At 46.8% G+C, this 72,089-nt stretch overlaps 1 protein-coding gene across 2 annotated transcripts in view; it reads right to left on the bottom strand.

Annotated features, from left to right (window-relative positions):
- Positions 1-70,474: 70,474 nt before the first annotated feature.
- The window catches only part of TIPARP (TCDD inducible poly(ADP-ribose) polymerase), a 26,256-nt gene continuing 24,641 nt past the window's right edge, over positions 70,475-72,089 (bottom strand). For both annotated transcript variants that reach the window (XM_082486806.1, XM_082486807.1), the window contains exon 6: positions 70,475-71,334. In XM_082486806.1, the coding sequence (XP_082342932.1) occupies positions 70,887-71,334 (448 nt within the window). In that variant the 3' untranslated portion in view covers positions 70,475-70,886. The remainder of the gene's footprint in view (positions 71,335-72,089) is intronic.

Here is a 72,089-nt window from a genome sequence, read left to right as displayed (position 1 = left end):
GTGGATATTTGAACTGCAGCCTACCTAAAACTACAGGAAACTATTCTCTCTTTGGATTTGCAAAGCTCTTCAAAGCGGTCTTTAAAGCGTCATTAAAGACGCTTCATGCGGATGAAAATACTGCTCCTTCTTCCCGTGAGGAGTGCTAACATTCCCCACTCCAACTACCCAGCTACTCCTACAGCTGCCTGCGTTTTTCAATCAGCTCTCATTAGTCTTATTATGTCAGCGGACTGCTAAGTTTATATTTAGTAACTTAAGTAGCCTATGAAGCAGTAGCGTCAAAAGATTTAAAAGACAGATTTCACGCGCAATAGCCAGCAATTCAAACCCATAGAGGTAAATGGGCTAAAGAAAAACTGCAGTGACTTTGTGACGAAAAATTATTCTATATCTGTGATTAAGTGGAGGAAAGGATTTGGCTGGTAAAAAAAATGAAAGCACAGATACCAGCTCCTCTTTTTTAGGAGCCTGTGCTATTGTAGCTCTTCATAAGGCATTATTGATTTTTCTTTTTTTGCAAATCTATTTGATTAGGCAATTATTCACCAGACCTTACCCTGCGTTGAGCATTTTTCAAGACCTGTCATCTCCAGCTAACTGGATGATGCATCACGAATCTGAAAAGCAGTATGAAACCAGCAATCAAATTCACCTCTTTGGCAAAACGTAACTCACAAAGACAATTTTGGGGAAGTCATGAGAAGCACAAGAATGAAGAAACAACAGTAGAAACTAATGCTTAGTTTCAGCTCCTGTAAATGGCTATCATATGAAATATTCAATAATTTACATTTCCACGATCAATACACAAAACAAGACTCTTCCAAATATTGGATGCAGAAAGGAAAACCCTTTCAAAGCATGTAAATCACAAATCCTGGTAGGTTGGGGGTTTTTTGTGGTGTTTTTTTGTTTGTTTTGGTTTGGTTTTTTTTTTCCCAGAGCATTGAACTATTTCAGTAACTGGGGGGAAAAAAAAGAGCAACCTAAACCAAAAAAATCAATGCCCCCCCCATACCTCCAGACACTCTGGATCTGACCTATTTCCTACACACTGACTTCATACCGTATAAATCCACTAACTGGAATTGAATTTCACTGTGATCCAGTCAGGCAATTAAAAAACCCCAAAGTGTCTTGTTTGTTCCCACTAATTTATTTTAATACAATGGCAACTCATGTAATATTTGATGCTTGTTTCATAAAGAAAATCATGTTTTGTATTTCAAAGAGAACATTTTTATCACCAGCGCATTAGCTGGCTTTATTACCTCAATTCAGCAACGAGCTCTATATAGATGGACCTCTTCAAATGCGTATGGATTTCTGTTTTACTGATCTATTCAGGAAGGGGAGAATAAAAATGCTTGAGCTAGCAGCCTTTCTGCCTTGAAATCTCCTTCTGGATATCCACATCGAACATTTTATTACTTCTTAATAACTGATTTATTATTAAGTAACTGCTACATTTTTTATTTGTAAAAATAAACTTTAAAATGCTTCACAAAATGACCTTCGCTGATATTTTAGCTGTTCATTAAGATTTCACAGCATCCTAATTCTCCGTATGAATTCCATAGATGATGTTTTATTTGTGTTTTCTCCATAAAATGTCTGCTATTTCAAGTTTTTATTATACGCAGTTTAAAAAAGAAACCTGACATGTGCAAAATCAGTAAATAGTGAGTCAAAGAGCAGAGCAGGCTGAGCGGCGGTCACAGTGACCCTTCTGCTCAAGTATTACGCCGCCGAGATGCCTGAGAATCCACACAGTCACACTAACCACCGAGATAACTTTCAGTGAACCCATTACATATGCTTTTTTTTTTTTTAATCCCTCTTCTCTGGAACCATATTTTAAAAGGGCAAGTGAGCAAGAGAGAGAACATAGCAGTGCACTTCACAGACTCCTTGAAGGAAGGAGGGGCTCTGTACCGCACTGTAAATTTTCGAGCCTCTTTCTAAACATAAACAAGCAGCTTCCAAAATATTCCTTTGAAGCGGACAGAAATAAGACAAAAACACGGATGGCAGCTCATGGCGAGATCTCCTACCAAAGCTAGCAGGGGAAAGAAAATTAATAAAGGTGGATAAAACTTTTTCAGAATATACTAACATTTTAGGCTTCTTTCAAGAGTCATACCTTCATTGTCACATCAAAGTGAAAAATGATAATTTAGTTCAATAAATCCCCCTTTTTTTTTTTCCACTTGTCAAAACCAGAACTCATATTAACACCAACTTCCAAGAGCAGCATAACTGGTGAGAGCTGAATCGCAAACATCCTCCCCAGATTAACTCCGAGAAGGATTCTGGATAAAAGGAGTTGTTTTGGAGAGAGCTCAGGGACGGTTAATGGTAAGTTTACATTCCATCCTTAAGCCAGGATACTCACCACCTGGGCTGCTGATTAATAGGTGGTTACTTTGCAATTTCCTATAGAGGTCAACAAGTTTACTAGCTGCTACGCAAGCCTTGCGAATACCCTGTGGAAGAACAGTCAGCGAGCACTCTTCGCTCCCGGAGGCGCCCAGAGGCGGGATGGAAGAACCGAAGGCAGAAGGAGACGTACCCACAAAGGGGGCACAGGGTACCGCTTACAGACACGAACGCCCAGCCAGCAGAGTGGGCTTCAACCCCATCGCTATAGAAATGCCAACGTAGAGCTTCTTAAACCATAAAGACGGAACAGAAAACACAAAAATCTAGAAACAAAATCCACCAGCAGTGCTGATACAGCTATAAATCCACAGGATTCATGGGGACAGGGTGAAATTTTCATCGGAAGCAGGTGAAGGGGACATTTTCATCAACTTTTCGCTTGCTAAAAACATCATTAGCTCCTGGTGATGGTACAGAGGTGAAAGTGAGCTGTGGTGTGTGCACAGCTGAGACGCTGGGACAGCAGGGAGAGAGGACGGTTTGCAGTCCTACTCCTGTTGACACCTTTGATCTGTTCCCGTGGAACACCAGGCACCACAGCAAGCACCCTCGGTCTGCTCCCCTCCTGCGATTCACTGGCAACACCAGAATAAAACCTAGAACTGAAGCGCCCGAGAAGGACACGGGAGCTGTTGCTCAGCTGAGGACACGCAACACAACAAACCACTGCTAATCTTAAGATTTACCTGGAAGCAGGCCAGAGGGGAAAAGAAAAAGCTCTTCTGTTTTTCCTTCTTACCTGCTGTGCTTGACCATACAGCATTTTGTAGTCATCTTCTCCTTGCACAGCACGGAGCCTGGAGAAAGCTGCACCTCCCTGGCTGCAGGAGAGATGAGGACAGTGACTCCAGCCATGAGGACAGTGGCTCCAGCCAGCCGCTCCTTAGCTCCTTCTTGACATGCACTGCTGAGAGCACCCTCTCGCCGGCCACCCCCCAGCACAGCTATCTTACCCAAACCGAGTTATTTCTTTTAGCACATCGCTCCGGTTTCCTTCTGTGAACGCTATTCCAAAACACCCTGCAATGACCATGGATTTGGGGGATGATTCAAAATGAAAACGGGACAGTAGACTTCGGGTCTCAAACTGAAAAAGGAATGGTTCTAATCATGCTTCTCACTGAAGAGCGTCGGTGCGCAGGCTAGGATGCAGGATAAGCAATTGTGGTAAGCGCTGCAGACAAACATAAAAAATAGCTATTTGTTCATGCTTTATTAATTATGCATTACAAAATATTTATTCAGGATATAATCACATACTGTTTTTTTCCCCACAGGATTCCTGGGTCTGTCGCCACACGGGACGAAAGCACTCCAGCTATTCAGGATCGGCATTTCCCTGCTCAGCGCGTGCTCCCCAGCTCATTTACAGCGTGGCCGGCGAGCCGAGTTCCCCGATATCCCCGTCACAACCTCCGAACCTCTGCCCTCCCAGGCCGGTGCCTTCCCCAGCAGCCGGGGTGCTCAGCAGGCGCAGCACGGGGCGCGCGGCGGAGACAACCTCCCTCCCTGTTTGCTGTCCTGTCGCCCGGCGCCACGGCAGAAGGCAGGCTTGGGAACGTGCTGCCCAGCCCTCGCATCCTGGAGACTCACAAACCGAAACCACCGAGAGCTCAGCCACCACGCCAACAAACCTCTGTTGGGTTTTCAAAGGCTGAGAAGTCAGTCTAACTTGGTTCTCTAGGTCGAGAGCACTGTCAAACCTCCCGTCTCAAAGTTCTTTTTCAGAGAACACAAGGTTCACGGTGTTTTCAACAAACTTTTTGCAGAGTAAGATTTAAACATAAAATCCAACGGCTCTGCCAGCCATCCCACCCTTGTGGAAACTATGACCATTTTTACTGGAATTAATATGCAAAAATCATTGATTAGTTAAGTTTGGAAATATTTTAAGCCATTTCCCTTATAGGAAATGTTGAGCAATCTTAGTTTGCTTATACAGAAATACTTAAAACAAACAAACAAAAGGGCAAGATGATCCCCAGACTGGAATAGGGCCTCCGGAACAGGCAGTTTTTGTAAGCTCAGATTTTTTCAGCACAAGAAGTAGAGATGCTCTATGGGAGCTAGCCTGGACCTGCTCGTGATGTGGTGCTCACATATATACTACACTTATTGCCCTAAGTTACGCATATCAATTAAAGGAGGGAAATTAGAACCTAAATATAACTAACTGCTTGATTAGATAAACGGATGCAACACACCAACTTAGGGAAGTAAATTCAGCTTTTAAGAAGATGAGCCAGAAAGCCATGCAAGCATCACAAAAATATGTAACACACTGAATAACTTTTAAAAAAATAAATAATTACAGACTGCGTGCATCTTTCGCTGATCTTCTAACATAAGAACAAGATAATTCTCCGTGGAGTTAAAGGTGGGGAAAACTGAAGAAGGAATTTTATAATGCATGTGAACAAAGTATGAACTCATTGTTTACAGGAATCTCTGAAGTTAAACAGCTTTCCAAAACCAAAAAGGGAACTCTAACTAAGGGTAGTTTTCATACGAGCATAAATGTAACGATACAAATACCTTATGTAACGCTATGAAGCCACATATTTCAAAGCTTAAAAGATTGTCTTATTGGACTCAAGGACCTCTTCGATCAAGACAAGACATGTAAGGAAGATAGATTATCCTCTAATTGCTGTTCTAGAGTTCCTGCTCCCTCCTTTGAACCACCCCGTGTTTTTCAGCGGTGAGGACAGGGTGCTGAATTAAATGGACTTTAGCCTTTCCACAGCAGCAGCGAGTGCCAACATTCCAGCTCCCAAGAATGCATGTGAACTACCGCTGAATTCACAGACAGTTTCACATGCCCACATACAGCCACTTCCCCAGAAAAATTTAACTCAGTAATGTGCAAAAGCGTCTGAGTTATATTGAACATGGCACCTTTTAAAAGGAAAATATACAGTCGTGGAAATTGTACAGAGGACTGCTCCTGAGGAACTGCAACACTCCGCACACCAGCACTGACAATTTAAGTTGTGTCATCCACAAGTTTTGTATTTCATATTAAAAAAAAAAAAAAAAAAAAAATCAAAACACTCTTTAACACAAATGAAATGTCAAAGTGTACTTGAGAAAGAGCTATTTTTGCACTGAGATTATTTTATTTTGACTAATTTTTCCACTTAAAAAAATGCACGTCAAATTTAATCATATTTTTCTCAAGGCAGGCAGGGGGTAGACCTATTTTGAACATTGCAGAAACTCAGATTTCTAGAGAAAGGTAAATAATAAGTGATCTAACTGCTTATGACTTATCAGTACTTGTGTGTATTTATACAAAGACGAGGATAAGATATTCCTAAAAAGAAAGTGGAAATAAGTTTTTCTGGTTACATTGAACACAGAAGAAAGCCAAGTTTTAGGGCAAAACGAGTATTTTACGTTCACTGCTTCCTAAAGATTGCAACGGTGTGAACAAAACATGACCCTACACAAGCATGTAACAAGCACATACCAAAAAATTGGTGAAGAGAGTATCTGTGACAATCATCCTCAAAGTGACATACAAATCACTGCCATTAGCGGCACTTCGAGCAGAATATCCAGGCTGCTGTAGGAATGAACTTGCGGACCGGTTCTTTGTGTGGCACAAGAGCAGACTAAAGACCAAACACATTTTCTTTCCCTAAGTGCTACCCTATCGTACCCTATCGTACCCTATCGGCAGAGAAAACAAAGCTTCATCAACAGTAAACCATTGCTGTGGGTTTTATCACAGGATCGTTGAGACTCGTGCCAGTTTGGAGCCAGTCGCCTTGGCTATCGTCTTTTGCGTGACGCTATCCGCCTGAGCGATTTCTAGTGCAGCAAGAGCCTCTCAGCTCCCTCTCTAGGGCTACTTCAGCGTAAGTAAAGACAGAAAGTGAACGTTAAGAAACAAAACACACAGAATATTCTAAAGTATCTATATAAATTTCCAAATTTTGCACCGTGGCATTGTAATAGCCAAAGCTGGCAGTTAGACATCTACACATATTATTTTGATATAATATGAATTTCCTAGTGGAGGAGAAACACACTTGCCTTTTCAACAAAACTGAATGCATTTTTAGCATCTTTTCCAAACAAGTTTCAAGTAAAACATGAGGAGTCGCAGGTGACCTCCTGCTCTTGGGACAAGCAACGTGATTTACTCAACCAGTGCAACCAGGTAATTTCCTCAATTTTATCTTATCTAGTGATGTTATCGTGAGCTTATTTGGAATTTTGCCTTTTTATTTTTTTTTTACCCAGGCTCTTTTCTCAAATATATAATATATATTTTGTATACATATAATACTGAGCTTGTTTACTTTTTTTCTGAAAAAAATGAACACAGCAGATACCATTTATGTACTACCAGCATTTTATTTCATGTTTCCTAAAAAATCTCTCCTAGTGATTTTACATACAAGCCAAACAAAAAGGTACAATTTTTCACACTGTCCACCAGCGCGCTCAAGATTGTCTTGAAAAAGGAAATTTAAATAGAACTGATGCATCGCTTCCTATTTACTCAGGTCTTCAGCATGAGATACTGTGGCTAATTACTGAACTGAGTGGCTGAACACTTTTAAGGTACCCCTCTCCCCAAATCCTGCCCGCCAGAGTTTACGTTGACCAGAGGACCAAGTAACAAGGGGCAGCTACACTGGGACAATGAGCCTACCAAAAAATGTCACGGGCAAGTTTTTGAGATACTGGAACACTTAGCAACTCCCCAAGAAAAAAGAAAGACGAAAGTGGATGCTGTGAATAGTTCACAAAAGAGTTTTGTCAGAGCAAAACCTAACTGATTTTGCATTCATTCCAAGTTCTTTTTTTTGAATAAATACCACAAAAAGGAAGACAAATTAAGTCTATGTCTTATAAGGACACTGTCTGGAAAATGCTGTAGAGTTATCTGCTCATTTTCACCATTCAAACACATCACTGCTGGAGCTTTCCTAACAGTATTGTTATATGGGGACAAAAATAAAGACTGCCCTCAGCAACACGGGTTGATAACTCATCGGATAGTATCTGTGGTCGTCTACTTTGCAGTCTCATATTTGATACTATCACTAGTATTGAAAGATCAGGGAAATTCCTTCCGCATGAGTAGCACTGAGTGCTGCTGCCTTAAATTTGACATTACATACTGTGCATAAGGCAGCCTGGTAATCCCTGTGCCAATTTGATGACTCAAAACCGTGCCCGAAACAGCACCACCTCTTGATTCTGAAGGTCTTAAAATGTCTCTGAGCCAGCACCGTGAATGCAAAGAAAAGCTATTCAAGAGATACTAATATAAATAATCTTCTTGCAATGCATTATTGTCTCCACAAAGCTCACGAGGTATTATAATTTCAATATATTCAATTTCACTGCTCTTAGAGTTTTCAAGAGGACTCTGTAGAGTCTTGAGACAAACTATCAAGGGCGAATCATTAGACAGACTCAAGTTTAATGAATCTAGGAGAAAAGAGACCGGTTTAGCCTGACCTACTTTTCAGTTCTGTTGCCGATAGCCAAAAATCCTGCCTGGCCTTCCACTCACAATGAGAGCATTTCTTTCAATTTTAATCTCAGAGCCCTCTCCCTGATGTTTTACATAAGATTGACAAGTAACAGCATAATTATATCACCACCATCTTCATTGTTTCTCTCCCTTCCTTCATTTTTTCCCCCCACGCAGCTGACTCGTGTTCCCAGCAGGGTTACAGACTCTTCAGAATGACATACGGTCTTTCTGACTGCACAACATCCACATTTTATTCGGCCTGAGTTGAGCTATTGAGTGCTTTCACAGTAACAGCCACAACTCGGGTGCTTTAAAGAAATTGGTTGGGGTTTTTTTGCATTTCATTTTACTTGGTAGTTTGCTTGAAATGTCATAATTCTCTTACCTAATGTTTCCTTTTGTAGTTCACGGCACCTACTTTGTAGCTCATTCCCTTGCTGAAGTGAAGTTTGAAGCTGTTGAGTTTTCAGCTCAACCGTGTCGGCCACCAACGTCAGATGTTTTACCTTCTCTTGGAGGCATTCATTCTCTCTCTGGGATTTTGCTAATCTTTGGTTCAATTTGGGTATTTCTGAGGAGGAAAAAAAAAAAAAAAAAAAATCATACAGACTGTTGTCAAATTTACCTTCTCCACTAAAAAGTCTTACACCTGCTGTAGGCCTCAGGATTTCAGCGTTCTGTAACCCTCGTTTGGGTATGGATCAGCGAGCGCAAGCCATGGGCGTTAGCAATACTTCTGCTGAGAGTGGAGAGGGCCAAAAGAAGTGCCCTGGGCAGTTCCTCTTTACACAGGTAACTTGTACTTAGCCAAACACATATTACTGACAAATAATACAAATTTTATTCTAAGCAATAATATGTATCTTCTCGAAGATCTCAAAATCAAATCAAAATACACATATATATTCCAAATGAAATAACAATAGGTGACAGAAATCTTTGAATCCAAGCTTTTTATCTTAAGAAGATACACAAAGCATTGTTGACATATAAAAACAATTGCAGGCTCAGTTTAAAATTAGTTTGAGAAGATATCAAGGGGGTTAGCCTTTGCTAAAGCTCGTTTTGAAACCTTTCATTCAGGAGTTGTTTGGGCGCGTGCATTACATTTTATTTTCTCTCTCCTTAGATGACTACTGCTGTTAAACTAATCACAAAGTACGCCTTCATTATATAAAAGACAGGCTTTGTCACGCTGTCTCTCATCAGCTCTTCACTATGGAAGAGCAGCAGTCCCCAGGAAGTTTCCCAGGTAGATTTTACTGCAAGGTAAATAAGTTAATCATGGGTGGGGTATAGCAGGTCTCCTACATTTTCATATTTTTTTCTGAATTCAGTTATCCTTGATGAGTGCAGTTGAACATTTCCAAACGTAGTTGCAATTCTTTTTCATGCCATCTCCAACTACAGTCCTAGATGTTGTCTAAAGAACTTATATCACTTTTATTTACATTAATAATGACAATGTTCAACTTAGATGAAGTCTAATTCTACTGTCAAGTCAGCTATTACATATGTTTTGTCGATGTCCACGTGCAAATTTTAAATTCTTTGTGGTACAAATATTTCCATTACTACAATCTTTCCTAACTACTCCACACTTAAATCCATTTATTGTTAGACTAAATGATGTAAATAGTGAAAGATTTTAAGTTCTTTTATACTTCTTTCTACTTGCCATTAATTAACCAAGGCTAAATAATATACATATACGAGGGCTTTTATAAGCTGTTTTCAAACTAACCAAGCAAACCGCTCTAGGCATAGAGTCGCACCTCACGTAACATTTTTCGTCTCAAAATCTGAATGCAAAACAAGTTCTGAAAAGCTTGTTGCAAAAACAGGAAGGTAAAATAAACAAACAAACAAGACTAGATGTTAATATGTCTCCATATATTAATAACATAAGAGCTTCTGAATGGCACTTAAGAGGCCAAAAAAAAAAAAAAAAGCGTGGCTAAATTGTTTTGATGGAGAAAGCTAGATTTAAGGATGTTTACAATATTCACAGTATGGCACTATTCTCAGTGGGACATGCTGAATGCAGTCAGGGATAGGCAGAATGTATCATGGTACGTATTATCATTAAAAGAACCTGAAAGGCTGCGCTTCTGTTTCCATACAGATATTCTATCTATTTGCAGTATTGCAACACATAAAACAAGGAATACTCCAGAAAAGAAGCCTTAAAATGTTATGAATCTCTTTGAACCTGAAGATGTCTGCAGAAACGCATGTTCATATTCCCTTTATTAGCCAGAAGCAGGCAGGGAATGAGCACAGGAAGAGAGGAATCCTTAGGGACGTACAATACTTTCTGTGCTCAGCCTAATTAGGAGATGAAGTCATGAATCAAAATGCGTTATATTGACACTGACATTTAAATTAATTGTTCTTACAAAAACGGAATGCTAAAGAGTGATTTTCCGGTCACGCTCATCAGCAGCAGGCACGAGCCCTCCTCCCTTCTGGGCTCGCCGCTGCCCGGGCTCAGGACGCCCCGCAGCCTCTGCCGGGACCCAGGCGCTGTCTCCGTGGGATGCGTGCCTACTCGCTCCTGCGGCACAGCTGCCCCACTTATTTCTTCCCAGTCTGAACAAAGCAATCATTGAAAACATTAAAAATTACTTCTAATTCCACAGGAAGCATAAGCTACTGGGGAATTCTTATTTAAAATGAAGCCACATATTTTCTGAGATACTCCGGGCACGCAGGTTTCACTTGAGCTGTGATTTTGCACTGGAGTTCACACGGTTTCACCAGGAGAGTGATTCAGGAGATGCACATCGCTCAGAATGCCCTTATATTCCTTCTCACAAGGACAGAAGGCATGACATCAGCTCACCTACTTCTTTGCTACCTTATAACCCTGATAAAACTAACCTCCAGAGCAAACAGCACCTCATCAACTCATACATATAGCGCACACTGAAAAACTACAAGGAAAGGAATACATATATGAAAATTATGCCCAAAGACCATTAAAGTTGCAAGAATCAGCTTGGATGCTCTGGACGGTACAGCCTGTAATTACGCTACTGCACCCTTTTTTCAGCAAAACTAATCTCTCAGCTGAGGCAGAGCAAAAATGGTATTCAAGGATAAACCCGAGTTTTCAAGTCTGACCGCCAGCCTGAGGGCTGGGCACGACCTTCACGAACAAGCCGGCAGTTGTGACTCGCTCCCAGCTCCTCTTTCCCTGAAGGCTGCCCTTGTTCGAGCAGGAAGCCGGCGGGGGGCCAAGTGAATTATTCTCAGCCCATGGGCTGCTCCGTGCCCCTTTCAATCCCAAAGACCCCTCAGATAAAGACAGCTGTATTTGGGTATCACTTGCTCTTACTCAGGAACGGACAGAGGGAGTAGTTGGTACACGCTGGGTGCAGGTTTCTTGGCAGGCAGCGGCTCGTGGACTCAAGGCAACCCCACGTGTACACCAGTGGGTTGCGCACGGGATGAGGTGCAGCCTGCCCACGCGAGGAGGGGGTGGCACTGCCGGACGCTCCAGTGCCTCCACAAAAGGATACGGTACCATTGCCGTAAAGTATCGTCTGCGTACGTGAGTATGCGGGAAACAGTGGCGATAGGAGACACAAGGCAAATTAAAGTATCTGCAAGCTTTTGTGTTGCAACCATATCCATATACTCATAATAAGGATATTATTTGTTTCAAATCACGGTAAGCGTTTACATTACTTCCAATTCAGTCTGACTCGGCTAACTGACCGGCTAGTCCAGCACACTAATCCAATGGGAACTGCACTGTTCAACCCCCTTCACATGGTGCCACAGCAGTAGAGAGTGTCTTCTACCATTTTGGATACGGACAAATTAATGTCAGAATTACAAATTATATAATTAATTTTACCTTCTAATTTACCATGTTACACTCAACTCCCAAAACATTTTTTTATCTTGCCAAAATTATTGCAATATGATGATTTACCTGTCAAAGCTTCTTTGCTAACAGTTTTTATTTGTAGAAAAATTTCTTCCTTCAGGGCGGCCCAGTTCTCTAGATTACTGGAGATTGCTTCTTTAATACTGTCTAGTTCACTTCTAATAAAAGGAAACAGCGAGACGGCCTTGTTCAGAGTTGAGCAATGGTGTTCCAATGTATTTCTGCAAGACAAAAATAATACCCAACATATGACAAAATACTATTTGTAAACTTTTCTGTTATATAACAATTTAGAGTACATTGGGTTACGATAAGTCAGTGTACGAAATGGGGTACATTGAATATATTTATAACAAGTCTCTCCCTTCTAAATGTTGATTGAAAACTTATATGTACAAATTAAGAAAACTATACTGACAACTGTACACTCACTTTTTACTGAGAAATCAGTGCAATAATGTTTCAATGAGTATATGTCCAAGCTTATGCTGACTCTTTATAAACAATATATGTAAGGCATACTGTATCTCTGCTGCATTAAAAGTGATACACACTTACTTTGAAGTGTTAATTAATGTTTTTAAGTTCGTGAAGAATTGATTCTGTTGCTAATAACATCAGCAATGATATTTTCCGATTACATTTGCTAGCGCTACAGCATCTCACGATATTCTGGAGAAGTAAGAGATGCCGGGCTGGTTACAACCACTCTTCTCGCTCACAGTATTCTCCCTGCCTGTGCCTGCGTCTCCGTGGAATCCTCTCAACTGATTGTACATGTCCACAGGAGGCACAACTTCAGTATTTCTTTCTGAGTTCTTACCTGAGCACTTGCGATTGCTTATAGGCAGCTTCCTTTTCTTCTTGGAAATACCGCAAATCTTCTTTCGCATTTTTCAATTCATCTTGTTTGGTTTTAAGTTCCATTGTTAGGTTTTTTATTCTATAGGTGCAAATAAAATAATCAGAAAGTATTATTTGCACTACCAACCAACCTCTAACTTTTGTTTCAGCTTTAAATTAAAAACATGCCGAAAGTCTTCTCAAAGATGACAACCACATTTTTCAGACTGAGGCATCAGATCTTCAAATGGAAAGAATCTAATCTTCTGGCCACTGCACAAGCCACCATAGCAACTCTTTCAAAATAATACTCATAATACATTTGTAAAATACTATGGAAATGCATACATCCAATATCAGCTCATACACAAGTATGAGCTATGTAAGTAGCTTATGAATCCAGGGTTCATTCACAGATGCAACACCGAACTCATTCATCCCCCCAAAAACATATGCCATTCTGAAAATCTCCATTTAAAGTTCAACTTGGGTACCCAGCGTAGGGGCTGCAACCCCTAAGAGATGGGTACCTTGTCCCAGCAGAGCGAGGCAAGGCACCACCGTCAGCTGCATAGGTTCGACACACAGCTACAAGGATGTGCGGGAAAGGGTAACGGGGAGCTCATCTGAGCTGAAGGGGAAGTTGTCGTAAGTCAATCAACAGCAAAAACTAAGCATTTGGTTACTGTTACCGTAATTTTTTTACATTCAGATTGCTTAGCTATTTCTTAATTTCAGACATTTGCAAAAGGTGAATCCTAATTAATCACTCTCACTTCCCTTTGCCCTGAGCTTCACACTCATGTTCATGGAACTGTACTTCTGCACTGCTGAATTAATTAATGGTGCTCAGCAAAGAGTAATACAATATACACATGTAGAATATATTCCTGTCCATTATTTTTATACCAACTGGAATTTAGGCCTCTGTTGCTTGACAATGGCATTTTTAAGAACTAAAGAGAAACTTTTCTCAAAAAAATCTTTCCACCAGATATTACTTCTGTGTTCTCAGGCAATGACATTAGCATCAAAACGATCAAAAATGTCAAGTCAGTGAGATTATTTGCCTACATTTTTCTCAAGGAAGACTTAAGGATACAGCAGGAAGTTCTGGACTAGAGTTAGGTTTCCACATTCCCAGCTCGACCCACAATACGCCAGAGAAAACGCACGTTTATTTTCTGTATTTCCCCCCTTCCTTTCAGTAAAAAAACACCCAAAAGATTTGGGGCTCAGAACACTGTTTTTACCACAAGACGGAGTAGGTAGGCCATGATTCGGTGGCTCTACCTGAGAAATTTTGGCTGGGTGTCGGGCTCTTCGCGGGTTCCCCTCCCTCTCCTAACAGCCCTCAGGCTGCCTGCAAGCCATCGGCTTACAGAGGAGGATGGACCGAGAGGCTGTCACAACACCCCCCCCGTAAGTATTTGCCTTGAATAGATTGCAAAGGGGTTTTGTGCTTCCTCCTCCTTGGTCTTCCAGGGTGTTTCACCACAACAACACGCAATGGATTTTTAAAGCACAGTGCAGGTGAAGACTTCGTGCATTTTACATCAAATCTGACACCAAAAAAGATCATAAATCTGGGATCGGGGCGGGGGGAAAACTTACTGTTATCAGGACTCACAAATATACTATGTACCTTCCCTCCTATTAAAAATGCAAATTAACGTTTGTCATATTTGTGCATCAGTTATACTTATTTAAATGAGATTATAACCGTGCAGAAGTAGAATATCTGAGCTGGGGGGAAAGTGAACAGGCCAGGTGATACGTGTTCATGGTTATGTACAAGAATATTCAACTCAAGATGTATAATAAGTATAAAGAGGGGAAAAAAACCTTCTTTCACCACTGGGGACTAACAGCTGGTTTCAGAGGCAGCGGGCAGTGCCCCTGCCACGGCCACCCAGCCGGGAGATGGGGCGCCCTGCACGCCATCCCCCAGCAATTCCCAGCCAGAAAAAAAACAGGAGTCGAAACCAGACACCTCACCAGACGAGGCTGGTCCCTCTCCAGATGAGGCTGATCCGGCAGGGGCTTTCCCCAGCGATGGGATCTCCCACTCTCTCAGCCTCACGCATGCAGTCAGCAGCCAGACCGCCCGCTCCGTGACCAGCTCAGCCCCTTCCCACACCAGCCGTATCACAGCCGGCACGATTCCTGCCATGACCTGGAAGCACGCAGAGGTGCTGCCTGCTCAGGGTGGCTGCTCAGTGCATTTGCTATCTTCTTTTTATTTGCTTCGAGTTTTGTACATCTATTTGGAAAACAAACAGCCCCATGAGTAGTGTCCTGGTTTGAGCGACACAGGACTAACTTCTCTTTGAATGCTCAGGAAAACTGCACTTTAAAAGACTCTAGTGCTTGAATTGGTGAAAATATTTCCTTTCGAGCCAGCTGTGGTGTGCGGGTTTCAAGGTCTCAGTGCCTCCGAGCTCCCCGGGTGCGGGGATGAGGAGGAGCGAGACCCGGGCACTTGCCCCAAGCTGCCAACAGGTTAGTGCAGACTATCAACGGCACATTCAGTATCAATTAGAAACTTTGCTGAGGAGTTCCCTCTCTCCCTTGATGGTGGCGATCCAGAGAACTCCTCGCCCCGGTGCCGGAGCCCTGAGCCCTTCCCTTCCTCCCGAAGCCACAGCGCTCACAGGGTCCCACATGTGCTGTCACTGCCGGGAGTGCACGGCTTCTACGGATGGAATGTGATGGGTATAGTCCTTGTGTGTTTTATATTGGTATCGGGATCAACGCAGGTTCTTTAGTATTATTAATGTTACTTATTTAGTCTTATCCTATTAAATCCGTTTATATTTCAGCCCGCGGGTTTCCTTCTTTTTCCCCAATTCTCCTTCCCAGGTGGGGAGGGGTCATCAGGTGAGAGAATAATTCTTTAAAGGACAATAAATTGTTGTGGGTTTCTCAAATCATAACAATAAGACACACAGGAACCAACCCCGCTTTTCCTTTACCACCACCACCTGTTCACCAGGGAAGAGGAGGAGGAGGAGGGTGGCCCCTGGGAAGCACAGGGAGCTTTCCCTCATCGCACAGCTGTGCCCAGCAGCACGCACTGGTCTCCTGCCTGCGCAGGATACGACCCACCTGCCCGCTGGACTCCAAGCCCAGCAAACAGCCGCCCAGTTCAGTGGAGCAGGCAGCTGACCTGCAAGTTTTTCTTTGCCTCTAAAATTTACCTTTTGATTTTTTTCATTATAGCAGCAGTTCCAACCTGTTTATTTTTCGAGCACAGCCATCACAGTGTAAATAAATACATTCTAAACACCGGTCTCTCAACAACTTGGGACTTATTCCCACAATTGTAATGAAATTAATGGAATTGTACGGGAATAACAGACAGTTGAATCCAGTTCCCTTCCTGTGTTACATGCGCAGAAAGAATACCACACAACACATCACTGCCAGTTTACAGTACAACTTTTTTCTTCTCTGTTAGCCGCAGATAACCATTCTAATTAGTCTTCCATCCCCAAAAGTACAACTACAATGATAAGCAACTGTTAAAAACCAGTCCCTTTGTAAGCTTTCAACACTTACTGCTAACCTGCTGCAAGCAGAGTAAATGATCCATATATGACAATGAGTCACCAGTAGACAAGTAAATAAGTAATATTTGAATAGACAAATAGTTTCCAAAAGCAAAGGATGGCAGAAGCATTACCTCAGTCTTTGTCTCCATTTTAAAAAGATAAAGAAAATGTGAATGATTAATGGTTTTAAAAAAATTTTAAAAGTAAGCCATAATATTAATGTGCATTAGTTACTGTTATCAGATAGATCATCTGTAACAAGTCTGCACCAAAATGCAAATTTAAAAAAACATTAGTCCTGATAAAGAAACCTGGATCTGCAGAGCTCTGCAAACACCAAAACTGAACAGTCGATAGTTACAAAACTAGTTGTTTGGGCTCAATTATGGTCACTGGGGGAAAAAAAAGAAAAAGAAAACAAACAAAAAAGAAAGCTAAAACTTACAAAAAAAAGGAAGACATTTTTGGCATAACCTTGCTAGGAAAATTTACCCATACCTACCTGTAAATTCGTTGAAGGTGAAGGGCAGGGGGGAGAGAATAAGATCTGTCTGATTGCAGAATCAGATTGATGTCACCAAGCAATGAGGAAATGGGCATCCCCTTAACACTCACATAAACTCTAATCTACCTTTGCTGATGATGTAGCCTGTTAACTACAGCCTGAGCAAAAAAAAAAGCAGTGATTATCATTGAACAACAGCAAATCAAAACTTTGGGATCCATGGAAAACTGGATGCTCATTCCAGAATGGGCAGTATATGAAGATCTTTTGGTTTAAAAAAGAAACTTGCAAATAAGTACAGCTCTATTTTCTTACTCTTTCCGTTCCAGAGATGAGATATAATGAGGTCAGCACAGAACTGCAGCCCCAGAGTGCAAAGGGACATTATCAGTATGTTCTGGCCATTCGCACAGAAAAGAACAGCTGGAGAAGGCAAGACAGTTGCACTCTGTCTACTATCATCACCATAAGAAGGAAGAAAAATAAACATGTTATTTTGGTGATATTTACCACAAAGGAAAAAGTTCAATGGATCATTAAATACTGGCATTACGAGAGAATCGTGAGAACATACTGATCTTGTCCTCTGTCCTACAGTTCACATGAACTGTGAAAATTAACATCCTATCTTTGCAGACAGCATACTTTCTTGGTTAAAGCAGGGGGAAGCCTGCCCAGAGTGGGAGTTGAATTATAACATGTTAACTACTAGCGCTGACAATGAAAAGAATACCATGAGAAAATAAAGAAGCAGTTGCAGGGACTCTTGCCAGCAAACAAATACATTCATTGTCCTAAAAGTAATGACAAGAGCAATTTCCATGCTTGTTCGAATTTAAGACATTGCGTTTCACAGAAGTTAAGACCAGAAGAAATAACCCATAACCCTATCTTTGCAGACTACATGGTACGCAGCTCCTGTAAGAGCCCCAGGAGGACCCATGTAAACCGGAGTGAGCGACTGCATGCCCAGTTGCCTAGAGTCAGCAGGGATGGTATGCACAGGGGAGGCTGGAACACACCATCAATGAAAAGTTTCACTACTGTATTTTCAGCCCCATGAAACTCTAGGACCTGCTCAGAGCCAACAGTTGCTCATTTTCATTTCGGCATGTTGCATTCCTTCCAATAGACAAGTCAGCATGCATCCATCCCTATGAAGCAGCTAAGCATTCATTCATAAATTTGGCGTAGAATATGTATAAAATTGCACAGTCTGAAACTCGCTGCATATAACATCATCCACAAGCTTCTTTGTAATTGTCTTTTTTTATATTCTGTTCAGCCCAGACTATTCAAGTTAAGACAAGACTATTTAATAGTCTTCACGTGCCGCTACAGAATCATTCACCTCTTGATTGCAGGTTAGCATACGGCCCAATGTGACAGCAAATGAAAATTATCTCTGACAACCAATCAAGAGGCTCTTTGTGAAGGTCTCTATCAAGTCTCATGTAGGCTGACAGTCATTTCACATCTTGCATTAATTGTTATCTGTCTTTATTATCTCAGCCGAAATATAAGATATATTACGAAGACAGCCTGGATAATTTTTGCCCTACAAAGGTAAATCTCTGGAACAGGTCTGAAAAACAATGATAGAAAGATGACTGCCTTGTCACAAGCACTTCAAAATTTATCTTTGAAGAAACCCAAGATTTAATTTCCCAGACCTACCCATCCAGCTACCAATTTCACCTACACTAATTACAGTTTACGTAATCTCAGTCATAGCAGTCATACTCAGTACTGTCAGAGCAGTGTAACTCATGAATAACTTCTAAGAAGTCAGTGGAGTTATACTGATTCAGTTAAAAAAAGAGATATTACATTTATGAGTAATTTGACAAAAAAGAAACAGTGCGAAGGCAAATTTATAGGTGACTCTATTTATACTACAAATTTGTACCAGCAAATTCAAACAGAAGTTTACCAAGGTGTATGTTTGTGTATACTTCCCAAGCAGAAGTTGCCTTAGTTTCTAGACTTTGCAGGTACAGTGGAGATCATATAGTTTTATAAAGTAAGATAATAGATTGCATTTTCCTAACATAATACAAATATATTTCATTTTCTGTGTTTAGATATTTAGATTTTTTTTTTTCAAACTATACAAGTGTCTTGCTGCTGAAGCCTATGTTATTACATCTTTGAATACAAATAGAAACCGTTTTTTTTCCTCTGAATTCCAAACCGGTCACAATCTGAGTAAACCCGTCTTTCCACAGCTTCTTTCTTGCCAAATGTGGAATCTCTTTTTCCATATCTTCCCTCTGGTGAGAGGCTCCCTGACCTCTAAATCCACAGAGCTCAGTGATCTAGAGCCACAAGCAACCTTCATCCATCCCATACTCACCTCTTCCCTTTACTAGAGAATCCTTCAGAACGCAGCCATAGTCAAAAGAGCTGACCCCAGATTTTTCTCTGGACAGCCACTTTCCCGTTTTGGAGTCTTAAAAGCAAAGCCAAGTGCAAGAGGCAGTCAAATACAGAAGAGAAAATAGGTATGAAGGATTAGCCTGAGTACACCCTCTGGTCCCCTCCAAGTTTCATCGCTACATGGCCGTGGAGAACTCCACAGCGGAACACCTTGTCCTGTATGCACATGCGCTCAATATATTAACCTTCTTCGGTAAATAACCACAAAGCATTCAAATTTCCCTTTGAAAGACAATCAAAGCAGAACCCCTGTGGATTTCAGTGAGACATTCTGTCTGAGTATGGGCTGAATGAAACTGTTTAAGGCTTTGCAGTTACCCCCAGAATCATTTTATAGCTACGGATCAAGCTTACAAGGCTCACATGAAATTATAATGTGGAGGTAAACGGAGGCACCAAAAAGTATTTTATTAAAGACTTCTTGATGGGTCGTTCTTGCTTTTAACCAGCAGTTGCAAAATGGAGAGTAACTCACTATACCCAAGCAATTGAAAACTTCAACTTGAGCTTATAGTGCAAACAAATAAATGACCACCCATTAGTGGAAAGGAAAAAAACTAAGTAAACGTGCATCGCACCATTTTCTTATGTCTACCATGCAATACAGGATACGAAACACAAATCCAGTTTCTGACAATTTATGAATATCACAACCAGGTTACAGTAAAATAATAAGCATTAAATTAATCTCTCATATGCAGTTGTGCTGTCCACAATGAGTTAAGTTACACTGATCTCTGTTACTGTTACTTAAGTTACTGCTGATCTCTCCCAGTAAATGGGTAAATACGGCCTTTGTCATTGTACGTGACGCTGTGCAGGGACTCAGTGTAGGAATAAGCAAGGCTATAACAGAGGAACACGGCCCCGTAATTGCAGATGGTTGTGAGCACCGAAACTGGAAAACCTCAAGAACTGCAGCATATGAACTATTCAATCAATAAGCAGAGAAAGAACTGAAAAGATATGCCTAAACCAAAAACCTGCACTGAGGCAGATGAACCACTTTTATTTTCCTGAGAAAAGTTAGCTGTTCACGGAGGCACACGTAGTGTAAACTGATGGGGAATTTTTGCTGGAGCTTTCTCGTCAGTGAACACTTCTCAAGGCCATTTCTGCATTATGTGGCACCATTCTCAGATGCTAAAAATGGTGATAACTTTTTAAACGTAACTTTAAATTTTAATTTTACTTATTAAATATGAAAATATTTTTAATGAAATATACATGAAAAGTATGCATGGAAGCAAAAACACAGATTTCATGTTGCTTTTTGCATTTTCCACTGCCTGCTTGTTTCAGCCTCTTCCAGATAAGGAATTTTTTTTCACCAGAAGAAAGGTCATTTTATCAGGAATTTGGGAAAAGGTTGAGCATTACTGCAGAGTTTTGCACCTCATGAATCACTCTTATGAACTATCTCCATGAACAAATTTGTCTTGTTTATTAATAATCAATCTTGGCACTTAATCATGTTAATAGAAAAAACCTTGTCAAAACTAGAATAACCACTATTTTAAAACATCAAGAGTGGGACTGAGCTACCGCTCATCAGTAGCAAAAACACGTATCCTATTGGGAAGACATTGGCTTCAACATACTTCCCGTAAGAATCTAACAGCGAGATATTCCTTCCCCAAGGCACTGTGCTGATTGGCTTTCTTAAAAAAAAAAAAAAAAAAAAAAAAAAAAAAAAAAAGTGAAGTTCACTGCTGCACAGAGGGTGAACACAGGACCTGGGTCCCACAAACCCTGTGAGCCTTTTTGCTGGCCCTCTGCACAAGCCTGAGCCACACCTGAGTCATCGTGATGACACCATCAGGGCAAAATATACAAGTCAGTTTGCAATTACTAAAAAGAACATATTAAAACACTTTGGCATTATACAAAATTCTGCTTTTTCCTGGTTAATAAGTACACCCTAAAATTATCATGTAGCTAGTTAGAGAAGTACATACTGTTATGTTATTTACAGATTCAATAAAAGAGTTGAAGGCACCATTTCTTAGTAAACATCATATCCTCTCTTCAGAAAACTCACACACGCAGCACTTCCACGTACAAGCCAGCTCTTGTGCACTTCTAAACACTGCAGCTTGAGCTGCCTAAAAGCAGAACGAAGAGACAGAAAAAATCCAGCACTTAATATATTCCCCATACAATGAAAAAACACGCTACTTTATCTCCTTTTGCTGGGAAATGATGAGTGTGAAACCTGGGGACTCACTGAATCCCGTACCCAGCTGATACCTCTTGGCAGCTTGTTGTATTTACCTGTCTCTCCCAAGCAGCTGCTGAAGGAGCACACGCCTGAGACTGGCCCAGAGCATCTGTAGCGGGATGAAGGACCCTTATTTACTACTTTATGAACTGATTTCTTCTTATGCGTTAGAGGACGCACCAATATAATTCTGAAAATACATTACAGTGCTTCAACGGTTACAATGTTTTGTTCATTAGTCACGCTCTCTAGAATAGTCAAAAGAAGTGCAGTCTCCCAAGTTACCGACATTTGATGGTATATAATAAGAATAACCGACTGTACACCCTAAAGCACATTCAGAAGAGGAGAGGTTAGTCCTTTACCTCTTTGTTTATTTCATCAAGATTTGGCTCTCAGGTTTTTTTTTACACCAACTCAACTCCACTTGATCACTAAATGCTCAACAGAAAGACATACTAAAAAACAAACCCAAACCTATTAAAGTGACCTTTTTGCCTTGTGTTCTTTCCCTTCAAAGCCTATTTTTAAAATGATGACAGAGTTCTTAAAGCATGTACCACTCCCCATTTTCAGTCTCCTAGGACGAGAAGCTACATGCCATCTCTACCAAACTGTTGTGTAGGCTGGTAGCTGAGGGTAGAGCAGCGTGCTGGTATCACTGCCCAGTCACTTCAGTGGTTTATCACAAGTTTAGACTTTACCAAGCCAGGTAGTTGCTGTTGCTTTCCCAAGCAGCCATGTTGCAAAAAAGGAAGATTTATTTTAGGCAAATTCAACAGCAAAGCATTTTCCATTATATTAAGTTTTGCTCTTGGGGTAGGAACTACCAAACTCAAGAAAACACACACCAAAAAGCACAACTATGGAAATATACAGTTTCCACAAGCTAAATGTGAGGCTTACGTTATCTTTAAGATTTTATTATTTATGGATAAAATTTTCAACATCTACATGCATGACTCAGGAGCATAAGTCTCATGGTAATAACCAACAAGTAGCTCCTCCTGCTAGATTTGTAAAAAAGAAATTTTCAGGAATCTATTTACAAGGGACCTTTGACACAGGACTTGCTAAGAGCTATCTAGACACCTCTTTACATGTCTAAACAGCATAAATTTTTTTTGTTCTTTGTCACACTCATGATGTTCAGCATTATTACACCTTTAAAAAAATGCATCTTTAGTATTTAAATCTATTTTACATTTCTTATATTGGATGTTGTGAGAATTATCAAAATTCAGACAACGAATACAGTGTACCCCTCATGCAGGGTCAATGTCAAAAGCCACTGCCAGAGAAAACCTGTTAATAAACTCAGCTCTAGGGACCCCAGGAATCTGAGGGTCCCACAGAGACACGGCTAAATCCAATCACGCTTGTTATCTCCAATGAATTAGAGGAGTAAGCCCCCGATGAAAGTGCCTGTCAGCAATACGTTTAAATAGGTAACAGACCAAAAATGGTTAGTCAAACACGCCAACGTTTGGGCTTAACTAAGCACGGATCAGTGCTCTTGCAGACAGCAGCCAGTAAGTACCTCGTGGAAGAGGAGCCAGCAGCGCAAAGTACAAGGCAGTCCCAGTGGCACAGCCGACCGCACGTCGGCACGCACAGTGACCGGCATTGCTATTTCAGGCTAGCCACAGCCCTTCAGGTACAGCTCTCACGCAGGTATTCTGGAATTAAAGTGATTTTACATGGAATAAAAGTAAGACTTGAATAGCTAAATCAAATCAGAGCAGCTAACTGCATGATGGTTAGTTCCCCTTCTTCCCACAAAATCCCAAAGGGTAGGTAAGTAATTTCTGCAAAAGCTCAGGTTCCCAGCTGGCTTTCAAGGTTAACCACAGATACAAACAGCAGCAATACTTTAACCTAAAAGGAATATAAAAATGAAACAGACTGCAACTAACAAGAAAGATTAAACCTCTTGGTCTCCCAGAGATTTTAAAAAAAGGCATACTTGGCTTCGGATAAACATTTGCAGTTTGGGAGGAATGATTTGTCAGCCTTGCAAGAACCAGAAGATAGTACCTTGAATAGTTAGTTTATGCCAATAGCACAAGGTAACAAGAGAGGCCCAGGAGAGTAAAGAGGAGATAAGGAATATTTAGACAAGTTTCTTAACAAGGCACAATAGTTGATTTATGGCCTGAATGAAAGCCTACTGAAAGTATTCCGCTTGATTTCAGCAGGTTTTAAATCAAGTCGAGCCTTAGGGGAAAAAATTGCAGAGATAAAATTTTTATTAACTATTCCAGCTTTACTACAAAAAATCAGCTAAATGAAATTTTAAGTTTACCTCTGGCAAATGATCCTCAGCAAGAAGAATGTGCTGTCACTGCATTTGCTAACACACTGAATACTGCCACCATAACTGCCACCCAGTCATTAACGGAACAAGGAGCAAAGGAACTCTTCAAACAGATGATGTTAAACCAAAGAAAACACTGAATATTGGGGGGTGGAGGATGTTCAGTTCAAATGAAAAAAATATGGCAAGAAACGATGTAAGTAGACTGATCTACAAGATATATGCATTTTGTTCAACTTTGTGTGAGCTTATGTTTTAAAATGAATCTTTTGTTATATTACAAAATACAAGCCTAATTAAATCCATTAATAGTAATATTAAATTCTGAACAATATTTGAGTGATTTGGGGAAGGAGAAAAAAAAAAAAAAAAAGTAAATGGACTTGAGTACTTCACTTCTAGACAAGCTGCCATTGTTTCTTCTGTAGTGTTTCCAAAGCATTCCAGTCCAATCTCTTGAGAACACCTTAATACTCAAAATGCCTCACGTTATCAGTTCTAGATCACTTGCCTCTAAGCATGAGTCAGTCATGGAAGCAACACCCCTACCAGGGGCCTTCAGAATCAAAACGACTGAGCTGATAATTAAAATTATCATCTCATTCTTCAAAAAGCTTCTGACAAACAGTTTGATTTAGATGAGCAGACACTACCCAAGAAGTTTCCGATGCCCTTGCTTGTACCACATTATTCTATCGGTAGTCAGCTTTAGCAACTGCATTTTTATAAAGTATCTTTTGTTAGCCAACCAGAAAGATCAATGTTATAGTCCTATTGTAAACAATCAGTGGAATATAACAACAGATTCCAAAATACGAGGAGAGAAAATTAGGATACAGAAAACCAGCACATTGTATCCATGTTAAATCTGACTCGGAAGAGTAGAAGACAAGAGGAAAAAAAGGAAGGGCAGTTCTTCAGAGCTTCAAGGCCTGGAAGAGGCCAACACACTTGTATTTTTTTCTTAGAACAGTGCAGAAAAGATACTATTTGTTATTATGAAATATGTTATATTGTCATGGTGTTGTAAAACAGCATAAAAGCAATGGAAGGTTGGTTAGGAACCAGAAATATCAGTCCAGAAATCCTAGAACAAAAAGACGACTAAAAAGCCCACCCATAATGCTAATTATATCACAAAATGTTCATATTGATTACAAAAATTTCCATCTCGGTCCAATCTCTTTATACATTATAAGTAGCTGCTGAGGATGGACAAATCAAAGTTAACAAGCTAGCTTGAAGTTCACAGCTGAGAAGCTGATGGCACTCTAATATAGTGATACAAACCCTGACACAGGTGGACACCAGGTTCTGCTGCCACTGCTGCCGCCTGGAGCCTCAGCCACGCCACTCACAGTCCATGAACCAGCCACGGATTTTAAAGATAGTCTGGGTAGAGCTACCCTTACTGCAAACCCAAAGAATAGGAAAAATAGTAGAAATGATGAATGAGGGGCGGGGAGAAAAATTCTTTGAAACTTTCCTTTTATGCTTTGGTTTCCATTGTCTACCCCAAAATGAACTTCTATATTTGCTGTACCAATCTGAAGGTTTAGGAACCAAAGCTGTGCTGTAGGCCCATCAAAAGGACAAATATTTATTACAAAATGATAAGATGAAATATTTGATCATTTTCCTTTGGGAGCACGTGCAGGGGAAATACCTTTGAAATGCCTTCTGGCCTTTATTTCACTTTAAATATATTGACTGTTTCTAAACTATTAAGGAACTTAAAACTTGCTTCCAGAGAATACTATGAAGGATGATTAAAATTAAGTATTACAGTATATATGTTACATCTGATAAAAGAAAGACAAATCTTATTTGCATTTTAAACTTCTTTGGAATGAAGTTACCTAATACACATACACGAGAATAACATCAGACTAGATAATATGCTCTGACCTTTCTGTTTTCGATTCATTGTCAGCTCGATAGTGTTCAAGGTCTTGGTAAAGAATCTGCAATTCTGCTTGAAGTCCTTTTTCCCGTTCTATACTTCCTTCATAAAATTTAATCTCCTTTTCCATGGCTTTTACTTTTTCTTCCATCACCTTAAATTCATGAAGTATCAAATAGCTGACTCCACAGTATTTACACACTGTCTCATCCCGGGACATCTAGAAAAAGATAAAATTGTAAGATTGTTTGTAGGAAACAAGTTGAACAAAAAAAAAAAAAAATCTGAGTGACACTGAATAAAAATAATAGATCTGAATAGTTTAAACCATTTACTGCTCTGGAGCATTTATGATCCGATGATGTTACTGCTTTAACAAATAATAAAGACAAAATTCTACATTAGCAAAATGAAGTCAAGCTATAGGAGTACTTTCACTTACTGGAAACTTCACCAGATATATCAACTATGCAATTTACGATGTGGGAACTCCCGCTGGAATTCTAAAGTGAAGTACCTCTGAATTATGTTCGATGTATTAATTTAAAATAAAACGCTGTGTTTTACAAAGTTATCTCCTTAATGAATTTTGTGATTGCCTGAGCCAGAAAAATGTTATTTACTGTGGATTTTTGGACAACTCGTATCCAATTGAAGTAGGAAAGATGAAAAGTGGAAAGTGAATAGAATGATGTAATCCAGCAATCTTTACAAAAATAATTAAAATGAGTAAGGGACTAATTATTATGATGTAGTGTCCATGGCACATGAATGTTGTGGAAATGTAGTCCATTTACTAGGTATGAAGTATTCATCACTGATTAAAAAAAAATAGAGAGTACGTAACACACACCTAATTGAAAGACCATTTCTTAAATTGAGAAATGTACTTTCATAAATGATCAAATGATTAAGCTTTGCAGTAAGCAAGGCTTCATAAATATGAAGATAGATGTGTTCTGACTTTGATACGTACTTATTACTCAGTATATCAGTTATTTCTCTGTATTTTAATAATTTTCACTTCCAGGAAAAAATGTTCAGTTTAGAAGTGATGCAGAACTGAAATTGCACAAGAAGTGGATATCGAGTAAATAAACCGTCCAGACCAACCCAAGCAGGTCCAACACTTCAGCAGGGGACACGCAAGCATCCGCTCACCCCCACAGCTCCCGGATCGCTCAACACAGCAGTTTTTACCCTGCTCTTGGGTCGCAGCATACACGCATTTGAGAGGAGATGGTTAGAATTAAGACTAGATCAGAGGACACTCATAGTACAGCTAAAGAGACAACCGCAAAGCAACCAATATAAAAAGGCATCGGTAAGCTTGGAGACATGAAAGATGGCAAACGGGAAGAGCAGCTGTGTGTTTGTGTACTGCGATCGTAAAACACACTTTAACCTTTCTTGCAATTACCAACTGTTACCAGGGTTTTAACACAATGACTGACGAAAATCAGAAAGCTGTAAAACTGCAAATAGTTTAAGTCAAAGAATGTAAGAATCCCTTGCGTGACCGAAAAAGAAAAAAAAAAAAAAAAAGACATTTTGAGACATTGGGATAAATTGAAAGAAATCATACTTAGATGAAAGAGAACAGTCTTCAAAAATTATAAACTAAAGACTCATTATCCCCTGATTCAAAAATCTTTAGCACTTTAAATATAGCTTCATAAAAATGATATTTCAGGATGTCCTGGAATTAGCAGGCCAGGCTTCATTTTCCGATTTCTTAGTTTTCCCCCAGTTTAAAATACCCCTAGTTACAGTTGCTCTGAATGAGCTGAAAATGCACGTTTATTTTTCCTGGCAGCTTCCAACTGTGCTTGGAAATATGAAACTGTTATTCAGGATAACTACCATAAAGTTCCAAAGCACTAAAATTACTATATTGAAAAAGGACAAAATGAGCTGTTATAAGGAGCACAGGAGGGGGCTCTTATCCCCAAAAGAACATTGTGCTCTCTTGCAGCACCACCGCTGCTGTCTTTCAAACAGTTATAGAAATTTCACTGGGTACTAAGATTAAAAACAAAATAAAACGATTGGAGTCCTGAACTGGAAATGTTTTACGCAAGTACTAAAACTTTGTTTTCAAACTCAATTTTGTTACTGAACTTAAGAATAAATTAAGTCATAGAACAATAAATATTATCCATCTGGACTTAGTGGGAAATGGGGCCCAATCTTCTTCACACCCATTCCTGAGGTGAAGTAAAAACTCAAAAGAACTTCAGATCAGGTTGGATTTTTAAAGTATTTGCTACATAGTCAAAAATCGCAAGACAGCCCGATGGCTTTATATTACTGCAGTAAGGAAAGAAAGTTCTGTCTTTCAATCAGAACCTCACTTCTGCGCATGCACAATTATCCTGCAACCACTGCAATATGCTGTATATAGACAGGAACTAGCGGTGTGGTTTGGGCTGGACTGGCCACTGAAACCTCAAACCAGGACAACTAGTTTTAAAATGTCTGTCTATCTGTAGTATAAGTAGCAGTTTCTTAATACCAGTAATGAATTTGGCATGAGTCGAGTGACGCTCAACAGGCAAGCCAGCCCAAACTAAATTCTATGTTGCAGTAGATTAACACCAATAAGCAAGCTAATTAATTTAAATCCAGCACATGTATGCCCAATATGCCTAGAAAATTAACAGGACCCAGTTGAAAGTTAATAGCTCCAAAGAGCAAAGCCTGAACTCGGCAGAGCAAGGGGTGTACTAATCTGAATTCTCATCCTAAATCCAAGATTCCTCTCTCATGCCCATAGAGGTCAAATCACATGCAGGACTCTTTCTTTCTTTCTTTTTTTTTTTTCTCCCCCCTCCCCTCTGTTGCACTGTCAACATCACAATCCGAGTTCTCCTCATTGATACCTAAAATATCTCCTGAAATTTCTGAGCTGGTTGGACATTTTTCAGGAGCTACTGAAGCCTCACTGAGACAGGTAAAGAGAAATGCTGTCAAGCTCCAGACACCGATTTAATTTGGCCAAAATAATGACAAAGTTATCTTAGGGCTTCACCAATTTAAAGGTCAGAGCCAGGAAGGATTTTATAGCTTTGAAGACTACTTGCAAACAAAATGGTTTTGGATTTTGCATAGTTTCCAAGAGAAATAACATTACTTCATTTATGTGTGTATTTCTCTATTGTCACCCTTCAGTAATTTGTTCATTTATAACCAATTCTGACACTGAGGGCAGAAATATTTAAGTGTCTAAAAGTTTTAGACAACCAGGTAGGCAATAAAGTTCCCTGCTGAAGAAAACTCTGGAGTGTGAGCACAGTCCTTATCAGATAATCCATATAGGAGAGAGCCTTATAAATGGTCTGTCCAGGAGAAAAGATTCCATTCGACCTTGTATCTTAGACACCAAAGTTGATCAACAATTACACAAAAGTCTGTAGGAAACAAACTACCTTTTCTGGAATAATGCTGAGTAACCACTAAGAATGTGTACTACACAGTGATTTGTGTTTTCAGATTCCACATGTCACTACTTACATTTGATCAAAAGACTTGTCATCTTCACAAATGCAAAGCAGGGAAAAAAAAAAAAAAAAATCAGGGGAAAAGTGGAGTTTGGAAGGAACAGAAAATGAAACTATCAGAGCTCCAATTAGAAAAGAAACTGTATGTCCTTAGCAGCGAGAATAAGCAGTGAATAGAAAAAACAACAACAATTAGGAATTAAAAAAAAAAAAAACACACAACAAAAAACCAGAAGGTAATTTTAATATTGTGGTTTTGGTCAGCCTGGAGAGGGAAACTCAGGGCAAACAGGACTTGAAAAGGTAACAGAGGGAGACCAAAAAAACCCTGCTATGGGAGATAGCAAGACAGTACTGCATGCACAGTAACAAAATAAAAAGAGAAACAAACTCACAGAGGACAAAGTGCTTCAACTAGGAAGATATTTGATCCTTAAGATTTTGAGCTACGCTTCTGATACACATTACACCAGATGCTATAAAGAAAGGACAAGAGCTATGTCCAGAACAAACCATATCACAAGGCAGCATTTCTAGCTGTGATATTCCAGCAGCTGTTCCACTACAGCATCTGTGGGAGTAGTTTCAACTCAGAGCTGCGTTTGGTTTTGGAAGAACTAATGTTATTCCATGGTTACACAGATTTCTTTAGCTACCAAGGGCAAGTGGAGAACTGAGCCAACATGGATAGTCACTCAAATTACATTTGTCTGACTCAGTACCATAAGCATCTGTAAAGCATAAGTTATAAAGGAAAAAAAAAAAAAAAAGAAAAAAAAAAAAGAAAAGAAAAAAAGACTTTGGTGGTCCTGGTGGACAGGAATTTATATCACTTCCACTTGACCAAATCACTACAGGGAGCATCAGCTTGTGCACCGCTATTCTTCTGCTCTGAATTTCAGATTCCACCCACAAAAAATTACCACGATAAAGAGCTTAACTCCTGTCAAAAGAAAAATAGTCTACTTTCTCACTTAGCAGCGCCTTGGTATTACAACAGCCAGCATATGGATCACTTATGCTAGAAACAGGCTGTTACAAGCAGCTAATAAATAGCCATGATTCTTAAAAGCCAGAACTTAAGTCCTCAATTAATGAGATGCTTTTAAAAAGTTATGAATATGTTTCTGTGCATTGCTGAAATAAAAACACAGAGCCATGAGCACAGATGTACTCCTTGTACATTAATTTTACAGTGCAGGGGAGGGACAGCCTAAGGGAACTGCAGCACTCGCCGTCCTCCTTCCATCACCCACTGCTCCTCAGGCATATAATGCCGTAATAACAGCTCTTGCTCCCTCCCCAGTTTTCTATCATGTCTGAGACCTCTTTAACAAGGACTGGCCAAATAACAAACAAACAAAAAAAAAGTATTTGTCCAAACTACACTGGTAGCAGAACAATACAGGAAACTTGAGAAAATAATTTTAAAAATCACTATGCTGCAGCTGGGTGCTCTTAAATGATTTCTGTATATTGATTGCTTTATTCTACCTCTACCTGATTCTACCTCATCTACTTTTTGTTTTACTCCTCCTCTGTCATGCTACTTTCGTTTCTCTCATGCTGTTTGTCGCTCTCCTGACAAACTAGCTAATCCCTGCTATGCCAAAAGAAATCATTACTCTAAGTACACAATTGATTTTCTAGGAAGAAAGTGGAGTATTCTGCTGCATATGCAAAACTGAAGAGTTATTTGATTGCAATTGATTTTTTTTTATTATTCAAAGAATGATTTTTAAGAGTCTCAGTAGAAACTTCACTTCTTTAAAAAAATAAAAAGTTTATTGTTAGTCCAGTTTTCAGTCACCATCTACTCAGAAAGTAACACAGATTGTAATGCTAAGCCACGCTGCACACATAATTATTTGCTCAACTTCCATAAAATAGCATTTGCAAAATAAAAAACACAGTACTTGCTTTGAATACATATGAATAGTGTAGAAATAGGCATGTAGTAAAAACAGAACGTCCGGCTCTCAAGAGTTTCATTCAAAACATGCCCTGAAATAATCAGTTTGTCACGACAGGAAATAATACTCGGATTTCAGGTAGCTTTAATTTTTTCCTGCCTGTGAGTAAAGCAGACTAATGAATCATAAAAGTTACTGTTAGTAACTGCACACCCTCACACAAGCCCTGCAAATCTCTCACACATGTCCAACAGCCCATGCAGAGTGTCCCAGTACTCCGGAGCTCTGTCCGGCCGTGTTAGGGCACACTGCAGCTCTCCAGCACAAGGCAGAGCAGAGAGTTCTGCTAAACTCATCCGCAGTACATTGCGACAAAACGACACCTGCACAGAAATAAGGTAATTTAGCCCATTGTTAACCATATCTTTGTCTGACAGTCCTGACTTTTTGCACCTGTAGTTGCAACTGTTGAGAAGCCCTTCCGAGCTACAACCCAACTGCTACTGATGCAAGAGAGACTGCAATACCTGCAAGTCATAGAATCACAGGATGGTTTAGGTGGGAAGGGACCTTAAAGATCATCTAGTTCCAACCCCCTGCCCTGGGCAGGGACACCTCCCACTAGACCAGGTTGCTCAAAAGCAGGTTCCTAGCAACATACTTGAATGCTGGCCACAGAAAGGGTAGAAAAGCTTGAATATAGCGAATCCAGCCCTAGCCTTACAAGCATAGCAAGAGATAAAAATGCTTTGCTGCCCTAGGTGACCACCAGTGACTCCAGAATCCTCACATTAGGAACAGAAGATCATTATCAAAGTTTAGCAGATCTGCTTGCACAAATCTTCTGATGCCGCAATACATAGTGGTAACAAAGCAGGTTGCCTTTACTATCCGGGAGCTGCCTTTCCCAATGCAACTACGGGCCCATGGCTAACCAGTTCACTGTTGACAGCTTTCGCCTCTTCAGGTTGTAACGTGGGCTTATACCAAAAATGAGCCAATATTGTCTCACATTTCCAAAGCACATTACAGCCACTCAGAATATTCACATAGCCAGAGCTTGTCATCCCAACAAAATCTAAAAGTTAAAAATTCTATAGCCAAATACTGAAAAACTCAGTGGGCATAAGGGCAACTCATGAACATCATCTTAAGAAGCATTCCTACGGTATGTGACAACAGGACGCTGAAAAGACCTCCCGCATGTAACAGTTACCCTGTTCATCTGGAGGGCACTAACGGAAATGCTGCAGCTTCTGAATCCATATTCATATCCACACTGTAAGTACTAAATACATCGCTATGTTGTTCACTTCTACAACGCTAGCCTTCGTGGACGGGACAGATTCTTTAGCTAACTGGAACTACGTAAGAACCTATTAAAAAATAACCCCAGGTTCAAAGACAGCAAGAAACATTAAAGATAACATAATGTGCTCATAAAGATACCATAGTGTGCCCAATCTATAGCACACATGGCCAATCTAGTAAGTAACCATTTGCTGCTAGTAACGTACGTGATGTTCTGTGGATAGCTGGATACTGCGGAACATCCCGTACTGATGGATAACACAGCTTGAAAGTTCCTGCCCTGCCTGTTCCTAGGGTGGGAGAACTGCTAATCTGTAAGGGCATCTTGTGCTCAATCGAATTTTATGATTTATGCTAAGCAAAGGTTATTTATTTGCCAAATAAAATATAAAATTAAGTATAACTTTTTGCTTGGTCCTTTGAGGGCTCGGAATCATTTTACTGCTGTTTTGTTTCCCAGTTTAGTAAGGTCTTCAGGGCAAAACTGCACCTTCCCATCTACTTACATTGAATGGACAACAACAACACTGAAACAAACAGAACTTTAATCAATTCCCAAGCCTATAAAAGATTTGTCTACCACTATCAACAGACCAGGTGTACTACAACAGTTGTCTTTTTTCTTAAGGAAAAAAAAAAACCAAAACAAACCGACCCCAAACAAAAGAGAATTCCCCAAAAATACACATTCATAACACTGGAGTAAAGGAAACACTAACTCCTTTTTTACCATCCAGTGCTCTATGATACCTCTCAGACTGAGTTTGACAGCATAAACCTTAAGACATGTAAATACATAAAAAAGTAGGCATTACAAGCCAGCAATCTCTGCAAGGTTCTTTCTACAGTCCTGTGACAATACAGTTAAGGAAAATGTAGTGTTCTACTGAGGTAGACCAACCAACTTACTCAGTTACCTAAAACACCTGCTTATCTGCACACCAAATCTGCAAGCATCACCTCCCAGAAGTACGCAAGCATCCCTAAAATAAGAGGTAGAGAATACCGTCCCCCAAAACTGCCACAGAAGAGAACATAAGCTATGGCTTGGACTTTGCCATTGACCGACTTGGTTATCCCCCTCCCGGGAAGTCACCAGTTCTCCTGGGGCTGCTGCCAAAACAGCAGCAGCTGTTCTCCACATTGGCCATCCCCACCACACCATGGGGCATAGCTTCCTTCAAAGCTTGCAGGGAAAACCCACTCCTGTCAACTTCTACCATTGAGAAACGTTGCTCAGCGAGATAACCAAGCTGCTAACAGGCACAGTCATAACTCTTCTTTAAAGTTTTTTAGAAGCAAACCGCGATTTAGATTTACTATAATTAGTTTCTGAGAAGCATGCAACTGTAAATACAAAAAAAAAATATTATAAGCTTTAATAACGGACATGTGCATGTTTATTTACCTGTTGGGTTTTTTTTTTTTATTTAGCATCCCTCTTGCAATGCACATTGTGTGAAAGAAGCGTGAGAGCAGTAGAAGGAAGGGGAGAGGGAGAGAGAGAGAGAGAGAGAAGCAGGACCATGTAAAATTCTTACATGACTTTTCTAAATTGATCAAAACCTGAAGAATCTAAGTCCCTTCATATCTATAATTTCATTAACAAAATGCCAAAAAATCTCTTCCCCTCTAGATTAAATTCTAAAGGAAGTTTTAATAAACATAGTGGGCAACACCTACTGGACCCAGTCTGAAAATAATCAATTTATATCAACTTCTGCCCCAACATCTATGGCTTTACTCTAACAGGTCTTCCTCTCTGGCAGACTTTGGCAGTAGAACAGGCTGCAGAATAGACTGTTCCAGGGTGATACAAGATGCTGCCTTCCCCTTCCATGCCATCCACTAGAATAGTGTAGTTTTGGAGGCAGCAATGTCACCGCTCCAAGTATTGATAAACAGCTGGTGAAGTTCCATCTGCTAGGAGCACGGAGAAGAGGAACAACGACAGCTCTGGCCTGCATCCTTTCTTTTGAGACAGCTGCTTGATCTTCTGTCAGCACTACAGCCCAACCTCCAGCAAGCCAACCCAAAACAGCACCTAGCAGTGAATATTCTTCATTCTGCAGCTGAAATCACAATGCTTAACATACTCCCTCCAGATACACACGTTCCTTTGGCCTGCAAGCTGCATGTTGGGAACATGTGCTCAGTTTGGCAGAGCAACCTACAGCTGGTACAAGTTCTGCTTATGTTAAGAGCAATCTAAAAGAAAAACTCCAAAAGAGATCCTATGAAATCCAAGAAGCAGGGAATGTGAAGGGAATAGGAACATGTGTACATAAAAGGTAGAAAATACAAGGACAGGAAATTGTGAGCATGGCTTGTAATCAAGCGCTGTATCTTGTAACTATACTGCAACTACAATGCAAGCCAGCAAAGGATATGTAAAACCCCGACTCTTAACTGATCCCAAAATCTTGGGCTGTCGTTGCCTTACAGCTCACATATCTCACATTGAGGTGACAGGGGAGGATGGGACAGGAACATACGCCTATTCATGTACGTAACTAGAAATATTGTGCCTTCTGCATACAGATCTTTTTGTTAAATGCGTACTGCAGGACTGAGAGGGATCTGAAGAGATTGCCTGCCCAGTCCTCCACTCCAAAGCAAAAGTTTGCCTTACTTGTCCCCCGCAGTAGCACTGGAGGAATTCCACAGCTCTCCTGGGCGAGCTGCTCCAGTGCATAGCTACCCCTGCATTTAGAGTTCCATAACACTCAACCAAAGCAAGTCCAGAAAGGTGAGGAAAATATTAATTTGCAGCTGGAGATGAAGGACAACCACCATCTTCCTACACATGTGAATACTGTTACTGTGCCCTCACTTATTTTCTAGAATAAGTAAACCCGGTTCTATTACCCTTTCCCCGAACAACAGGATTTTTAAGCTCTTTATTTTTGCTCTTTTCTAGATTCCCATCAGTTGCGTTATTTTTCTTAAAGCATGCAGCTCATAGCTGATAACTCAACAGCCCTGAGTAGAGGAATAATGACAGCCCGAGTTTTACGTGCAATTCCTATACTAATACATTTAATACTTGCATTCTTTGTAACATCATTTTGTTAATGTTATTCTGCTTATGACCTGATTATAGACCTCAGCGTTAGGTCTGGCAAGTAACAAGGAAGCTTCATCAGTTACTATGTCTTTTGTATTGATGCACTGGACTTACTCTTTTTAAATATGCCTTATTCTTACTAAAAATATGAAGTTTAATGCTGTTCCCAGAGTGCTCACAACCCCTCCCAGAGCGGCATCAGTGTGTTCCTTATTGGAATCTAAGATCCTAGCTCAATGAAAAACAGCAAACACAGACACTCCTACTGAAAGAAATCATGTCAGCCCCTTTCTGTTCCCAGTTTGTGCCTGCACTCACACCCGCTTCCTCCTCGTGCTAGCACACATGTAGCACACAGATCAGGAACTAGACCAGGAACTGATCCAAATGAAAGACAGGCAGCTGAAGTGCCACCAAACTACAGCCTTAAGTCATTAATGGAAATATTGAGCAGTACTACACCCAGAACAATTCCCCAATGTACTTCATCCAACAAAATGGCACAACTGTTGGGGTTTTTTTCTGAGAAACTTGCACTAATTTTTGCTAAGGGCCTTATCCTGTTGATGCTTGCAAACTAATTTCTAAATAAACAAACATATCTGGTATCTTTCCTGCTACCAAAACAGCTGCTCATGAGTCTGTAAATTTCCTGGGTTCTTCCCCTCCCCTTCTTTAAAGGCAAGTATTCCATTTCCCCAAGGATGGCTATCTTACCCATCCTTGAATTCTCAGAAATCATCATTGATGGCTCAGAAATTGTCTTAACAGTTTCCTGGACTATTCCAGGGAGAATTTCTCCAGGCTGTGTTAGCCTGAGTACATGAAACTTTTCAATTACTTGTTGATTATTAGACACATACCAAAAAATGAGGACAGCAGGGTGTTTTATTGCCAAAGTAAAAACTTCATAGCATTACAAAAAGTGACTTGTGTTCCTCTTGTGTGCATCACCGCATGTAAAGAGCCTCCCCGTAAGTTAACCCGTATAAATAGCAGCATTGTTACATTGGTAATAATCTGTCTCCCAAACAAAACAACAGCCTCACACACAAAGAGAAGATACAAGAAAAGATGAAGGGGAATGTTCTGTTCTTATTTGTATTGACACTCCTTTGGAACAATTACATGTTATGCTCTGCAGTCATTCCAAACTTATGGCAACAAAACATGCCGTATGGGGTAAAATTTGAAATTCACCTGGCAGTGACAACACCATTACAGAATAAGTATGTTCCTCTACAGCGTTCCTATAGCACTAGTGTGTAATTACACTTCATATATAATGATGAAACCTAGAACACACCCAATCTAAAACCAGGACCAAAATGTACCAGGTAATGTACCAGTGTTCAAAGGCCAGTGAAACATCCCTAAATTACTGCAGTAGCTGGACTCCAAATGGTTTGGGTTTTGTACTTCCACTGTTCCATACCTTTCGGATCTCTTCAGGCAGCGCATGAATGGGGACGTGCCGCTCCATGGCCTCCCGAAACTCCGTGGCTGGGTCAGGGAAGCTGCCAGAGGTCACAGGGAGGGTCAGAACCTGCCGTCAGCAACAGGGGCCGCACGATTGCTCTGGCCCACGCGTGGAAATGCAAGCACAGGCATGCTACACGCGGCCCAGGCCTCCCCGCCTCCCCACCGCCTGCTCGGGGACCGGCGAGCGGTAGCGGCGCGTAGGCCGCGGCGGGGGCGAGGGAAGGCAGGGGGGAGGAAGGGACGACCCGCCTCCAGGCGGGGGAGGCGGTGGCGCGGAGCCCCCGGGCCGGGACAGGCGGAGGGAAGCGGGGTGAGGGGAGACAGCGGGGGCGGCCATTTTCTTACCGCGGCTTCCTCCGTAACCACGGCAACGACGCACGGCCTTGCGCGTCACGTGGCCGGGGCGCGCGGCTCCCGCGTGGCCTGGGCCCGCGCAAAGGCGGCGGAGTCTATGGCGGGGGAGGGGGGGAAAGTGAGAGCTTGCGGGGCTCCAAACCTTCCAGCCCCGTCATGGCGAACCGGCCCGAGCTGAAATTAATAACCAGGAAGGGGGGGGGGGGGGTGCATGGGCGGGGCTGGAGGTGGTTTTCTGCGGGGGGGGGGGAAGAGACGGCAAAAAATGGCAGAAATGGCGGCCCGGATGCGCTGCAAGGCCTCTGTCACACTGGGGCCGTCGGCCCGAACCGCCCCCCGGGCCGGCTGGTGTCAGCCGGGGCGTGTTTAGAGCGCAGGTCCTGTGGGGAGCGGCTGAGGAACCTGGGGGTGTTCAGCCTGGAGAAGAGGAGGCTGAGGGGAGACGTTCTCGCTCTCTACAGCTCCCTGACAGGAGGGGGTAGCGAGGGGGGGTCGGTCTCTGCTCCCAAGGAACAGGCAATGGGACAAGAGGGAATGGCCCCAAATTCTTCCATGGATGGATATTTGGAAAAATTTCTTCATGGAAAGGGTTGTCAAGCACTGGAACAGGCTGCCCAGCGCAGCGGTGGAGTCGCCATCCCTGGAGGTGTTTAACAGATAGGCAGATGTGGTGCTGAGGGACGTGGGTTAGTGGTGGGTTTGGCAGTGTTACGTTAACAGTTGGACTCGATGATTTTAAAGGTCCCATCCAACCTAGACGATTCTATGATTCTGTGTGCTCAGCCTCTGCACCCACTGGCTCTGCACTGCCAGCTCCCCGTGAAATCCACTGGAGCTCACAGCAAAGTGATAAATCGGGAAAAGATGTGAGAATGGGTAGTTTGCAGTATAACCCTGCTTCAGTGGAATTAACGTCACGTTCTGCTCCCCTCTCCTTTTCATCGCTGGTTATTCTACGTGCAGCCCCTTCGAGGCAGGCCAGAAAACCAACCTGCCATGAGATTCGGCTTTATCGCATCCCATCAGCCGTGCTGCAGGGGCCACCTGCTCCGTCCCCACGGTCCCCAGTGCAGGAGCCAGCACAGCCTGCGTCTCTCCACATCGACCTGCCACAGAGTTGTGATGCTGTGGATGAGGGGCCATGAGCGCAGTGGGGCTGCTCCCCTCCCAAAGCCCATTTCCAGCCTGCCCAAAGCAATTCCTTCATGCCCAAAGAATTCCCTATATGCCCAAAGCAATTCCTAATGCCTAAAGCTTCCCTATTGCCCAAAGCATTCCCTATATGCCCAAAGCATTTTCTATATGCCCAAAGCAATTCCTAAAGCCTAAAGCTTCCCTATTGCCCAAAGCATTTTCTATATGCCCAAAGCAATTCCTAATGCCTAAAGTTTCCCTATTGCCCAAAGCATTTGCTATACGCCCAAAGCAATTCCTAATGCCCAAAGTTTCCCTACTGCCCAAACCATTTTCTGTATGCCCAAACCAATTCCTACATGCCCAAATTCCTACATGCCCAAAGCATTCCCTATATGCCCAAAGTAATTCCTACAAGCCCAAAGCAATTCTTACAAGCCCAAAATGTTTTCTATATGCCCAAAGCAATTCCTATATGCCCAAATTCCTACATCCCCAGAGCAATTCCTATGTGCCCAAAGCATTCTCTATATGCCCAAAGTAATTCCTCCACACCCAAAGCATTTTCTACACGTCCAACGCAATTTGTATATGCCCAAAGCATTCCCCGCAAGCCTTATACAAAAAATAAGATACGCCCCTCAAAAAATTAATTTCGGGACAAAACTGGGAAAGAGGCGGCGGTGAAAAACGAGGCCCCCTTCCACCGCCCTTGTTAACCTGCTTTAATTTACGCCCTTTAATTTGCGAGGCAAAGGGTCGGTCTCTGGGGCAGCTCGGCGGAGGGCCAGGCAGCAGGGCAAGGGGGAGGGGGGGGGGTGTCTTATTCAGATAGTGAATTTTAGTGGAAAAAAAGGATAATTGCTTAAGAAAGGCTGTTGCAATGATAGAGGGGTGCAAAGCCCGGGGGGGGGGGGGGGGGGCGAGGGAGGGCACCGGGCGCCCTCCCGGGCGCCCGGTGCCCTCCCTCGCCCCCCCCCCCCCCCGGGCTTTGCATCGCAGTCCCACGAGTGGCTGTGTCCCCCCCCCCCTCCCATCCCTCGCGTGTGTCGCCGGCGTGACCCGATCCACGTTGCGTGCCGACCTCCGCGCATCGCTAATCCCCGGTTTGGCAGCAACCGGAGCCGCATGCCCCATCCCCCCTCCCCCCCCCCAACCCACCTCTTTTAACCCCTTCGTGATCCCACGCGAGGTCGGGGATAAAGGATAAAAGGGGGGGGGGGGTGTCTCGGGTGGGCATGTCACCCAAGTCATCGCGGGGGGGGGGGTGCGTGTGAGGGCTGCGCGCCCCCCGCGGAGGTGTTTAATTAGGAGCGGCATTAAGAGCGAGACGGGGAAGGGAGAGCCTTTGATCGGGGCGCGGGGGGGGGGGGGGGGGGGGGGGCTCCTGGCCGCGCCTTGCCGGCATATGTTCCCCCTGCGTGATGGCGGCGGCGGGGGGGGGCGGGAGCGGCGGGCCGGGCGCCCGGCGCCTCTCACGCGATGGCGGCCTAACGTGCCGGGGAAGGGTGTCGTGCGGCGGCGATGAGATCAGCGCGGATCACCGCGGCGCTGCGGGGGGGGGGAGGACGAGAAGCGGGGGGGGGGGGGGGAAAGGCGGCCGTCACGCAGGGGCCGGGAGGTGCAGGGAGGGCGTTGGAGCGGTGGTTGCTGCCTGTCTGCCCCCGGCTGCGCCCGCTGAGGGGAGGCAGTGCTGGAGGGGCTGAAGGGAGCCTGCACTGGGGGTGGGGGGTGAGGGGAGCCTGGGGGGGGGGGGGGGCTGAGGCGATCCAGTCCTTGGGGGGCTGAGGGGAGCTTGTTCTGGGGAGGCTGAAGCAACCCAGTCCTGGGGGGATGAGGGGAGCCAGTACTGGGGGGGCTGAGGGGAGCCTGTGTGGAGGGGCTAAGGGGATCCAGCCCTTGGGGGGCTGAGGGGAGCTTGTTCTGGGGAGGCTGAAGCAATCCGGTCCTGAGGGGATCCAGTGCTGGGGGGGCTGAAGAGACCCAGTCCTGGGGGGACCGAGGAAATCCAGGCCTGTTCCTTTTTGTCTTGTTTTCTTTTTATGCAAGTATGTAAAAAACATGGCGTTTGAAAACAGATGATCTTTTGGTGCCTTCCAACCCAAACCATTTCATGATTGTATGACTGAGGAGAGCTCCTGGGGGGGGGAACCTGAGGGGAGCCCATACTGGGGGAGCTGAGGGGATCCGGTCCTGGGAGAGGACTGAGGAGATCCTGTTCTTGGTGGGGCTGAGGGGGTCCGTCCCTGGGGGATGAGAAGAGCCTGTCCTGGAGGTGAGGAGAACCTGGCAGGGGCCATGCCGCTGCCGGCCCGGAGGCTGAGGGGCAGGGGCCCTGGGGGCAGCACCGCTGCTGGCACCATGCTCCGCTCCCCAGCGGCTGTTTCCCTCCCACAGGAAGCCCCCCCCAAAATCCCCGCTCTGTCACAGCCCCTGTGCCCTGCTCTGCATTTTGGGGGGGGGGGGGGGGCTCGGGTGGGCTGAGAGGGGTCTATCAGCCCCTTCCCGGGGGACAGGGAGGCCCGGCCGGACTCCGGCCATGTCTGGCCCAGGTGTCCTGGCGGCAGGCCGGCGTGCGTGCCAGCCTGAATGACCGGCACCGCGCGAGATCAAGTTCCAGGCGGGCGCGAGCAGCTCCAAGGACAAACCAACAGGCAAAGAAACGAGTGCGTGACACGCAGCAGTCATAAGCCAGCTATTTCCATTGTTTTCCGGCAGGCTTTGTACCTTCTCAAACACACGTGGAAAGCCTCCTGCTGCTTGGAAATCCCAACCCGGAGGAGCAAAGTCCGTGCCAGTGGGCAGCGGGGGGAAAAAAGGCTGATAAACACGAACAGCCACTTCACACACACAGCAGGACCGGCCAGGGTGTGTGTGTGAGAGGGAATAGGTGTGCCTGTGCCTGCAACACTGCCTGGGTAAAAGTCAGACTTTTATGCTCGCCCTCTTGTTTTAGGCAGTCCTTTCATTTGGTCAATACGAAGACCAGGGCAGGGAAGCGTTTTTGCAGTGTTGTCTGAAAACAGCTCCCCTGGGAAGCTGCTGGCGGTTCCAGTTGTTTTGCTAGGGACAGAGCAGAGCTTACACGCTTATGGCTTAGGTACATGAGGGCTTCGCGGAGGAGCAGGAGGGGTCCCGGCGCCGGGGCCCGCAGGAGACGTGCAGGGGGAAGGACAGGGCTTGCACGGGGTACGGCAGCGAGGTTATTTCTGGTGCTGCGTGCACATCGTGTTAGTTCCTGTTTTCAAGCTGTATTGCTGCTAGATTTGTTTGGTTTGCTCTGCCACTCCCCCCCCCCCCCCCCCAACGCTTTGCAAATGTCACAAGGTGGGAGAGCAGCCTCTGTGGAAGGATGTTTGGAGGAGGGATCTGAATGTGTGGGCTACCAGGGAGCCAAGGTCAGGCAGGTCGTTCTGGGGGGACAGCAGTAAGATAGAAACTCTCCAAAGCAGCATGAAAATGATAAAATCAGGAAAAATGTAAAGGAGCAGTGCACTGGCAGTATGTGCAGAAAGGCAGAGGTGAGGGGATGGTACTGGACTCCGAAGGTGTCGTGATGCCAGCCCGAATAGCAGAGTGAAACGGGAGCGTGCTAATGACAGCGGGCCATGCGAGGCAGGAATGGGATCGCAAGGGAGGAGATCCCAGTACTCCTGTTGTGACATTGCCAAATCAAAGTCAAGCTTTTGGCTGCAAGAGCACATGAGGTGAATCAGAGAAGGAATCTTTATGATTAAGCAGCAGATGAGTGCCAGAAGTGAAGAGCTGTCAAGGATAATATCTGGAGTGTATGTGTGGAGGACAGTGGGTTTATTTGCCACGATAGAAAAGGATTTGAAAGGGAATACAAGAAGCTTGTACTAAGTCTGAGTTGGCAGCGAGAGAACTTGGGAAGGGTGCCAGGAAAGCGTCACAGATACGAGTCTGAAGTGAGAAAGGAATACAGAGCACAAGGGCAGCTTCAGCAGTCGAGCGGTTAGGAACGGGCACGAAGGACAAGAGGGCACGGACAGCCAGCTAGCAGGATGTGATTTGGGGAGGAAATGACCAAACAAAAGTCCAAACCGCTGGGCAATTGGTGCAGAAGGGTTCAAGACAGTTCTTTATCTTTAAGGCATTCAAGGACCTGGGCTCAGCATATCTGAAAGATCACCTAATGCTCCGGGACAGGACGATGACGATGGTGGCACTTCTGATTGCTCCTCAGGCAAAACAGAACTTTTACCATAAGGGTGAGGTTCATCTGTGCAGGACTCAGCAGTTTCCCAGGGGTCTGCTAGGAAACTCCCACGGGAACTCAGAAACCCCATAAATCTTTCCCCTTCCTCCCATCCACGAGCAGGGTGATCTGCTTTTTCCTAATTTAAACACACAATCTGTAGGGAGGAAAACGTTTATACTGTTGGCTAAAAAAAAAAAAAAAAAAAACCAACAAAAACACACAACCCTGAAAGTCCTGCCAAAATAGAAACTGCTCACAAAGCTCTCCCCATTGCAAGAGGGTGAGAATGGCTGAAGCAAGACAGATGTTACATTCTTAGTGAGCTACTGGAAGAAATATCAGGCAATGATGAAGGAACTATGGAGTCATTGTGAAACAGGAAAAGATAAAGGGAAAAAGCAAATTAAGGAAGCCTGGATATTTAGAGGACACAGCATACCAAGGAGGACGGTGAGGCTGAGTTGAATTTAGGAGGCAAGATCAATACGTGTACATCATTTTGAGATCCAGCGTGCGAAAATGATGCATCGGTCTCCCGGCCTACAAGGAAGGGAATGGGATTATCCATAGGAGTAAGGAATACTGAGGAGAGTCTGGGTTTGCAAGCCCTAAAATCATATTATGAGATCAACTCTTGACATAGTTTCAGAGCTTTTTGTGGGCTCCACTCCATCTCCTGATGGTATGAGCACCCTTTTAAAATACTAAATAACAGCATAAGGTACTTTGCAGTAAATTTGGCTACTCCTTCCTCCACTTCACGTTATTACCTTATGATTTGCGATTGCAGTGTAACGTCCTGGCACATTCTGATAGGAAAATGCAAATGTTGCATTTCCGTGGCACAGCCTGACAATTTAAATTTATCTCCCACGAAGAGATAACACCATGTGTACGTTGATTGCATGCTGTTGCTACAACCATGTTAAAATCCAGCCATGTTCTTATACTTTGGTGCATGGAACTTGGATGAAAGTAAAATAGAATAAGATTTTTCTTGCTGTGCTTTAGAACCTCTTTTCTCTTACACCCATCAGTTAAACCCATTGACTTCAAAGACACCCTCCAAAATGGGGGCCTGTATTTTTATCACCCAAAATACAGGTAACATTTACTGAAGTGCAAAAATGGTTGTTTCTGGGATTCAAAGATAGATACTGGGGTAAACTATGGCCGAGTGAGTTTGACTTGATTCTGCTCCCTTCGCCCTGTGCACTGTCACGACCAACTGGGCTGCCGTCAGCAAATGCACTAAGCAAAAGTGAGTTCAGCGGTCACGGCCTGTGGCCACCTACGGTAACCAGCATCCCACTGCTGCTGGCGAAGCTGGCAGCTGGTGGGAGCTCACGTAGTGAAATGAATTGTGGCAGGCATCACCATTGTCGTGCAAGCTGGTTTAGGAGAGGCCTGGAATAGAAATCAGAAGTTATCAGGTGGTTGCTTCAGGTCTCCTGTAGCACATAAGGGGAGCGTGATGACCTGCTCAGCACCACAATTCATTGCATTAATTTAGCTCTCATTCCTGTGATTTATCTGTCAGCAAGCCATGATTTACATAATCTGTTTGCTACTTGTAATTATCCTAAAGAAAAGAAAATTTTCCTAAGAGAAGGAAATTTTAGGCAAAATACTTGCTTTAAAAGCTCTACATTTCTTTGCCATTTGTCCCCCCAAAAAACATTGAAAAATTTGGCACAGTTGTCAGCAGAAGGCTCAGACCGTTGAGATGTTTGGGAGCACGAGACTGTAGCAGGTTATATCAGAGGTACACGGAAAGAGATGTTCGCGGGTCCTGCTAAGAGCACATCCAATGTGCCAGCCGGGCTCGGGCTGCAGCCTTTCACCCTCTGCCAGGCTCCAGGAGAGGTTCAGCACGTGGGGCGACCTTAGTTCTGCTGTCTGATTTCTACACTGTTTCACCCCCAGGTAAGGTTCATGGCAGGTTAACGTCCAGCTGTTTGCCGGAGCTTGGTGCCTGTGGTATACGTTTTAGCTGGCTAGCGGCTCGTCTGCCGGGAGAAGCAGGAGGTCAGCAGTCCAGAGGCAGAGACATGTCATGATGTGCTGAGGGCTGAATCCAGCTTGTCTTACTCACCTGACAGCAGCAGGCCTCGTCAGGAGAGCCAGCAAGTAAAACTTGACCCGTAAGAGGAAAGAGATGATTGTGAAATTGGACGGCATTTCCCTGTCACTATGGAGTCACTAAGGGAACAGGCATATTTTATTCTTGTTTACATAACATTTCACCAGTAGCTTTGCACCCGTCCCTGGTGAACTGCAGCCGCAATTTTCAAGCCACATTGACACGCCATGGCGATAAAACTTGCCAGAGCTTTTTTATGGTCTGAAACAAGGAGGCTCCCCCGGCAGGCAGGGGGCTGGCTGCGCTGAGCCTGGGCTGGCCGCGGGTTGCTGCAGTGCAGGAGGCTGCCTGGCGCTGGGCTGAGAGGAGCTGTAGCCATGACCTCCTCTTTGCCAAAAGCCCACTGAGGCTGCAGCCACTGAGGTACAAGTGAGGGCAGACTGGAAGGTTGCCCAGATGTGTCACAGGGGTGAAATTGCTCCCCAGGGAATCCGGAACAGCGAGGTACAACCTACGTTTCAGGGGTACGTTGCAAGACTGAACCTCGATGAGAAGTCAGGCTTGAACTGGGGTTCCACCAGCGTGACTAAGAGGGTGCTGCCACAATTTCTGGGTCCATCTTAAAGTGCAGTTGCTCGTGGCTTAAAACCAAAGGTCCTCACATTTTATTCAGGACTGTACACACCCACATCATACCACACAGGGGACGTTCGCAATACTTAATTCGCCATTTACTCACAATACTGTGGATAAAATAAAAGTGAATTTATTCCCAGCAGTTGTGGCAAGTGCTTTAGTGGCCCTCCATTTCATTGTAGAAATAATTTAATTGCAAAAGAGTTTTCATTTCATGTTGTGAAGGTGAAAAGCGACAGAGTCCCCAGCTGCACCAGTAAGAGCAGCAGGCTCCAAGCACGGGGCTGTCACCGGGGATTAGTCGTGTCCTTAGCCACAGGAAAGCCACCGAGAAGAACAAATCTCGCATCCTACGGTTTACAAGCTCCTTTCACAGTCAATGTTTTTCTTCCCTACAGAATACAAAAAGTACACAAAAATGTAAGCTTCCTGACCTTTACCTGGTGGCCTTTCTTTCCAAAGGTGAGAGAAAAGGCTGTGGGTTTGTTCCACAAGGTGTGCAGAAAGCCTTCTCCAGCCAAAGCCCCAGCTGCTGGCGAATGGGTGACGGCCGGTTCCTCAGCAGGGTCTGAGGTGCCTGGCAGCCCAGCGGGCTGGGATCCGCTCACCAGGACAGAATGTGTCCTGCCATCCTTGCACTCCTCCTTCTTACCGTTCCTCTGGCAGGGTGCACCGTGCTCAATAGCAGAAACCCCCTTTCTAGGGTCCAAGTCAGATATGACTCAAAGACCCTGTGATTTTGGGGGTTCTGCAGTGTTTTTCTTGCTGAGGTGGGATTAGTGCCCACAGAACAAAAGTGCTCCCACACTGCTGTTTGCTTTTTGTGCAATATCCTGTTGAGTACACTTTACAGTATCGGAGCTGATACTGCAGTAGATACTCGGCGTAGTATCTTTAAGTACAACAATGACACAGTCACACAAACGGAGGATCAGCACTTCCTATTGGGGATACAAGTCACATTCCCCACCCCAGGATTAAAGGCACATTAAATATTTATATAGCTGTCACGCCTAGAGGCCCCATCAGGATTAAGGTCCACAGTACTCGGTGCTCTAAAAACTTACGATAAGAGCAGTCCCTGCCCCAAAAGAATGCAGCCCCAGCTCGGGCTTACCCACTGCCCTGGGGTGGCTGTTTGCCGGAGCTGCCCTGCCATGGCTATTTCATAAACCACCTGCGTGCGGAAAGAGTTGCATTATCAGTGGTACTGAAGGGTGGAGGCTTTGTTTTAATGCTGCGTTCTGCCTCTCGTTTGTTTTACAGACGAGGACCCTCCACTAACAATGCCTGGGTGCTGTAAGGTGCGCCGTTCCTGAAGCGGGCAGGATGGGAGCTGGGAAAAAAACAAACTGTACAGCACAGGGGATGCTTTCTGCGCTGGGAGGTATCTCTTCTCGTGGAACAACCTTTTCCCCAGTACAAGAGGAGGATTTCTGGTAGGTAGAAGCACAGCCCTTGACTGTGGGAGGTCTGCATTCAATTTCTGTTCCTCAGACATCCTGGGCGAGTGACTCTGCTTCTCTCTTGTGCAACTCCTTAGCTATCAAGTATTGCTGCTTCGCCCAGGCGTGCTGCAGGCATTAATGCAGCCAAGGAGGCACGGCTGCCTCGGGCGGGTGGCCCGCACGTGGCAGCGGGATGGGCGAGCGAGCTCACTGCTGGGCATGACGGTAACCACTGGTTTCACAATTGGAAGAGGCCTCAGCAGCAGCGGGGCAGGAAGCAGAACCAGTGGCTGGAAGTGACTAAGCCCGGGACTGGGGATGGGGCGAGAGTAGCAGTTTCTGGTCAGGGCAACCTGGCATTGCCTGCAGAGGAAAGCCTGGAACTGGGTGATGTTGAAGGGAAATGCAGCGGTGGGACTTGGACCTCTTGCTGGCAGGGACAGCAGTGGCATCAACAGGACTTGTCTCCTAATACAAGTCTGCCTGTGGAAATACAGCCTTGCGAGTAAATAAGGTCTAGTACTCAGCAAACCAAGAATGTGTGTAACGTGCCCCTAACCATCATCTTCATCCACATCTGGAAGATTATTGAACATCTTCCTCTAGCAACTCAAAGCACTTGCTCCCCATGGTGCTTGCTGTGTCCGAAGTGGGCAGCTTTAGCACACCAAAGCAAGCGAGGCAGAGCTCACCTTTCCCTCCAGCGTGACTTGTGGCTCACAGCACGCCAAGGGAAGATCCTGTGCGAGGCGCTGGGCACAGCTCAGAGGTACAGAGCCAGATGCAACGCACCGCTGTGGGCCGAACTGCGGAGGAGCGAATCGAGTACAATACCTGCTGCTACTGCTCGCTTTCGCCCTGCTTTCTGTTGCCTCTGCCTGTGACCTGCTTATTCACGTGCGCGTTCCTGTGCGTTACCGTGCGGCAGCACAGGGCAGCGAGGAGCGCTCGTGCGTTTGTGCCAGTGTACTCGCTAGGACTTCATTAGCCTCCGGGGATCTGCTTGTGCAATGAATTTAGGTCTCTAATAATCTGTTCATAGGCTGCTGCCTCGCACTCTGCGTCCATCGACAGCGGTACACAACTCACTGGCTTGATTTGCCAGTGTGTTTTAACAGGTTCCCCCAGAGATCCCAGCTCTTGCTGGGTGACTGGTGAGCTCTCTCTCCCCCGCCGAGCACAGAGCAGAGAGCTGCTCTGAACAGCTCTGCCAAACTTTGCCCCCCCGAGAAGGGCGTTCATCCCGGGGAGATAAACTGCAGCCCTTCTCGCCCCTGTTCCAGGAACTGGCTGTCACAGTCCTGGCTGGACCACATCTGCGCGAGCTGTGTTTTCGTGAGGCAGCCTGAGGAAACTGTGCCAGAGAGCTGGTACGAGGCTCCGGGAACCTTTCCCCAGCTGAAAGCGAGCGATGCCATGCCACGCACGCTGCAGCTCTGCATTCCCCATGCTGTGTGTCTTCCCGTGAATGTCAAAGTGCCTGGAGCTGCCATTTTGTTTATTTTAAGGATGGCGATGACTAACATATAGGTATCGCCTTTCGAACTCTTAAAAATAGAAGTTAAAAAATTGCTTCATGTAACCCTGACCACGTAAGACCTTCCTGGCTGAGAGGAAGAGACCAGCCACAGTAGCAACAGGACATGAGTGTTTTGGAAATTAACTCTGATCCAGAGAGAAGCATAATTATGAGGTATTTGTACAGAGCCTTTTTCCTTCGCAGACTGCACAAAACGTGGATCAGCAGAATGATTCCCATTTCACAGCAAGGCAGAGGCGGGTTGCTCAGAGAGCGGCAGGGCTGGCGGAGGATCCAGATCCTTCAGCTGATTTCAGCCTACTTGGTTACAGCTTCCTCGCCTTGTAATAGATGTATGATCAGTAAAAGATAATTCTGCCACGATGTTAAAGGCAATTAGACATACAGGATTCATCATTTATGTTTTCAAACATTTAAAGCTCCCTGTAGAGCGACTGCCTTCTGCCAGTTCTTCTTCACAGGGATAAGAAAATAGTCCCTTCCCCGATTTCTCGCAAACCGGCCTTTCCCAGCTGTGTGTATCACCAGTGAATCAAATAAAGACAAATCTGGTCTCTTATTTCCAGTTAAGCCTGTCACGTTCTATGGCACTACATAATATGTCAAGAAACCAACGCAGCTGATCTGGCATGGCGTTGCTGCAAAGGGAAATTAAAACAAATACAGATTTATGAACGAAGGCCCATTTTTGGCACCAGGCAAGGATTTCCTGGCTGACTGCTAATACCAAAGTGCAGATCGTCTATTTTATGTTAGCAAAGGGAAATCCCAGCAATTCACGCCACGGCATTAAAACACAGGATTCTAAAAATAGCATTAAAGAGCTGGACTGGAAACAACAATAAAGACCAAAAAGAAAACCTTGTCTTTTTGTTTGCTTGCTTTTTTGAAAGTAAGAATGCTAAATTCAGCCCCGAGAGCTAATTTCAAAATGACAGGGCCTGAAAGCCGAGATGAGAATATCAAAATAGCCGAGTGGCTCGTGCGGGATGGCTGCGGGAGCCTCTTCTCCCTGCTTGGCGTGGTTTCTGCTGCAGCCCCGTCCTGGTAAATGACGAGGGAGACGGGGCCACTCGCCACTGACTTGGGAAGCGAGGACAGGCAGGGAGAGGACTGATGGGCCGTGGAGAGTCTGAGGATAAAGAAAATACCCCAAGTCTCTTCTTCACTCAGTTTTCTCATACATCTCCCTGTCCTCCCACTCAGAGTTTCTCCCGCAGGTCTAACTCTGCCCTTCCTCTACACCCAAGTGTATTCGGAGGCTTTATGGTCTCCCACCTCTCTGGGCATCCCCACGCTCAGCCCTTACGCTTTGCACCAGCTGACGCGTCCCTTAGAGCTTTTACCAAGCTGAACCAGCGCGCTGCAGGCACAAATGCAAGTAAGCCCCAGCCAGGGCATGGCACAATTTAAGGTTTCAAAAGCAAATTGGAGAAATCAGTGCAGTTCCCCCAGAGCCAGTGTCCAGTCAGTGCCGTGTTTGGAAGAAGCCCATTGAATGAGGTCTTGTCCCGCGGTGAGCCTCTCTCAGTGGGACCTGGCTGGTGTGGAGCAGAGATGCAGGTGGAGATAAGGGGAACGCTCAGGGTAAGCAGTCAGGAGAAAAAACGCGACAATTCAGAGATACATAATCCAGGCCGCATGGCTTTCAGAATTCAGCTTTTTATTTATGTGCCTCATTGGAGGACACGTAAATCTTCACACAGAAACATCGTAAATCATCAATTTAAGCATGAAAAAATATTCCGTGGAGGAGCAGAAAAGAACAGAAATACTTTTGAAGATGACTGCAGGCGAGGAAGGAGAGTATCCAGATAGTCCTGAGACATTCCAAGCCTTTGAGAGTTCCCCACAAATGCCAGCTTACTTTCATTTTTTAAAAAAAGTAATGAGTTGAATTTAGCGGGGTTGCGCCCTGCCTCAGGTACCCCAGCAATCGCCTTCTGTAAGCAGAGGCTCTGCGGGGGGACGGCAGAAGAGAACTCGTTGCGTGCTGGTGAGCGGCCACGGGAGGCAGAGTTTGTGGTGGGATTCCAGCTGGATGGAACGACCACTGCTGCACAGGGACATTTTTCTATTAAAATCTTACACTTGATCAAGATTTTCAAAATGTCCTTCTTTAAAAAGGAGGATGATTTCTCAACCTCCGTGTGCTTTATCACAGTTCCGTCATTCCTTTTCAACTGCTTGTTTTTCCCGTCATCCTGATAATTAATCCACATTGATACCCATCGAATTCAGCTACTCCAGTGTTTGACATGTAGCATTTGTTCCGGTACAGCCGCGACCCCTCACTCCAGGGTGCGGGGTGTGCATGGTGGGACAGGGATGAGAAACAGCTTTGCTGCTGAACCTGCCTCCTCTTGCAGTTACATTCCCTCAAACCCACAGGGAGAAGAAGAAACAGGGAAGAATCTTTCCTTGCTGAGGGCCTTTCAAATACTATTGGGAGACCACACATGAAAACACATCTAATGTTATCCCACCATAACGTGGGAAAAATCAAGCATCCCTAGGCCAGAGATATGGTGTCAGGGGCTGCAGGTTTCTCATAGTTGTCTTAAATACACAGTGTCCTTAAAAATACCAGCTCCGTTTGCTCGAGGATGGAGGATGGTTGGGACTCGCAGCGTTGTCCCTGGAGATGAGCAATCCTCATAGCGTTATTGTCCCAAGGAGATCCTCTGGGCGTTCTCCTATGCGTGACTCCCTTTGCAAACGCCTCTTCTTTGGCAGGTTGGGAAAGCAAAGTTTATGAGAATTTCTAGAGTTCTTCCCTTGGAAACAGAGTTTCTCAGGGAATGATGCTGTCTGAGTGGAAGAGGTCAGGACCATGCAGTGGGATATTTATACAGCTGGCTGATCGCATTGCCTTTGTATAGTTTTTCCAGAGGTCTACTTGTACATGGACCTACCAATTCATTCTCAAACCTGATTTGTTAAAATTCATTAAGTAAGCACTTTGGTATGGCAAAGCAGGATTGCTGGGCTGTATTTTTTAGCATTCTTGCTAATCCATAAAGTTTAGCGACTCAGAATGAAAGCCACAGGCAGAAAGAGCTAACGAGGTCCTCCTGCAAGGGTCTGTTCTCCATTGGGTGTGTATATACAACTGCCATTCATGTTAATTGGCCTTACAGAGGCACAGCAAAAGGAAAATGCACCCTAGAAGACAGAAAAAAATCTACTTATTTGTCCAGACAGTTAGTGATCCACTGTTTCACAGTTGGGGTTGGTGACAGCCTTATTTAGTACAATAGCTGTAGCTATTTTTGCTTTACCTTCTCTCAAAAGTCACGCGATACCTTGCAGACAAAAAGATTGCCAAATAAATTCAGTCACATTATTTATGCTGTGACAGCACACGATTTTGTACAAAAAGAAAAATAAAACCCACTGCTAGCACCCTGTATCAGGGGAGCGCTTGGCATCTGCTTAACTTTCAGCATGTATTTGAACTGCAAATAAGTTTTAAATAAATTTCTGACTTGGACCTACGTGACTGATGAGCTCAGAAAAAAAAAAACTCAGCTAAGGACGCGAGATGCTGGAGGGTGTTGGGACTCTTGCCGTCTTGGCACCCAGAGCTTTGCGTGCAGCCAAGGTGGCCAGGGACAGTCAGGGCTGCTCCAGGGCAAGAGAGAAGGGAGAGCGATGTCAAGAACTATCAGAAAGGCTCCTCACGGACACGGCGTTCCCCCCCGTTGCCCCTGTGGCCTTGTGCTGCCGGTGGGGCTAATCTGTGCAATCTGTTGCTGTTGCCCAGCTAATCCTCCCCCCCGTGCTCACACGTCCATCGAATGCTCTTCCCTCTGCACTCGCTGCCCTCAGCAGGACTCTGAGCCTCTTAGGGCAAAGATCATCCTACTGCTTTGCACGCTGCCTTCCGCTGCGGGGTCGCCGTTCTCCGGCACTTACTGTAATTCAACTCTTTTCAGCTGTTAGTCCTTCCCAAGGCAATCTTCCTAAGTCTTTCCTGTCCTTCATCCTCAAGAAGAACTGCTGCCGTACTATTATAGTCCCTTCACTGCAAACATGACAGCAGTGACTTTGTGTGTGTGGCTGTAGGACTGAACAGCAGCTGAGACCTTACTACTGGGTGAACGGGGAGCCTTCACAGGACCTTGCAGCCTCCCTTTCCCTCTACTCAAAAGAGGCAGATCATAGAATCACAGAATGGTTTGGGTTGGAGGGACCTTAAAGCCCCCCCAGTGCCACCCCCTGCTCTGGGCAGGGACACCTCCCCCCAGCCCAGGCTGCTCCCAGCCCCGTCCAACCCGGCCTTGAACCCCTCCAGGGATGGGGCAGCCACAGCTTCTTGGGGCAACCCGGGCCAGGGGCTCACTGCCCACACAGGCAAGAATTTCTTCCAAATATCCCACCTAAATCTCCCCTCTTTCATTGTCAAACCGTTCCCCCTGGTCCCTAGTCCAGAGTCCCTCCCCAGCTCTCCTGGAGCCCCTGTAGGGACCCATACTCATGACATGTGCAAAACTTGAGTTGTTAAAAGCCATTGACATGAAATTCACAACAAAATTTCATTCTTAGAGATGGCACGTTTAAAATCAATTAGTTTTGGATGGGGTTTTTTTTGGTCATTATTGAAACTATACAGCAACGAGAGGCAATTCCCTACAACTAATGACCTATATTCCCTCTGTCCTCTAATCCCACCAACTCCTACCGGAGGACGTCAGCAGTGGATGTGGCACTGAATTACCGTGTGTCAGACTCGTAAAGGAAATCACCAAAATTCCCTATCGTTCAAAAGGTCGAGTCGTTTGGAGGTGTCCTGGCAGGGCGGGCAGAGGCGTCGCTGGCTGCGGGGCCGGGCCGGGAGCTGTGGCGCAGCCTCCCTCACGCACATCTTGCTGACCCAGTCGATTGCATCACTCCATCGTCTCTTGAGGCAGAATCTGCAGTTTTCCGCATGGCCCCATATGGTACAGTAAATTGACTAATGAACTCCCATTTCCGGCGGAGGGGAGCTCTCCAGCAAAGTGATGATTCTGGGAATTTTGGAGGGGAACGGCAGCCGGGGCGAGGGAAGAAGGTCCGTGACAAGCAGAGGGGCAGACCAAAGGCTTTCCTTCTCACCCCTGCAGGAGGGTGCCAGGCCCACATACATACATCTGCGTTCTTGGGTGTTTTCCAGCTGCTTTTTGGAGAAGGCTAGACAGGAAATTGATGCCACAGGGCAAATATTCGTTCTTCCCGACTTCCCTCCCAAAGCCAGCACAGATTTGTGCTGGCTAGACGCGTTTCCTGCAGAGCGCCGTGGCTTCCCCAGCAGCGTCCGCAGCAGCACGTTCAGAGCGTGGCAGATATGACCAAAATGCGTGCAAGTGTGGGAAACCAAACAAACAAAAGCCGGCCAGATGTTTGCTACACAAACCTAAGGACCGGAGAGCTCATGGGAGAAGCCGATGCTCGCATCGTGCTTCCTAGCCAGGCTGGAGAAGCTGCCAAGCTTGGAGCTGAAGCGGGAGCGGAGTATGTTGGTGCCGCGTCCATTAGAGTCAGGTAGACATAGGTTACGGTTTGAGGAACCCACAACAATTTATTGTCATTTAGACAACTATTCTGTCACCCAATGAACCCTCTCCACCCGGGAAGGAGAATTGGGGAAAAAGAAGGAAACCCGCGGGCTGAAATATAAACAGATTTAATAGGATAAGACTAAATAAGTAACATTAATACTAAAGAACCTGCGTTGATCCCGATACCAATATAAAACACACAAGGACTATACCCATCACATTCCATCCGTAGAAGCCGTGCACTCCCGGCAGTGACAGCACATGTGGGACCCTGTGAGCGCTGCGGCTTCGGGAGGAAGGGAAGGGCTCAGGGCTCCGGCACCGGGCAAGGAGTTCTCTGGATCGCCACCATCAAGGGAGAGAGGGAACTCCTCAGCAAAGTTTCTAATTGATACTGAATGTGCCGTTGATGGTATGAACTAACCCTGTTGGCAGCTTGGGGCAAGTGCCCGGGTCTCGCTCCTCCTCATCCCCGCACCCGGGGAGCTCGGAGGCACTGAGACCTTGAAACCCGCACACCACAGCTGGCTAGAAAGGAAATATTTTCACCAATTCAGACACTCAAGTCTTCTAAAAGTGCAGTTTCCCCAAGTGTTGGAAGAGACCTTACTGAAAAGTGAAATGACTGAAAGAGAAATGAGTCCTGCATCGCTCAAACCAGGGCAACATACTACTGCGTTTTCCATATTTGCATCCTGGAGTTGCCCATCGGAAGGAGAGATTGGAGGTGATGAGAATTTCAGTCAGTGGAGGCACCAAGGTGTCTGGCAGCCGCAGCCGCGCTCCTGGCCACGGTCCCTGCCCCTCACTGGGACGCCGGAGCAGGCTCTCGCAGAGCCTTGCGCTGCCGGGCTGGGGCACTGCCCGGCTCTGCAGGGAGACGGCTTCGCTGGCCCTCGCGGGGACCTTCTTACTGTTCTCCCCAGGGTTTGTGTTCAGCCTTGGTTGTCATCCTGCCCGAGCCTGTCGCCCAGCTTACGCTTCGGACAGCAGGCGGCATTTCCAGGGAAGAGGAGTTAATGGATAAGAACAACCCATTGCGGCATTTGTAAATTTAGTCGTGCAGACTTCAGCTGTTGCTGCGCTTTTGAAGCGTCACCAGTGAAAAGTCATTTATTGAGAGCTCTTGTGGTTTTCGATACAGCCCCTTGTGAGAGGCTCTCAGCAAAACACGCCGGCTGTAGGGGAAAGGCAAAGCCTGGCTGCCAAATACGTGCTGTGTGCGCGAGAGAGAGGGAACGAGAAAGGGAAACAGCCATGTACCACCCTGGAAAGAGCAGCCAGTCCTAAGGACAGCATTTCCTCACGCTCCGCTTGACGCTCAACCTAGAGGATGAAGTGAGGAGCAAGGCAGCAAATTCTGTCTGCACCGCGAGCGATTCAGCCCGAGCTGGGCAGGACTGCAGCAGAGCAGCTCGTTGAGCAACAGCCCAGCACGTGAAGCGCGGGGAAGGCTCAGGCAAGACCCGGCGTATCAGAAGGAATAGTCTGAATGACACACATGCCGAGTTCTCGTGTTGTAACAACCTCCGTGAGCAGAAATAGAGACATCTGGGGAGGGCAGATGAAGTCTGCACAGTGTCGAGTGTGCCTGAAGCGCAAGCCGTGGCTCTGGCTCTCACAGCCCCTCACTGCCACCAGCTATTAAGTTTATTTGCCTTCTGGCCCCAACAGTGAGGAGGTCTGGGGGCACGTTCCTCCTCAAGGTAGCTCCATTCAATGCACACATGAGCTGGGCCCGCTGGATATTAAGATAGAATTAGCAGTAGGTCCATAACAGCACTGAGATTATCATAGAATCACAGACTGGTTTGGGTTGGAAGGGCCCGTAAAGCCCATCCAGTGCCACCCCCTGCCCTGGGCAGGGACACCTCCCCCCCGTCCAACCCGGCCTTGAACACCTCCAGGGATGGGGCAGCCACAGCTTCTCGGGGCAACCTGCCCCAGGGGCTCACCGCCCCCACAGCCAAGAAGTTCTTCCCAATATCTCATCTCAATCTCCCCTCTTCCAGTTTGAAGCCATTCCCCCTCGTTCTATCACTACATGCCCTTGGAAAAAGGAAACCTTTGCCTGGGTGTAGCCAGCAACATTTTTATCCTGCCTTCAGGACAGATTTTTAGTACCACAGAATGGTCAGGGTTGGAAGGGACCTCTGGAGATCTTCTAGTCCAACCCTCCCAACCAGCTAAGGAGAAACATTCAAGCGTCTGCTCCTCACACCCAGGGGAGGCGAATAGGACGGGAGCATTAAGGAGCCTTTTTGATGCTTCTGCTTTCAGCTGAAACCTTTGCTACTCCTTCGTTCTCCCTCGGCATGAGTATCTGCCTGACCAGAACCATCTCCCCGCAGCAGCTCTCAGCACCCTGCGAGACGTGCGGGTGCCTCAGACCCTGGGCTGGGGCAGCCACCACCGCCCGCGTCCCACACCTCCTCACCAGCAGCCTGGGCAGCGGGGAACCAGACCACGCGCCTTCCGAGAGGAGTGCGCGGGTGGATTCTGCCTCTTCTCTGAGGGCGAGCGAAACCAGAAGATGCTGGAAGAAAGGCAGCAAGAGCAGCATGAGGTTTGGGAGGCTGTATAAGCACAGGAAAAAGCAGCCAATCATCTCCTTTACGCACACGTGGAGGAGTGCGGGGGTCACCTATCACAGCCCGAGCCGCTGGAACACAGCAGCGCTACGCTGGGACAGCTTTTATTTACATAAAGGCGCTGCGATGAGTGAGGAGGGTTTCCACCACCTGTGTTTCAGGCCTAGATTCATCCCCTTTTTAAAACAAAAGACCCGTAAATCAGCGGTGAGCCAAGTTCCACAGCCCCTCCTCAGCCCCGGCCGAGTGCCGGCAGGATGTGTGGACCCTGGTGCTGAGCGCGGGGAGGGGACGGGGCTGTGTCCCCCCGGGGAGGAGCTGCCACCATCCTGTGCTGTGCCTGGGCAGGAGATAATGTGGGAACAACTCGTTCCCAGAAGCACAACCAGTTATGAAAGAGCAACACCAACCGCCTGTCTTCGGACGTCTTTTCCTCTCAATCAGCTATTTGGGTGCTGATATAGGACCCGACAGCACTGCTAATTACCACCTGCCCCGTGCAACGCTGGGTGCCCCAGCACGCACCCCCTGCACGCTCGAGAAGTTTTGTCAAGCTGCATAAATATCACTTGGCGACAGAACGAGAAATCTCCAATACTTCTAAAGAAGACTTCACAACTCAAGCAGTCAATTAAAATTGCCCCTCTAATAGCTCCTTCACAAGGAAGTCCTGTACCAATGGAAGATTTCGCCTTCTCCCTCTGGAGAACCTCCAGCGCAGAGGTCAGACGCGGCGGTGAGCGACCGAGGGAGGTTGAGCGGAGTTCACTCCGTGGCTCGCTGCGTATTCGGCTGTCTCAGCATTTTAGGGCTTACGCTGAAGATTTGAGATGGTGGTGTCCCTGCCCATGGCAGGGGGGTTGGAACTAGATGATCTCCAAGATTCCCTCCAACCCAAACCACCCTGTGATGCTATGAAAACCAAGCAGCAACGTTTGGTAGGTACAGCCGGTCACCGTTATGGAGGCACATTGCCAACGGTGCTGCTCTTCTGATGGCTGCGAGTGTTGAATGCCTTGTGGTGGCCAACTGGTGCTAGGGACTGGCCAGCAAGCCCGGCTGGGACACGTGGTGTGCTTTTAATGCAAAACAATATTCCTCATTTAACCGGTACACTGCTTGCAATCATTATTTGGGTTTGTGTATTGTAATGGCCTCCAGAATGTGGTAAAAAATGTAGACTCCTATAAAAGCCGCTGTGGTTTTATCGAATGTTTCTAAAATCTGCTTCACACGCTCAGTGCTCCGGAAAATGTGCAGGAACGAGAGAGAAAGCACCTGAAGCGCCTCCATCAGCAGGAGCCTTCTGACTTCAGCAGATCGCAGCTGGAGATTATCTGGGAAAGGCGTCAGTCACTGTGTCGGCCTCATCGTTACATCCGAGGGAAATTAAAGCCATTTAGCCTGACTATGCAAATATTGAGTTCATGGGAAATAAGCAGGAATTTGGTTCCATAATGGTATTTACTGCAAAATTTCCTTACGGGGCCCTTGGTGCAGCCTGGCCCGACAGGCTTTCTGTGACAGCACCTTCCATAAAAACCTGTCCTGGTGGGCAGCAGCGGGACCTCCTCCATAAAACTCAGCTGTTTAGGATTTTTCTGAAGGAGACCCTGGTTCTTACACATCTGTACGTGGTTTGTCTTGGCACGCAAAACGAAAGAAATCCTATCAGTCCGTAGCATTGAAATACCATCGCATTTAAATATCAGGCTTTACTTTTTCCACGAAGGGAAGAGCATACAATGCCTTACAAACCCAGGCCTGATCCACAGCATTATCGCCGCTGTTTAAATTCTCACCCTGCATCCCAGCTCCTAAACCAAGCCCAGGGGAGGCAGGCCAGCCTGTCCCCGTACGAAGTAGCTCTAGAACCGAAGATCCCAAATTTGGTGAATGAGGTTTTGAGGCTAGATGTGGATTTCTAGGGGTATGGTCTCTTCTCTGTGCTCCCCAAGAGATACCCTTCCTTAGTGCTGATAAAATTTGCTACTGCTTCTTTCTGGCTGTGATAGGATCAGGCATAACCGAAGGTGCAGGTAACGAGCACCAAAGAATGATATTGTGCAACAGCCCGGCCGAGTGTTCATCCCCTGTGTTTATCACAAAGCCTTCTTCCCAGCGGCCTGCTCTTCATCTGGATGAGCACACACGGTCTGGGAAGGTGTACAATTATTCCCGCTAATCTCATTTTACAGCGACTCCCCTTTTTTCTGCAAATGTTCCTTTGACCGAGGAGAGCCGCGCTTCGGAGGCACTGCGGATCCCCTGGGCCACTCGCTCCAACTCTTTTGATTAAGCTGATGCACAGGCGAGTTACTGTGAAAAGTTTGTGCACGGCTGAACTGGTGGCTGGTAGGAGGGGGAGGCGCTGCCACAGGTTCTGGGGATTCATAGAATGGTTTGGGTGGGAAGGGACCTCGAAGATCACCCAGTGCCACCCCCTGCCCCGGGCAGGGACAGCCCCCCCCAGCCCAGGTTGCTCCCAGCCCCGTCCAACCCGGCCTTGAACACCTCCAGGGATGGGGCCTCAACAACTTCCCTGGCCATCTCTCAGCCATCTGAAAAACCCAGAATCAATTTTTTTTCAATCAAATGAGACAGTCAGCCTTTTGTTTCCCGTAGTTGCGATACTGCAAAAGTCAGGAAACTCTGAAGATGGAGGAGAGAGCAAAACGTGCACAGAGTCGTATAGCCCAGCGTACGTGACACGGAGCAGAGAGGGAAAATCCCTGGGCGGGGGGGGGGGTTGACAAGGTTGGGCACGAAATCGCTGGAGCCTGCCAGCTGGTACACTGCGTCCTGGGCCTTTCCATGAGGAAACTCAGGAAAAAACGGCATCATTCAACAAAAGAACAGCACAAGAGCCACAAGGTACCCAGTGTCAAAGCTCGCTGTGCTTTGGCCACCTACACCTGCATGGACAGAAGATGCTGAGAGGCCGGTGAGCCCCTGCAGTGCCCCGCTTTCTGCCAGCAGCACGGGCACACGGTCCCGTTTGGGCTGTGGGAGGGTGAGCTGTGACAGACCGCAGAAGACACAGAGATCCTTCACTGGACACGGCCTGTTTCAAGAAGGTTTGATACTCTTCTGTGTTCTTCTACCCTCCTCTGAACATCTGCTGTTGGGGACAGAAAACAGCCCCAGCCAGACCCCTGCCACGATCCAGCACGGCTGTTCGCACGAGGCATCGTGTGCCGAGGCGAAGGACGGCTTCCACGGAGTACTTTGGACATACAAACCAAGATGAGAACAAGACATCTGTACATCATGCTATGGCAGGTTTTGCTGCTCTAACGCCACTGCGTAAAGAAATGCATTAGAATATTTGCCAAAAAATTGCAGGTGTGGAAGCTGTAATTTAAGGGGACTGGCAGCAGAACCGCTTCATATACATATATTTCCATTTGAGAACTGTTTTGACAGCTCTTTGGTAATACCCCGTTTGGGTTTTGCTCTGTGAGCTGTGTTCAACTGGAGCTATTTATAGCAGAGCAAACGAGGCTCTGGGTGCAATCGCAGGAGAGCAGTGACAGGGCAGAGGGCTTCTTCAGGGCTGGCAGCACACTCGTCCTGCAGCGGTGGGTTACAGCACAGAATGGGTTGGGTTGGAGGGGACCTCAAAGACCATCTGGTTCCAACCTCCCACCATGGGCAGGGACACCTTCCACTAGACCAGGTCGCTCAAAGCCTCATCCAACCTAAATCCGTGCCGATGTGTCACAGCCAAATTGAGGATGGGGTTTTAGGGCGGAACTGGGTCACCGGTGTGTTTGTGTCCCAGGTGGGTGGTGTGGGCTGCAGGTCCCCTCCTCCTAACCCAAACCCACTGCCAAGCCAGGAGGTGGCTTGGCTTGCTGGAAGGACTCAGGTGAGCAGCTTCTCAGCAGTGCGAGGGAGGGCCCAAGAGCAGGACCCTCATTATTGAGCACCATCTGGGTCTTGAGATCCATCCAAGCAAGCCTCAGAGTCCAGTTTGGTGCCATCTGCGTGCATTGCACAAGGCCCCGGATGAGGGTGGGATGGAGGGAGGGCAATGGAGCAGGGGGTGTGCATGGCCGGCAGCACCTTCAGCACCTCATCTCCAGCCCTTTCCTGGATGTCAGGTTTCACTGGAGAGCAATGGCTTGGACACAAAAGCTGCCCGGTGCTGAGGGACACATCCATGACCAGGACAGGGGTTTCGGGGAGACACACCTTCCTTCCACTGCTGCGCTCTGGCCGGGGGCAAGCACCACAAAGGCAGAGCCATGAGGCCATTTGTCTTTATTATAGCCCGTACGGGCCAAACGAGTGGTTTTCACAGGCTCTCCGAGCTTAAAAAAAAAAAGAAAAACCAAAACAAAAATCCCCACAATCCAAAAACCACAACCCACACAGCCCCAGTTTATGTAAATGGCGATGTCACTCCTTCTCAGCCGCCGATCTCCAACAAAGCTGGTTTTAATAACCGGGTGATACTTAATTAATACGGAGGCTTATTAAATTTAAATTCAGTATGCATTTGAGGCACAGCTCTGGATGAGCAGATGCCCTCCCCGAGCGTGGTGGCCTTTGTGCCTGAGCCTGCCTTGTCCCTAAGTGTCACAGGTCCGGCACGTCGGGTGCCAGGCAGCCTCTGCTCACCCGAAAAAGCAGTCCCTGCGCGACTGAGTCTATAACGGCAGCTCTCGCAGAAAAACAAAGCCCCCCAAAATAGCAAATATCAACTTGGTCCTGTAAAAGCATAGCAGAAGGATGGGTGCGATATCCCTGCTGCTGCTCGCAGCCCTGCGGGACCCCGGCTGCGACCAAAGGCACAGCCTGCTTTGGGGCAGGAGGGAGCGAGGAAGAGGAGAGGAAGGCGTGAGGAAGAGGAGCATGGCCCGGGGCACCCCCTGGGGCAGATAAGCCTGCGGCGCGGCATGACGGCACTCTGGAAGCACGTGAGAAGCTGCCTCAGAGGGAAGGGTAGGAAGCGCCCGTGGCTGCTGTGGAAGGAGGTGTAATAACCGGTTTGCCTTTCGGCAGGGAAGAGTAAGGCTCGTCGTCGGGCTCAGGCATTCCCGAAGCTTCTGCGTTTCCCAGCTCTGAAGGATTTCAGGAATACACTGGACTGAATTTAGTCGGGGCGAATTCAGGAGTGAATTCTGCCTCAGGACAGGCGCGGAGGTGTTTTTGCGCCACACGAAGCATACCCTTACCGCTCCTGAGCGGGGGAGAGCTGTGACCCAGACAGTCAGGTTTTAGGCTTATTTTTCAGGTAACAGGAAATACAGAACTGTTTTGAAGCAATCATTTCCCTTTTGTTTCAGGAGTAGCCCCAAGAGGAAACAACAGGAGCACTCAGCTCGGACAACGCAAAGCAACGCACTGTGACTTGGGTGCTGGGCTTCTAGCTTCGCCGAACTCTAGCTCATTTCATTCCCTCTGCTAAGAGGAAGAATAAAAAAGGTCCCATCCCCGGGGGGATGTTTTCCATCCAGCCCTCCCAGCGCAGCCCCGGCAGAGCCGCCTGTCCCCAGACAGCCCCCGAGCTCCCAGACGCCGCTGCCGGAGCTGAGCTCGTGTTGGCGGATGTTCCTTCATCACCGCTTCGGCATCACCCGGCTCCTGAGGACAGGGATGCAGTGGGTGATCCTGGTGTGGGAAAAGCACCCGAGAGCCCCGGTAACCGCTCAGCATTGGGAGCAGAGAGCGGAAGGTGGGTACGTGCAGCATCTCCACCCGTGGCAGCAATCAACCCATGAAGGGTTCATCTGTCACCCAGCGCTCCCCTATGGGCTTAGGCACCGTTTCAAGAAGTTACTGGCACGGGAGAGCTTGGAAATTGGCTGAGGGCGTGAAACACAGCCCCGGCCCTGCCCGCAGCCCCCATCAGCTCCGCTGAAATCCCCGGTGTGGGAAGGGCAGCGCAGTCCCCGGCACAACAGTCCGTGGGCACAGGCTTTCGCAAAGGGTTTGATGACCAGAGCGTGGCTTTATCCAGGTAAAGCGGCTATAAATTTAACTGGATTCTTTAGCTTTTAAATCCAGGCTAAAACACGAGATTTTTTCAGAAGCCCCGCAAAAAAACTAGGCGAAGCCCACAAATGTTTTACAGCGTGCCCGCCAAGTCCTGCCCGCTCGTTCCAAACACGTGGCGCTCCCGTCACGAGAAGCCCGTGAAAGCCAGCGGCCGCAGCAGAAACCGTGCGCACGAACGGTTCCAGCAGCTGCATCCGCACCCAGGGGCGGAGGGTGTATGTGCGTCCTCCAACACCACACCAAAAGTTAAGTGGAAATTTAAAAAAAAAAAAAAAAAAAAAAAAAAAAAAAAAAAAAAGAAAAAGGAAAAGGAAATTTCCTGCCCTTGCGAGAGCCCTGCGCGCCCTTGGCCAGCGGTGGGTGTTCACAGCCCCGCACTGCCGCCCATCGCTCCCCGGTCACCAAAAGAGCCATGGGGCAGCAGGTCCCACCGGTGGCCAGACTCCCCCAGGAGGGGACACCGAGCAGGTTCTGATGGCGAAACACCCACCAGAGCAATTAAACACTTGGTAGAGTATGCGACAAGCACCGGGCATCGATGCCTGCCCCTTTGCAGCGCTGACATCCTCGCAAGAGCACCCGTAACCGCGCCTGGGGCTGGATTTCTGCCAGTTTGCATTTTTCTGACTGTTGACAATTTCTTGCCATTGGCACCTTCCTTTCCATGTCCTTATGTTTCCTCTTTCCCTTTCTATTTGTGTTTCTTTTTCCCCCCTGCTGGACGTTTCCTTGAGTGCTTCTTGTGATCCCTTCCCTGGTTTCTGTTCCTGCTCCTTTCGCCCTCCCTTCCTCCTCCTCCTCCTCCTCCTCACAAGAAACCAGTTCTCACTTTCCTTAGATCACTTCCCCCTTCCCTTCTCACTCGTTCGTCTCCTCCTTCGCTTTGCTCCCCGCGAGCGCCGGCTCCGCATGGGGCTCCGTCAGCTGCGGCTTTTTACTTTCTTCTGCTAAGATATATACGGAATCACAGACTGGTTTGGGTGGGAAGGGACCGTGAAGCCCCCCCAGTGCCACCCCCTGCCCTGGGCAGGGACACCTCCCCCCAGCCCAGCTTGCTCCAGCCTGGCCTTGGATATTCAGCCGGGTGATGCCGAGAGGGTATTTCTGTGCAAGTAATCAGAGACAGCGTCTTCCCCTCTGGTATCCAGAAGGTCCGGGGCACGTTTTCAGTTCAATTCTCTCTCTTGTGGCACCTTTCTCTCATCTGGGATCAGGGGGAGGAGTTACAGAAGAGGTCCTGTATTTAACGTCGTGCCGGCTGGAGCCCAAAGGGCATGTCCGCACCGCAGCTGTGGGCTGAGCCTGGTTTGGTACCCCAAACCTTTGGGAACCGGGCAGAGGGTCCCTCAAGAAGCCACCACTGCACGGAGACACAGGCAGGGATGCTCCACTGTGGATAACGGAAGTGAACGCGGTTGGGGACTTCCCTACCGTCAACTGGGAGGGCCAAAAGGAGAAGTCCACTCCCCAAGCTGGTCCATGAGCTGGTCTCGGAGCAGGCCGACAGGCCCATCCCCCGGTTGCGTGGACAGCAGTAGGTCATCTCCTCTAACCTGGACCTGTGTCCTACTGTGAGCCCCTGCCAGGGCGGCGCAGGCCCAGGCGCCTGCCGTGGTTGGTTGTGCCATTGCTTCCTCTTCAAACCGCTGCTGGGAGAGAGATCGCAGATGCCTTCTTGGGGAGGTCCTGTAAACACTCCGAGCCGGTCAGCTGCGGAGGTATGAGGATTGCACAAAGCCCGACAGATAAAACAAACCCGAGTCCATATGGATGCATGAGAACGTGCTCCTTGTGGAAGGCCGGAGGGGGGGGAAAGGGCAGAAGATGATTTATAATAGTCTAATTGCGCTTGAAACAAGTTGTACCCGGCTAGCTGGAGAAAAGGGAGCCTGAAGGAAATTGAGGAAAGAACAATCCTTAGGTCAACCTGACATTTGTTGTCCGGTCTATGGGAAAATATTCTCCTAAAACCAGACTTTATAGCCATAAGACAAGAAAAAAAAATTAACGGAGAGTATGTATTTGGTTGCCATGATGTTAGAGTGTGGTGATGGCACTGTGGCCTGCCAGCGATGGAGAAGCTCCAGCAGCAGCCAGAGGTGCTCCCGACTTCCATAACCCAGTTCCCAGTTCTCGCTACTGTGGGAGAACCTCAGATTTCTACGTGGCAAAAAAATAAAATAAATCAAAACCAAAATAAATCACTAGGGGTTTTGACAGCGGGAAGCAAAAAGACTCATCGTGCATTATCATTTGTCAAAGCCTCCTGACTCAAAGTCCGGTTTCAGTAGTCCATCGTGGGAGGTCGCAGCCCTCGGAGCCGTCAGCATTGAATTCCCCTCCAGCAGAAGGAAGCTGCGGGCCGGATTGGGACCACCCTGCCGCGACACTGCCGGCAAAATATTCTCCTGGCCTTGTCTCACTCTGCCTTTCCCATCAAAGTTGAGAGAAAAAGAGTCTTTTTTTTCCAGGGCGGGGAAAAGAAAGGCTTTAGCAAGCTGTCAGAGAGCTGCGGAATTCCTGTGGGAGTCCCTGGGAGAGCCACCCGGCGGGAGTCCTTGCAGCCCGCCGCCAAGAAGTGTCTCACTGCACCGATTTAGGGTCTCGCTCATCACCACTACCACTTCTAAACCCGCCGAGACCGAGGCTGGAAATGATATAAACCGAATGTGACGTGTGGACAGCAGAAGCTGGGACACGTAATCCCGGGGTAGTGTAATCCCGGGTATGAGGGGGTGTTTTTACCCCACAAGGAGGATGTTGCGGGTGGTGGAGCAGGTTGCCCGGGAAGCTGTGCAGCCTCCACCCTTGTGGGTGTTCAAGAGAAGGTTCGGTGAAGCCCTGAACTACCTGGTCTGACCTCAGAGCTGACCCTGCTTTGAGCAGGAGGTTGGTCTAGACACCTCCCAAGGTTCCTTCCCACTTGAAGGACACCTCCTGAGGAACCTTCCCACTACCATCACCCACAGCTTCCACAATGCTCAAAACCACTTCCCCAAAGGCATCCCACAGAGCTGTCCCAACAGCTGCTGCGCCCAGAGGTGCGCGGTCTGCACAGCAGTCCTCAGGCGCCTGTAAGGGAGGGAACAGGGAACATCTCCCGCTCCAAAATTATTATTCTTTGAAGAAATCTAGAAGTTTGACAGCTCCAAACATCACTTGTACAAGACAGAGAGGCCAAAGCAGACGCACAGCTGGGGTCCCTGGCCTGCCGGGCTGTCCTACAGCTCTCCGTGTGCCCACACATGTGGGAGGAGCGGAGGGGAATCCCAACGCTCTGGCTGTTCTCACACGACCTCTTGGGCAGCTGGCACTTGAACGTCTCCTTGAGGAGCAGCCTCCTGCCCTTCTGCCCACCTCCCAAGTCAGCACACGCTTGAGCTCTTCCTTCCTCCCGGCCACCGAGACGCCTTTATCCCGCTGCCCAGAACAGTTTGTTTCACGACAAAGCCCTCCGTCACCGCTCGCCGTGCCCAGGCACCACCAGCGGCCAAAGCAAACGTGGCCCCGTCTTTCACCGTTGCCTCCAGGAGCGGGGAGCGTTGGCCTGGCAGGGTCCCCACCTACACACACGAGTTAGTGGAGCCCCCCGGGACGCCCAGGGCACCCACCCCATCCTACAGCCCCTGCTGGTTTCCCACAGGTCTGGAATCACGAAGCACAGCCCAGAAGGTCCCTCTCAGCACAGGCGATCCTCACGGCCGCCCCCACCCCACCCCACCCACGAGTTGCGCTGATCAGCTTTTCATAACGACATGTCTTTGCCCAAAGCGTGTGTCATCACCTACAATTTCAATAACAACACTGTGAGATCTTTATCGCAAATACTCATTTTCACCCAGTTTCCCCTTTGAATCCTTGACAAATGACACTGCCAAAAACGAGGCAAGAAAACACTATTATTTGTGCGCCCCACGGCAAACCCCCCGGCCCCGCTGGGCAGCGGCGGCGCAGTCCTGCGCAGGGTGCTGCGGGGGCGGGGGTGGGGACAGATCCTGCCCCTCCTGTTAATGAGGTTGGGATCAGGCTCTTCTCTCCCGATGTTCCTCTCAGGGGCAGCCCCGGAGCGGGATTTAGGGATTGCCGGTTTCTCAGCGTATTCTGCTGAGACACCCCTTGAGCAACCCTGACGTGCTATGGAAGGAGCTGCGATGATGCACGTAGGAGGCAATTAACAGCCTGCTGGCTGATTAGGGGCACGCTCTGTTCCCGCCGGGCTCTGCCCCGATGCCCACGTAGCTCCGTGGCTCCTGCCCAGGTCCTGCCCCGCAGGTGGCCCCAGGGCAGGTTGGAAGCCAAGAGTGATCCCCCGCTAGCCCCGGGAGAGCTACGGATGGACACCAGAGGGTTATCGACGCACAAACATGGGCGGCACGCGGTGACACGGCACACCTCTGCCCGTCCTCCGCTGCTGCGGACCAGCTGTGCTGAATTTTGGCCGGCACATCCCCGTAACCAGCCGGGCTCCCAACGGCAGCAAGATGAGCTACGGGGTCAGACTTACACGGGCACGAAAGGGGAAATCGGGTCCTGCGCCCGCCGTGCAGCACCACCCCGCTCCATGCCACGCGCTGAGGAGCGGCGGGTCTGATAAGGCTTCGCGGGACGGTTTGTACGCTTGGAACGGGTTGGCATGGAAACTACAGAAATATTTGCAAGCCACTGTCAGCAGCGCGTGGCTGGAGCGGGTTATCGCCGATCCCCGCAGCCGTTCCAACGCACTCGTGAAGAAAGCCTAAAAAAGGGAGGGTTCCGGACAACCATCCGGGAGCACCGGCGAGTACGGGGCTGTGGGAGCAAACCAGCAGTGAGGAGGAGAAGGTGCCAGAAGACCAGAACCCCATTATGACATCTGAGGAATAAATATCACCAGTTTCCCCGATGAAGACTTGAGAAACCTCCGATACTCAGCCCGAGGCTCTGTAGCCCCCAGTGCGCCCTCCCCGACAGACGGGTTTCCCCCTCTCGGCAGCAGTCCCACCTCCCGCACGGATCCTGCTTATCCGAGGCTCAGACTGGCCAGAAGCCTTTGATGGGGGGGGGGGGGGGGGCGGGGGGGGAACTACCGAATGTGAAAGCCACGAGAGCACCAACCCTTATTCAACGTCTTTATCTCTTAAACAACACTTAAATCTGCGTTCTGAACTCACTTCAGATCCCACCATGAAGACACTTCTCAAACAGGCAGATACGGCTGTAAGTGCAACGTAACAGCCTCAGACAACCAGTTGGTGCTGCTGGAGCCGCTACCGGCCCCAGTCGCCCCCCGAGACGCTGCCCTGGGCAGGGACAGGCACCGGGTGTCCCCGTGCTGTGGGCAGCGGCGGCACTGGTGCTGCAGGACGCAGCGGGCAGCGCTCCCAGCACGGCGTCCGCAGGGCACGTGAGCAACTAGAGAGAGCTTCACCTTCCCTCCCCAATTCCAAGACCCAAAAGGCACAAGAGCACACCACCACCTCGCTTCAGCTACGGCGGGGGAGCCCGATTGTCACCAGAACGAAGGGAGAGCAAGCCAGAAGATTTAGCAGCTTTGAAAAGGAGACAATCTCAGCTTTACTTCATCAGCAGCCACCGTCCCTTCCTCCACAGACCACCTTACCTTTCCAACGGCGTCCCCTGGGGAGGCCAGGACCAGCTGCTCCATGGTGCACATCCCAGCTGGTCACTCCCATCCTGCCATGCCCGTGTCTCCTCCTCCAAGACAAACCCCCTCAAATTTGAGCTCTCCCCTGCACCGCTGAGAGCCTCAGAAGAGATTGGGAGTGAACTGGAATCAGCTGCTCGCATCTTCCCCCTCTTCTCACCTACCAGCTGGTTTGATCTACTACAGGCAACGAGGAGCAACCCAGTGGGACAGAAACAAGCAGGAGCACTGGTGGGAGTAAATACTTCTCTCCCATAGCAAAACAGGTTTTTATTAGGCCCCAGAGAAAACGTGGATATGGAGCAGGTTATCCCCAAAGCGCAGCTCCAGGCTCAGCTGAAGAAGGTTTGCGGCTGAGCCGCAGAACACCGAGTCTGAAGGTCCCTTCCCATCCCAGAGACCCACCAGACCTGCTCCTCGGGCTGGCAGAGGCACCGGGGCCACCAGAGCTCCCCAAACCTCAGGCGAGCGCTCCTCGGCTATGCCTGCGCTAATAAAGCTGGTGTAGCTTTTATAATGAGATACATAACACATTGTAAAGGTACTAATGAGGACAGGGCATCTCGGGCTGCTTGAGGTGGACAATTATAAAGTTAATCTCACTGGGCTATAAACTATGTCACCTGCCATATAACTAGAACTTTGCAGTGCTGGCCAGCCTGTTGCAGCTCTGGTAGGGCAGCAGGGAGCTGAGCGTGCCTGTGACAAGCTCCTAATGGCTCTGGTGGAATGAGCCCAGGTGATAATCAGTAGGTGAGACGGCTTCCAGGGTGGCCCGGTGGCTGGTGAGCATGTGGCATGGGCTGTACCATGCCATGGTTCAGAGAAAACCAGACTGAGCTGAGAACACAAACTCTGCCAAGGTTTGGAATGGAGGAAATTGTTATTTGCAGCCCTGAGGAGAAGGACTCGGGGGTGTCGGTGGGTGAGAAGCTCCCCAGGAGCCGGCAGTGTGCGCTGGAGCCCAGCGAGCCCCCGGCACCCCGGGCTGCATCCCCCCAGCGTGGCCAGCAGGGCGAGGGGGGGCTGTGCCCCTCTGCTGCGCTCTGCTCTGGGGAGACACCACCCCCCCCCCCCCCCCAGTGCTGCCTCCGTCTCGGGGGGTCCCCACAGCAGAAGGACACGGAGCTGTCGGAGCGGGGCCAGAGGAGGCCCCGGAGATGCTGGGAGGGCTGGAGCCCCTCTGCTGGGAGGACAGGCTGGGAGAGGTGGGGGGGTCAGCCTGGAGAAGAGAAGGCTCCGGGGAGACCTCAGAGCCCCTTCCAGTGCCTAAAGGGGCTCCAGGAGAGCTGGGGGGGGACTCTGGGTCAGGGAGGGGAGCCGTGGGATGAGGGGGAATGGTTTTAAACTGAAAGAGGGGAGATTGAGATGAGCTATTGGGAAGAAATTCTTGGCAGTGCGGGCGGTGAGCCCCTGTTCCAGGGTGCCCCGAGAAGCTGTGGCTGCCCCATCCCTGGAGGTGCTCAAGGCCGGGTTGGACGGGGCTGGGAGCAACCTGGGCTGGGGGGAGGTGTCCCTGCCCAGGGCAGGGGGTGGGATGTCTTTAAAGGTCCCTTTCAACCCAAACCATCCTATGATTCTATTTGCTTAACTCTTCTTGAATTCCAAATTGTAGTTCTGAAATTATTCTGATCTGACTTTATAGACTTTCTTTTCATAAAGCATATTTAGATAAAAATCCTCATGTGATGGTTTCAGCAGTTCCACTGAAGTGTGCGGTGCAGCAGACAGGAGCCCCTCCAGGCCTCCACAGGCACCGGGTCCTGTGAGCTGTGCCGTGAGCACACGGCATCACCGCTGGGGTCCCTCCTGTCCACTGCCAGGTCTTTCCATGTAACGTCCCCCCAGTACAGGTTTCTGCTCTATTTAAGTGAAATGAATTTTAAAGTTATTTAATATCAGCCTCATTGAGTGACATTAACAGAAATTTCCACCCTGGATCAAATTTCAAACCTCATCCAAATCAGCCTTTGTTTGGGGTTTCTTTCCAAGAAACCTGTCCCCCAGAATTACCCCTCCTTTATCTGGGGACACCCCACAGTGACGGGGACCGGTGGCGCAGAGCTGGCCCTTGGCAGCTGGGGGCCACCCCAGTAGCCTCTCCAGCCCCGCTACAGCTCCCAAAAATGGTAACCTGGATGTCCCGTAAGCCGCCGGCAAGCTTTAAACCCTGGTGGCCTGCATGCCGGGCTAACCTCTTCCCAATTTCACCCAGGGCTGACTTCAGAAAACGATGGATTTATTTGTGTCGTCCTGTTTAATAATCCAAAGTATGAGCAGAATGTTAGTTTTGTGATCCCTCCCCAAACTTTCTGAAATACAGTAATAAAAAATCATGGTTGGGTGAATATCTTATTTAATATACTTGGGATGAAAATGATCTGGTTCTGATTATCTAGGAACGGTTGTCCGTAAGATTTCAAGATCAGCGCATAAGCAATTTTCGAGCCGCTCTAACAGGCACAGAACGCAACAGAAATTCTACGCACACACATTTTTAAACATGAATATTTACTAACATAAATAAACAGTGTTTTATAACAAAAGGCACAGATTTTCAACTATAAACAATGGAAAAATATTTACAATTTGCACATACATAATCAAACAGCGAGTGCACAATTGGTCACTTCAGATCTTCTTTTCTATATTTTGAGATTTACTTCCTTCCGAGCAAGTAATTTAATCAGTTCTGCAACGTCCAATTTTTTATTTTTTTTTTTTCCACAGAAACCGCTACCAATGGCAGGCAAGAGTTTATTAAAATGAGTAATTTAGCAGCACAGGTTTTCAAATGGAGACAGTGTTGCTAACTTCTTCGTATTGGATAATAAAATAAGGGTAGCTCTGATCATCATTAAAAATAACAAAAATCTGAGGCTCAAAGTAATTGTCCACACAAGAGTCATAGAGGTCACTGGTGATGCTGCCGGGGTTGACCGGTGGAGGTCTCCTCATGGTGTGGTTACCCACCGTGTACCTTCCAGTCAGGACTTTGGCCAGGAACATGTAATGAACTCCTTTGGGTGACCTTTTGGAAAAATTATGGGAATAGCTCGCCTTTCTGGCAAAGTAACTGCCCTGTCCAAACATGGTGGCATGCTTCCCACAGACGCGCGGGTCGAAGTTGTGCTTGCAGATTCCATCCACCACGTCCTGGGAGGTGCCGTGGAACAAATGCCTTTCGTTCATTATCCTGTCGAGCCCAGTCATTTTTTTTGACATATATTCCTTTTTCCTGGAACAGAAAACGGAAAGGGAAGATGAGTATTCACCGCAGCTCTGCAAGGGAAAGGCAGTTTTCACTACAGCTCCTAAAGGATCAGTATTACCCTCTCGAATAGCAGAGCTGTAAGAGGAGATCTGAAAACATTTCTGTATGGATAGCAGAGCGGGTCTTCCACTTTCAAATAAGACTTTTGTGGGCAATAAGTATGTCTTAAAGGTCCGGAGCGGATCCTGCTGGAGGCAGAGCTCTCACACCTGCACCGCAGCAGAGGCAAAGCAGCTTGAGAAGTGCCTGCTTGTCTTTGCCTTGGATGCGGAAGGAAATCTTCCTCAGAGAGAAAACAAGGGCTGTGCAAAAACTAAATCCCGCTACAGCTTCAGGAGAGGCCACCGAGCGGAATTACTGAGACGGGGCAGGCGGAGAGGCTCTGGGCCAGCACGAGTACTGTAAGAAAGTCCCTGCTCCCACAGCCCGTCCATCGACTCCTCCTGAGATTCTCCATTTTTGAGAAGGGAGAGAGAATCCACCAATCTCATCTCCTATCCGTTACGAAGTGGTCAGTGGATGGTAACTTGCAGACACAGCATCTTTGGTGGGAATGGGACTGACTGACGCAGGAGTCGTCTTTGCCAGAGCACCGTAAGCCCCCGGGTGACCGTGTTCTGGGGAACCAAGGCACTAACGGCGATGAACTTCAACACAGATATCATCTGATGAAAACAATTCCTCCTAGTTTGGCTTCACAGCAAACTGGAAGATTTTTC

This window comes from Vanellus vanellus (assembly GCF_965231255.1).
Source record: "Vanellus vanellus genome assembly, chromosome: 8".
In the NCBI taxonomy this organism is placed as follows: domain Eukaryota; kingdom Metazoa; phylum Chordata; class Aves; order Charadriiformes; family Charadriidae; genus Vanellus; species Vanellus vanellus.
The sequence above is the reverse complement of the archived record's forward strand: the minus strand, read 5'-3'. Positions and strand labels throughout refer to the sequence as shown.